The following is a 61062-nucleotide window of genomic DNA, read 5'->3' on the forward strand; positions in this document are numbered from 1 at the left end:
TAGGCTCTGGACATGGATTAGAATCCCACCACAGCAGCTGTGGAATTTAAATTCAGTTAATCAATCTTGAATTAAAAAGTTGGCCTTTGTAATAGCGTTGATCATGATTTGGAGGAAGCACTGAATTTACAGAATGTACCCTGGCTGGGGGTGGGGCGGCTTCAAATAAGGGTTGTTAACATCAGCAGAAACAAACACAAATAGTCAGAGTGAACGTGATTCAGTCCTGGATGTGATTAACAGCAGCAATAAGAGCAGAATCCAACCCCTGTAATCTCTTGTGAACTCGCTGATGAATAAATGAATCCCTTTCCACACATGCAGCAGGTGAACCCTCTCCCCAGTGTGAACTCACGGGTGTGCCAGCAGTTTGGACGATTGACTAAATCCCTTGCCACAAATGAACAGGTGAACAGCCTCTCCCAAATGTGAATTTGGTGGTGTCTCAATAGATTGCATGAATAAATGAATCCCTACTTTCTTGCAGAACAGGGTGAATGGCCTCTCCCTGGTGTGACTGCGTCGATGGATTTCCGGCACAAATAGGGATCTGAATCACTTCCCACAGTCCTCACATTTCCACGGTTTCTCCATGGTGCTGGTGTCCTTGTGTCTCTCCAGGTTGGACAATCAATTGAAGCTTTGACCACACACAGAAACGCGTGTACAGTTTCTCCTCACTGTGAATGATGTGATGTACTTTCAGGGTGTGTAACTGGTTAGAGCTCTTTCCACCGTCAGTTCACTGGAACATTGTCACTTGGGTGTGTGTGTCTCGGTGTTTTTCCAGTCACACTGATATTTGAAATCTTTTCCCATGGACAGATCAGACAAACATTCCTCCTTCCACATTCAAAGGCCGATGATATTCAGCTCCTGATTAATCGAGTGACTCTGTCAAATCGTGATGTGATCTTTGGTCTGAGTTTCCTGTCTCTAAATCAGATAAAGCAATAGAATGGCCCATCTCAGTGATGGGATGCATGAGTGCATCCTTTCCTGCATACGGAGCTGATGAACAGCCTTTCTCCAGTATGAACTCACTGAGGGAACAGTGAAGTGAGAAGTACATGTGATTCTTTTCCCTCATATACAGAGAGTGAACACTTCTGCTCATGATAGACAGCAGGGAAAATCCATACACACATGCTGTGTGTGTGGATGAGGAGCTGATCATTCAACATGGAAAAATACAAGGACACCCTCACCACGGACAAACTGTGGAAACATGGGGATTGTGGGAAGGAACCTTATTTATCCTAGATGGAATATCATCAATGCAATCACACTGGGAAGAGACCTTTCACCTGCTCCATGTCTGGGGAGGGATTCACTGTCTGATCCACCCTTCAGATACACAGGTGAGTTCACGTTGACCTGAGATTATTCACCAGCTCCATGTTTGGGATAGGACTGGTTATCTGATCCATCCTCTAGATACACCAATGTGTTCACAATGAAGAGAGTGTGAGGGTGGGATTCATTATTTCACTGAACCACACCACCTGCGATCTGAAACAATACATTTAATATAAGTGTATTTTAAATGGGTTAATGCGTGCTTCGAAAACCTAGACTCAGGGCTGACAAAGAAGTTAATGCGTCTTGGAATCATTACCACATTCATTTCTTTTTTAGAAATTTAAACCAGCCATTTCACTTTCAATTGGGAACAGATCACAGTTTGACACTAATCTCTGATTTGACAGCACTTTTCCAGCTTTCACCGTTGGTTCCTCCTGACCCTAAACCCAGTTGTAAAGGAGCCTTCTGTTCCGTGTTTAGGAGCTCTGAAACATTGAAGAGAGTAGCTGGGACACATTTCTTACACACCTCAGGATTAACCCACATGGGGACTGTGCCATCAGTGAAGAGGGATGAGAAAATCCAAAGTGTTGTTTGCTCCTCTCAGTGAGACCCTGACCTAAATAGATTGCAGCCTGTTTGTGAGAAGTGAGAAATAGAGCTGCTCCTACTACCTAAAGGACAATAATAGGTCATATTATTCTCATCTGTGCTCCGTAAGCAGCTTTTCAAATATTTAGTGTGTTGATTCTCATTTATGTTTAAATAAAACCAAATTGTCAATATTTATTCAGCTTCAAACTATTGAACAGACAGTCCAAAGGGACTTCCAATTATTTCTTACACACTTGAACGAGCATGGATGAATAATGGAGAGACATTATGGATTTGTTACAGACAAATCGTGTGTGAGTAACTTGATTGAGTTTTCTTTTATTACTGAGAGCTGTGCAGTTGATGTTGTGTACCTGTATATTGATTTAGCACCACTTATGAGCAGCACTTGTGAATTAAATTGAAGCCCATGGTATAAAGCAGGTACTAACAGCTGCGATCCCTGGCTAATGGATAGAAATCAGAGAGTTGAGATGAATAGATATTTGGCTGAGGCTGGGATGAGCTTTATAGTGGAGTTCTCCAGGATCACTGCTGTTTTTGATGTACATTAATGACTTGGGCTTGAGGCACAATGCACAATTTTGAAATTTGCTGATAACATGAAACTTGAAAGTGTAGTAAACAGTCAGGAAGATAGTAATAGGTTTTGTGTTTCCTACACTGTGACAGTGACTATACTTCAAAGTCATATCATTGGCTGTAAAGCACTTTGAGACACTGGTGGTTATGAAAGGCACAAAATCAATGCAAGTTTTTCTTCTTTTCACAAGGAAATAGACAGGCTAGTGGAATGGTGCAAGATGAGAAAATTATGAGGGGACATATTTCACTAGGAAGAAAGAGGAGAGACAGTACATGACAAAGAGAACAATTTATTTGAATTTGACATGTCTGGTCTCACAGGGAACTTGGATACAGATTCATTAATAGCCTGCAAAAGTGAAGCAGAAGTAAATTGCAGGGATCCAGAGAAAGAGCTGGCGCCTGGGACGAATTAGATTGTTCTTCAAATGAGCTGACACAGACTCAATGGGCTGAATGGCTTCCTTCACTGTTGTACCATTCCAAGATTATTATGATTCTAGCGTGCCGAACCTTCCACAATCTCCTCTTTTCATATGGTTCTCATTGGTTGGAGCAACGTTATGGACTTAATTTCATTTCAATCAATCAATCAATTATATGGGAGGCTGCTCTGTGTATCATTCTATTTCCTGAGATTGTGTTAAACTAGCTGCAGCCCCGCAACCAACTTCCTCTTTTCTGCTCAGACATATCCTGTTTATTCCAATGGTTTTTAACTCTCAGAGCAGCTTTGTAAACACTTTCTTCTATGCTTATCTATCATGTGGAGTCTGACTCATTTCCTGAGGTTTTTTTGGGACTCTAATCCTTTTTTTAATAATTGTCCAGCTATTTCTGCACAAACCCTTTTAATTTCCCCATTAAATTCACAATGACTGACTGGTTCCCCTCTCTCCTCCCCTGAAGCTGACTCTGGCTGGCTTCAGCTTTGCACTCACTGGTTTCCATCATCACTGCGCCCACCACCACCACCACCCCCCCTCCCCTCCACCACCACCACTTTCCAACCCGGCACCAAGTCTCCAGGCCAGTTGACCCCCAGGATTCTGACATTGGAACACGATTTTGACCAGATCTGATGTTACATGTAAGATAAGGAAAATATAACTCCTTTAACTATCACGGATTGACGCTATATCAGTCCCATTAAGAGTTGTTCTCATTCCCACATTTCTTTCAATATCTGAAACTAAGAATAAAATACCCAAAAATCTGACACATTTACTCACAAATGTTAAAACATGTTGCCACTCCAGCAGGTTGATTTTTTTCAAACAGTTTGAGTGTTGAAATATTTCTGAGTTGCATAAAAATCATTCAGAGTCAGGTAGCTCCTTCAGGCTTTGACACAGTGTCCCCCTGGGCTCTGATCAGCTGGACTCACTGGCGGAGGTCCCATCCCTCTCCACTGCCATTGGTTGAGTCATCACTACAAGCGGCCAATCCCAGGCTGCCATTCACAGTCACATAATTGGACATGACCTTATTCAAGATAATCATGGTGAGGTCATACCCACAATGCCCAATGCTCCAGGACATGCCCTGAGGCTGAGATGTTTCGCATGCAACAACCACAACCACCTTCAGTATTACTGATAAAAGAGACATGCTGTTGAAACTTTTCATCCTGTACTCATCAGGACAGATTCCTGTCTAGGAAACAACAATTTATACTGCATGAGAAGAGAGTGCTCATTGGTTGGCAGGTGGACTCTGATTGGTAGAGGCATTGCAATGGTTAATGCACCAGGGAACAGTTAACTGTCAAAATGTTGTTTAAATTCAAACCAGGAAGGTCGACTCTGATTGCCATGGGGAGTGAACTTTTGTTTACTAGATAAAGGTGCAATACGTGGATATGCTCTATTTGCAAAGAACAGGGCCCTGTGTGTGAATAGAGTGCAAGTAAGTGAGCCACACTGCGCGACCAACTGATAACCTTAACTTGGTTGTCAGTGCAATTTTTAGCACAATCAGAATTGTTTAGCAAGTGCTGTGGTGTTATGGAATTACATTTAATGTTGGACACCACGTTTTGAGTTTTGCAAGCATGGGCTGGTTGGGTATGATCATTACTTAGCCTGTTGCCAGCAGCCAAAGGAATGTTCTGTTTGATATGATCCATTAATTTTTGGGGCATATGGCCTACAAACCTGGCATTACACTGGCACTGAAATTCATACACCACATTACTCATTTGTGTGATAGACAGGACGTCTTTTTGCCTTGATGGTAAGACCCTATTAGTGGAAAATACCACTCACATTGCTACTGCATAGTAGCATCATGAAACAGATAGCTTCACCTGTTGATCAAATTTTTGAGACACCTTACCCTTCCAGGGTAATCTGGGGTAGACAGGCACTTTTCAGGACTGAAAGTGGTGGCCTTAGGCCCATTCATGAGTTTGTGCAATATCGAGTGAGGAACAATCTGATTAGGGTAGCCATTATCCTGCAAGATGTCTTTTTTATCCATTCAAGGGAAAGAAAGGTAAGAAAGCAGAATGTGATAATGGCAGACCATTAACACTCCCTTTGTCCTTTTGTCCATGACACCTTTGTCAATCTCTCCTTTGCCCCCTTGAAACATTAACTCCATTTCTCTCTCCACAGATGCTGTCAGACCTGCTGAGTGTTTCCAGCATTTTCCGTTTTTGTTTCAGATTTCCGGTGCCCGCAGTATTTTGCTTTTATCCAAAGATGAAGGGGTTTTCTTATGAGGAAAGGTTGAGCAAGTTGCACCCATATTTGTTGGGATTTAAAAGAATGAGAGGTGAACTTACTGAAACATAGAAGATTCTGGGGGGGCTGACAGTGTCGAAACTGAGGAGGTGTTTCCCATCAAGGGAATCTAGAACTAGGGGGCACAGTTTAAAGATAAGGGGTCTCCCATTTAAGATGGAGATAAGGAGGAATTTCTCCTCTCAGAGGGTTGTCAGTCTTTGTAATTCTCTTCCCCAGTGAGCAGTGGAGGCTGGGTCATTGAGTATATTCAAGGCTGAGTTAGACAGATTTTTGATCTACAAGAGTAATATTAACTTGGATTTATCTCATATTTTGGCCCTTAGTGACATCAATACTTCATCTCCAGTTTTAGTCAGGGAGTGGCGTTGTACACCCAATGTGAGAGTGTGTGGGGGTGGGTGGTGGGGGTGGATGGCTGTGTGTGTTAGTTTGTGTGCATGGGGATGTGTGTGCTTGAGTGTGCGTTTGAGAGCATATGGATCTTTTTTGTGTGGGTCTCTGAGTGTATGTGCTGCTTCTCATTAGCTGTAACAAAATACCTTCCTCTCTGAGCTGATGATGTTGGTTCTCTGAGAATCCCATCGAGTGATTTGAGTGGTACATTTCAGAGATTCTAGGGTGAAACCACAGGCTGACCATGTGCTGTGTAAAACCTGACATCTACACAACCAGGACCCACTTCACCGGGAACAACATGAAGTGTCTGCTCCTTTCCAGATCCCTTCCTGTCCCCTCACTGCTATTCTCAGATGAGGATAACCTCAGACAAATTCATTGTGTACAAAATCCTTAAGCACCCCTATGGTCTCCGCTTTAAATACTTCCATTGGTCATACTGAGTTAGCAATGGGATTGCTGCTATCACAGGAATCAGTTCTGAAATACTGTCACTCTGATTTTAAGGTTTCCTGGAGTAAAACACTGATCCAGATCTTCCCACCGAACACCAATCCATATGAGAGTTCTAGATTTGAATGTGATTGTCTAATATAGAAAACCCCTTTTAAACATATTCAGCATATCTCAACCATACACACAAGAGATTCTCTTTGAAATCAATTCTTCCTTTATATTATTTACTTCTCTGAATGATGACAGCATTAACCTTCTCCCTAACCTGCCCTTACTCTTCTGCTGCTTAATTTATTGAAACCAGGGTCTCTCCTTGCTCTAATGGTGAAATTCCCTGTCTGCCCAGTTATTCCTGAAAGTCAGCCCCTGAATTGTTTTTATATTGTTTCACCGTGTTCCCACATTTCAGTGACAAATGTTGAAATGTTTGCTCCACACCCACAGGGTTTCATTTGTTTAAAGCCACAAACAGAAAGGTCCAGTTTTCTCCTGGAGTTTGAGACAAATCAGCTTTTAAAATGATGCAGAGTTTCAGCCAATGAGGGAGATCCGGGCTCAGCCCCGCCCCTCATTCACTCTGATTGGCTTGAGGACCAACGGCTCCCCTCTCCATCCTCCAGACCCGCCCCCCACCCCGTTTACCTATTGGTCCGGAGTTGCTGCCAATCAGCCGGGCACAGTGAGCTGGAGCATGCGCAATGCCGATGATGACGGATGACAGAAGCGGCTGTGTCAAAATTCTCAGCCGGCGAGTCATCTCCGGTTGGGTCATGAATGGAAGAATGCGGCGGGTAGATCGGGAGGCTTCAAAAGCTCCGAATATGAAGCTCGGCTACGGCATCTGAACGGGCTAAAACTTCTCAGGTTTTTCCCCAAGACAGGCTCGAGTTAAGAGCCGCCATCTTCAATCGGGGACAATGTGCAGCTGGGCGCACGCGGAGTTATGGGCTCAGCCCCGCCCCTTATTCACTCCGATTGGTTGGAGGACCAGGCTGTCTCGCTCGGGCCTCCAGCCCCATCCCCTCTTCCTATTGGTCCGACCTTCCCGTCAATCACTCCCTGGGCATTGTGAGTTGGAATAACCGTTATGAATAATTATCAGCTCCTGGTTTGCAGCTGCGGGGCTTCTCCCTCCCGGGAACAGGCCCAGGTTAACGGCCGCCATCCTGGGTCAGCGAGTGGAGGATGGTTCACATCAGAGGATGGGGGATGGGGGATGGGGGAGGGGGGACAATAAATAAGAGGTTACACTTTGGGCTCAAATCTGATCTGTGGGAAGGAAGGAAACCCTGGGAGGTGGGCGGGGAGGATTCAGAAACACCCGCTAGAGGCCCCAAACCCCCAATAAGAACCTGCAAGAACAAAAACATAAAATACTGGAAAAACTCAGCAGGTCTGACAGCTTCTGTGGAGAGAAAGACAGAGTTAACGTTTCGAGTCCCTATGACTCTTCTTCAGAACCTGCAGGTCCCGTGTTTGCAGCTCCGGGGGTTTTTACTTTCTGTGTGATGCAACAGAGCGGGCGGGGCTTCAGGGTCCCAGTGACCAGGAGAGAAAATGATTGATTCATTGATGATATTCTCACTCTCCACACACAGACTTGAGAACAGAACCCAGCCAGAGTAGACAGCAGGATAAAACTGGGAGTGAAGAAAGAAATGGTGGAGATGGTATGAGGGGTTTGGCAGGATGACCTTTTCTCATGGAGAAAATTAAGTGATAGCCTGCCATGGGAGTCCATACGAGTTGGTGGCAGGGTGGGGGTTGTTGGGTGGGGTATGTCATAAATGATCAGCTGTCCTTTTTTACTAACAGGCAACTTGATGTTCATTCTTGATCATGCACAACTTAGAATTATCAGCAAGCATAGCATAATTTTCTTTAAAAAAATAAAATAATAAAGTTCAGGATTAAGATCGTCAGGTTTTAAGTTACAGCCCTAAAAGAACATGAGAACCAGATTTGTTGCTGACATACAGCAGGTTGTGGATGGGGAAGGTAAATGTAGTGTGATTATAGCTGGTGAGGCAGAGGGAATGGGGTGAATTGGCTGCACAGAAACAGTAGGGGAAAGGGTTCTGTGTGGGGTGTGACCAGAAAGGTCCAATTTACGGGACAACCAGTGTTCTGTCACCAGGAAGCCCAGGACAGCTGACTCAAATATGGGACATTTCTGAAAAATCCTGTATGGTTGGTCACTCTGGAGTTTGGATTTCAACATGAGGAGAAGGGAGAGTATGTGGGATGAGGATTTACTGTTTTGCAGGAACAAGGGAGGAAAACAGGTTCTATAGAAGGCAGAGTTTGTCTGTTCAGAATTTCTATTCTTTATATACAGTGATGAATTTTGTAAACTCCTCTTCCAGAGTTTTAGAACAGGTGGATTTATATACAGGAAGCTCAAAACAAACATTACAGCATGATCTGACAGAGCCACTCGATTCTCCAGGACCTGAATGTCATCAACCTTTCAATGTGGGAGGAGAAATGTTTCTCTCTTCCATCTGTGGGAAAAGGTTTCAAACATCAGTGTGACTGGAAAATCACTGAGACATACACATCTGAGTTCCAGTGAACTGACTGTGGAAAGAGCTTTAACCAGTTACACAGCCTGAAAAAAACCCCATTCACAGCGGGGAGAAACTGTACACGTGTGGACAAGGCTTCAACTGATTGTTGAACCTGAAGAGACACAAGGACACTGGCACCATGGAGAAACCATGGAAATGTGAGGCCTGTGGGAAAGGATTCAATTCTTCATGCCGGCTGGAAATCCATCGACAAATTCACACAGGGGAGAAGCCGTTCAGCTGTTCCGTGTGTGGGAAGGGATTCACTCGGTCATCCGGCCTTCAGTCCCACCAGCGAGTTCACACTGAGAAGAAGCCATTCAGCTGCACAACCTGTGGACACAATTTCAAATCTTCATCCATCCTCACTGAACACCAGGGAATTCACACGAGTGGGAGACCATTCACTTGCTTCGTGTGTGGGAAGGGATTCACTCAGGTATTCACCCTCCAGTCACACCACCAAATGCACACGAAGGAGAATCCATTCAGCTGTACTTCCTGTGGAAAGAGTTTGAAGCAGTCAACTGACCTCAGTGAACACTGAGGAGAAGCTATTCACCTGCTCCGTGTGTGGGAAGGGATTCCCTTGGTCATCCCAACTGCTGACACATCAGCGAGTTCACACCGGGGACAGACCATTCACCTGATGCTTGTGTGGGTCGGGATTCACTCAGTCACAACACCTGCTGAGACATGAGCGAGTTCACAAGTGATTACAGGGGTTGGGTTCTGCTGTTATTGCTGCTGTTAATCACACCAGGACTGCTCGTCTGACAATATTAGGTTTGTTTTTGCTAATATTTACAACTCTATAACTGGCTGGAGTTTAATATTTTGGAGATGTCACTGACATTCAGAGCTGCAGTGTCCCTTTTTGAAAGCACCATTTGTGATCTTTCCCCTTAATACAAAAACTCTCCTCAGGAACACGTTTACAATAAAATGTTGAATGTTTGCTTCAATCCTAAATTGATCGTTGATGCAAAATCTACAATTCAGTCTCAGAAAGGTTCCACTGATTTACATCTCCAATTATAAAGTGCTGATTAATCCTTGCTGACAATTCTGACTGACTTACACGTTCTTTAGTGTCACCTCAATCATGAAATTAAATTATCAAGGAACATGAAACAAAACAGTAAAATATTTTACAGGCACATCAATAAAACCTTCATCAATCAACATTGATATTGATGAAGCTTAGAAGTCGCTGATTCAATATTTCTGACACAGCAGCAGCAACATTTGGTAAAGGTGGAACCCACAACAAAAACTAGTTTGAGACTTACTCAGCAGAGATGACATCTGTCATTGAAGCAAAAGGCAAAGCCCACCTGATTAACAAAATAAACCCAACAGCTAGAACACAGCACAACTTGAAAGTAGGCAAGATGGCTGTGCAAAAGACAGGGAGATACTGTGTAAATAAACACTGGGTCAGCCTACACCAAGAAATCCAAACTGCCTGTGACAATGGAAATCTATGTGCCATGTATGATGGGATCAAGATGGCACTTGGTCCGACCATCACCAAAGTTGCCCCCCACCATCCCCCCTGAAATCGACAGATGGTGAAGTACTCACCAACAGAAATAAACAGATGTCCCACTGGGTTGAACACTACTGTGAGCTGTATCCCCATGAGACGGACAGCTCTCAGTATCCGTTTGACTCTCCAGCTTCGCATCATGTTTGAGTTGGATGAGAAACCCACATCATTTCAACTCGAACGGGCCAATTATTGCTTAGCAAGCAGAAAGGCACCCGGCAAGGATGGAATTCCAACCAAACTGTTCAGGCACAGAAAGTCCCAGATATTGTGACTATCTCTTTCTCTGGGAGGTAGCATCTGTTCCACAGGACATGATGCAAAAATCATCACAATATACAAAAACAAGGGTGACAGAGGAGATTGCAATAACGACAGGGGCCTCTCACTCTTTAGCGTTACAGGGAAGATCTTCACTATGGTAATGATTAAACACTATCTTTTTGCAGACACAGTGATGTTTCTGTTCTGGCAGGTCTACAGTGGAAATAATCTTCTCCATACACCACCTGCAAGAGAAGCGTACAATTGGGATTTAAAATGCTGCCAGCTTCTGTGCCGAGAAACGTGAAATGTTATAATTACTGAACCTTTTAACATGAATCACAATTTACTTGTAGAATTGTAAAAGGCACCGAAAAGTTCAACCCTAAAGATAAGCTTCAGCCTTGAAGATATGAGCCGGAGCTTACAAACTGTAGGAAGCTCCACCCTCTTTGGCTCTTTTTGGTTTAAGAAGGTTGAAGCTTCAATGCCAACTTATTTAGTTTTGATTTTCTTCAGTTATGTTACAGTGATTTGGATAGGCGTGTGATGAAACCTCAACTCACCATCTTTGGTTCGGAGGTCAGGAACTGCAGTTCAGAAATGTATGTCAGTTGACCTGAGATGGAGCGCCATTACCTGGTAGGTGTCCCAGGGAGCAGGACACGGGAGGGGGAGAGGGAGAAGTTCCAAAACCAGGAAGAAATCCCAAAAAGTAGTCCCAGGTAACGGATGAAGATTGGGGACAGGAATAGGTCCCCTTAAATGAGGTAAAGGAAAGGAGCAGAGAGATAGGCTCAGAGTTAAATAAGGAGCTGAGTGAACATATTTGTAGTGAAGTGAGCTTGAGATAAGCCCTGAAGATCTGAGAAGGCAGCTGAAGGTTGGTGACTCCATTCTGTGGGCTGTTTGGTATCTCTTTGAAGCAGTGGTGTTCTGCTTGACGCAGCCAAAAATCTGAAATTGTGCCTGGAATGTGATGCTTGAGTGTACTCGAGAATCCAGGGGAAAGGAATCTTGGAAGGAGAGATTGAAACCCTGCGAGGTGGGCCATTGTTGCAACTGCCCAAGTGGGAGTGACTTTTGGAAAAAATTCCAAGGTGAGATCTTCAGATGTGGAAACTAGAAACCCTCACGAGAAATATGAAGTTTCAGTGAGATTGGTTGGCTCACAATGTGACAAACGTCTAGGTGGGTTGTTGAGGAATCCATGGAATCTGCTTTGGTTGCATCTGTCCTTGAGAGTCCAGTGTGTTAGGGAGAGAGGACAGGAATTTTAAGTTCTCCGATAAGAAAAATTATGAGGCTATTGGGAGCAGTAGTTAACTGAATAATCAGTTATACGACTCAGTAAATTGATCAGTTTAGCAGAGATGCTACTGGAAGATGGAGTTTGTTCATTTTGCAGTTGAAGAAACAATGAATTTCAAGTGCATTTTTTGGGTGTCTCCGGGAGAGATACAAGTTGGGTGATAAGCATCGAGTGAATGCTCAGGAATTCACTGGAAGAAAACTGTTTGCAACTGTGCCAGTCCCAAGTGAGAAGCTTTTATGTCAAGCTAGTGGGAACTCTTCACTGGTTTATGTATCTGTAAAGATATTTCTGCGGTAAAGGAATAGTGTGAGTGTGAATTGTCTTCTTGTGCTGGTATTGCGATCTTTCCAACTTTTTTGCCTGGTGTAATATAGTTCATTTTTTTTCATGTTTAATAAATAGTTTATTCTTTGTGTCAACAGACTCTTGTTGATGAACTTTTTTCCATAGTTTTTTTTTCAAAAGAAATTAGGATCCGTCAAATAAGGAAACAAAAAAGGTGTTTGCTTCATTTTTGATCTGAAAAGAAAAGTTACGTAAAGTTGACACAATTGTGCACATTTGAGAACATTTGCTCCAACTTTCTGCAAACAAGCAAAGATGTTAACTCCTGTCCCACTGAGACAGTTTGAACTGAAGACTTTGCCTTTTAAAGATTTGGATTTATCCCACTTGCTATCTTTCAAGACAAAGTGCTTGACCGCAGGACATATGGCAGTTAGCTGACTGCAAGTATTTCTATCTCTGATGTAAAAACACCATATTCTGTGAATATTGAGTGAGACAGTAAAGTTCCTCCAGGGCTCATGAATGAGATAGAATGGTAATTAATGGGATGGCCCACTTAGAATAAAAGACAGAGAAAATCAAAGGACCAAATGGCAATTGGAATTAGTCATCCTCAGTATAGTTCAATAGAATAGATCAATCTGGTATCCATGTACATTTATGTGAAAGAAATGAAAGTGTAGATGAGACTAGCAAACTTTTAGCCTTTTGTTGAAGATGTTAGTATCCAGGCCTCTGAACTTCTCAAGGAAACTGCATTTAATAGTCTAGCCATGACCTGAGGCATTACAGTGGGGTCATAAGCAAAGATCGTCAGACACCCTCCTAATCATTTGGTAAGATTACCTAAAAGTCAAGAATGGCTTGTTAAATTGTTAAATTCACCCTCTACTATCAACATTGAGTGGCCCATTGTTATCCTGGGTGATCAGTTCCAGTGGCAGGTAGTGTGAAATACAGGACAACATTCCTGGATAATCACTGCCCCTAATTTCCTCCTGGTATTACCGGTAATGCTAATTCCCCTAATGTCCACGGTCTGGTTGATGAAGAGAATTTGAAGGCAGATTACAAGGAGAAAGAATATAATGGAAATGTTTGCACTGACCAAGAGAAAAGCTTTGAAGCTACAAAAGGCAGAATTTTCTTGAGTCTCACGGTGCGGAATGTAGATGGAGGGAGGCCAAGTGAGGAAGATCTGAATAATCCTAATAACCTTATTAAATGTTTCTCATTAGTAAAGACACTTACGCACATTAAATCTCTCAGAAAGAGATGAGATTTTCAGGCACAAACTATGAGAAAAGGAATGACATTATCTCACAGACTCACTAAAGAGGATTAAATCATTTACAAGATGATTTAATTGGATTGACTTTTTCCATTTTAATAAACAAAAACAGAATATGTTGATATTTATTATCAAGTTAGCAACACCTTACTAAAAGAAAAATGGTTCAATACACAAAAGGTCAGGACTCTTGACCTGGTCTAACTTTGACCAGAGTAACCAGATTAGAACAACTCTCAGCTCTTTCTGATGAGTCCTCCAGTAAGTATCCAGTAATCTCATGGTCTCAGTATGTAGTCACTTGTGTAATAGAAATAAACATTAAACAACAACACATCGTTTCCTACTTTCTGAGCTTGTTTGAAGGGGTCTGGAGACAGATAATTGTGTAAGAACGCAACGTACATTTAGCCTGTTAGGGGCCAATGTCCTGTTACAATTTGAAATGAATCCCAGGATCTCTGAAAAGTAGTGGATCCATTATCAGCAGATTTATTTCCAGACAGGAAGCAGGTAAATGACTGAGTGATTCTCTTCCCATACACACAGCAGGTGAATAACCTCTCACCTGTGTGCTTGCTGGTGTAACAGCAGGCTAGATGACTGAGTGAATCCCTTCCAGCAGACAGGGCAGGTGAATGGCCTACCCCCTCTGTGAGTTCGCTGATGACATTCAGCTGGGATAACTCAACCCTTCCCACACTCCTCACATTTTCATAGTTTCTCCATGCTGCCTTGTGTCCTTGTCCATGTGTCTATAGGTTAGATGACCAGTTGAAGCCTGGTCCATGCACACAAAACACGTGTACGGTTTCTCTCTGCTGTGAATGGTGTGATGTTTCTCATGCAGTGTAACTGGTTAAAGCTCTTTCCACAGCTAGTGCACTGCAACACTCTCACTTGGGTGTGTGTCTTGGTGCTTTCCTCCCCGTGATGAGAAGCAAACTCATCGTGCCATCTCCACCATTCCTTTCTTCCACCCCCAGTTTTCTCCTTCTACTCTGGCTAGTTTCAGTTTTCAGTTGTGTGCAGACTGGTACTGAAATCAATGACTCAATAACGTTCTTTCCTGGTCACTGGGACCCTGAAGCCTCATCCACTCCCTGTTCTCTTACCAAAATGGCCACGCATTTGCTGTACTGCTTACTGAAGCAGGATGGCAGCCATTAACCCATGCCTGTTCCTGGGAAAAAGCCCCAGAGGGGCAAACTTGGGCCCTGCAGATTCTTATTCAGGCCTAATGGCCTTCACCAGGTTTTTCCTGAAGCCTTGATCCTCTGCATATCATCAGCTCACCTGCCTGAAGAGCGCATCCAGCACTTGCATGGTTCTTATTAAAGCGACACTGAGCAAGCTTCAGATACTGTCCAGCACTGCACCTGCACACTGAGCTCCTGCAGAGTGAATAGGGCACATTTACTTCTGTGGGGAATGTTGGGAAAAAGCCCCGACACTGAAAATCACAAATAGCAAATAAAAATTGATTCCTGTGATGCCATTGAGATGAAAGAATTAATTAAATCAATAAAATTAATTTTAAAAGACTCACAGAAATTCAAGTTCACTGGCACCCTGACATGGCCCAGGCCTGAATGAGATGAATAACAGCAGAATCCAACCCCTACAGTCACAGATGAACTCACTGGTGTCTCATTTCTTTCCATGCATAGGATGTTTAAACAGTCTCTCCCCATTAGGAATGTTTTGTGAATTAACTTCTTTAGTCTTTTAAAGCATTTCTCATGGTGAGAGAATTTAATGTGCCTGTTCCAATGTGGATTTCACTCAGGGCACGTACAACATGTATTAGAAACAGAGTAAATGTCCCTCTACACTTTCCCATCAAATATTCCCAAGATAGGTACAACATGTGTCAGAATTAGATACTGAACAAAGCTCCCTCTAAATTATCCCAACAAACATGCCCAGGGCAATTACAGCCCAGGGTAGATACAGAGTAAAACGTCCACAACGTACCACATCAAACAGCGCCACAGAGCAGGTACAGCATGGTTTTGATACAGAGTAAAACTCTCCCTGTGCACTGTCCCATCAAACTCTCACAGCCAATATCGAGCAGGGTCCGGGGAGGTAAGATCCCAGGCACGGCACTGATGTCATAAAGCATCACCATTTTATCCATCTGGTCCTCTCCTTGTCCCTTTAAAGGCGGAGAACTGGGACATCCTGTCTCCAAACACATCCCACCCTGTTCATACTGAGAATCCCAGTGTGGAGAACTGGGACATCCTGTCTCCAAACACATCACACCCTGTCCATACTGAGAATCCCAGGATGGAGAACTGGGACATCCTGTCTGAAAACACATCATACCCTATCCATACTGTGAATCCAGGGTGGAGAACTGGGACATCCTGTCTCCAAACACATCCCGCCCTGTTCATACTGAGAATCCCATGATGGAGAGCTGGGACATCCTGTCTCAAAGCACATCCCACCCCGTTCATTCTGAGAATCCCAGGATGTAGAACTGAGACATCCCATCTCAAAACACATCGCACCCTGTCCACACTGAGAATCCTAGGGTGGATAATTCTCTCAGCTTCATCCCTGTGGGAAAAGCGATCTACCTGTGTGCTGAAACAGATATTAGGGGGTTCACTGGGTAGTTAAGTACACAGAGTACCTCGTACAGTTTGATCTAATAATTCCACACATTTCACATACCTGAGTAACATTATTAATAAAGAGATAAAAACAAAAAAACTGCGGATGCTGGAAATCCAAAACAAAACAGAATTACCTGGAAAAACTCAGCAGGTCTGGCAGCATCGGTGGAGAAGAAAAGGGTTGACGTTTCGAGTCCTCATGACCCTTCAACAGAACTAGGTGAATCCAAGGAAGGGGTGAAATATAAGCTGATTTAAGGTGTGTGTGTGTGTGGGGGGGGGTGGGGGGGTGGTTTGGGTGGGGGGGCAGAGAAGTGGAGGGGGGTGGTGTGGTTGTAGGGACAAACAAGCAGTGATAGAAGCAGATCATCAAAAGATGTCACAGACAACAGAACAAAAGAACACATAGGTGTCGAAGTTGGTGATATTATCTAAACGAGTGTGCTAATTAAGAATGGATGGTAGGGCACTCAAGGTATAGCTCTAGTGGGGGTGGGGGGAGCTTAAAAGATTTAAAAATAATGGAAATAGGTGGGAAAAGCAAAATCTATATAATTTATTGGAAAAAACAAAAGGAAGGGGGAAAAAACAGAAAGGGGGTGGGGTGGAGGAGGGAGGTCAAGACCTAAAGTTGAATTCAATATTCAGTCCGGAAGGCTGTAAGGTGCCTCGTCGGAAGATGAGGTGTTGTTCCTCCAGTTTGCATTGGGCTTCACTGGAACAATGCAGCAAGCCAAGGACAGACATGTGGGCAAGAGAGCAGGGTGGAGTGTTAAAATTGCAAGCGACAGGGAGGTTTGGGTCATTCTTGTGGACAGACCGCAGGTGTTCTGCAAAGCGGTTGCCCAGTTTATGTTTGGTCTCTCCAATGTAGAGGAGACCGCATTGGGAGCAACGAATGCAGTAGACTAAGTTGGGGGAGATGCAAGTGAAATGCTGCTTCACTTGAAAGGATTGTTTTTTCTCTCCGAGCCCCTGAACTCTGACAGCGTAATAGTGTTGGCTAGTGGTGATTGATTCGCAAGTGGAGTAGATCTCTAAAGGTCATTCATTTCCTTCTTTCCATGTCTTTTAAAGATATAGAGTTTGATATCTCCCTCATTTTGAATCTACTTCCAATATTTAGATGGACAATGTTTCACTTTTCTGCTCTTTCAGTAGTTAAGGGAACATTCTTCAACTTTAGCAGGGAGCAAAATTCTGATGCCCTCAGCCTTTAAAATTACTATTATTTTGCTGAAATCCCTCCACAGCTCAGGGCCCACGCAATCACCTTGTACACAAACTAGTTCTAGCTGGATTCTTGACCTATGCTCATTAAAAGGCCCATGGATGGAAAAACTGTTGGCTGAAGCAGAGAAGGTCGAAGGAGACAAAAACAAAAATAGCTGGAAAAACTCAGCAGGTCTGACAGCCTCTGCGGAGAGGAACACAGTTAACGTTTCGAGTCCATATGACTCTTCATCAGAACTAAAGAAATACAGAAATGTGGTGAAATATAAGCTGGCTAAGGGGGGTGGGACAGGTAGAGCTGGATAGAGGGCCAGTGATAGGTGGAGGCAAAGAAGAGATTTCCAAAGATGTCATAGACAAAAGGACAAAGGGATGTTGACGGTGGTGATATTATCTAAGGAATGTGCTAATGGTGACATTAAGGGTAGAAAGCAGGACAAACAAGTGACAGATAGCCCTAGTGGGGGTGGAGTGGGGGGAAGGGATCGAAATGGGCTAAAAGGTGGAGACAAAACGATAAATCGGTTCCCGATGGCGGGAACGTTACCCAGCATCCCCCGCGATTTTGAATGACCCCTTTCTCCACAACAGGAGTTGGGCGCATGCGCAGTACCGCTCATTGTTTGGAGCATGCGCAGTGATGACTCTAGCCAGCCTCTTGTCTGTCGTGTCCCCAAACCGGTAAGGATGCGGAAACGCGGAGGGAGCGATGGAGCCGGCGGGTCAACGGGGAGGTTTTCTAAACACCGGGTGAAGAACTCAAGCCGCGAATACGAACCTGCAGCTCCCGCGTTTGCAGCTTCGCGTAGGAAACCAAGAAACAGGCCCAAGTGAACGGCCGCCATCTTGGCTCAGCAGGGCGCAGAGCGCATGCGCTGGCGGTTCGGTGATGTAACTGAGTAGGCGGACCTTTAGGGTCTTTGTTCCCAACCGAGTTCTCGGGTCCGGTCGATGCATCTGAACCCTGGTGATGTTTGCAGCCCAGAGGAATCCATGGGCATATGAGAGGTTGCAACCCCTGTATAGGCTTGGTTATAATCTTTGCTTGCCCAATGTGGAGGGACTAGGTAAGTTAGAGGACCTTATCCTGGACCTGGTCTTGGTTAAAACAACAATTTGCAGATCCAAGATGTAAGGGGCATATGGTGGGGATGGGGGTGGGTTCACACAAGGTGCCGGCCTCTTTCGCAGCCTTGTCTATGCCTAGGTAACCGTGCACAGGGAGCAAGTGGTGTCCATCTTCCGTAATTGGTGGGGACATCAGGGTTCGGAGTGTTTCACAGACATGGAGAACAACATTCTGGTTGAGATAGAAAGGTTCTCTGAACTCTTATTGGGACTTTGTTGCTGATTTTCTCTTCTTTTACTTTGATTGAGCCACATCTTTGGGGAAACAAGAGAAGAAAGAATGTTCCATTGGAACTAGAATTGCCTATTCTGAATTTCTATCCTGGGCTGATAGTGGTACTGACTCTGTCAACTCCTTTTCCAGGGATTAGAAGGAGATAATTTGCAAAAATTTCTCCAGATCTGACAAAGTCACTCGATTCATCAAGACCTGAATATCATCGGCATTTGAATGGAAGGAGAATTTTTTGTATGTTCTCCCTGGGACTGGAAAAACACCAACACACACACACCCAAATGAGGGTGTTCCAGTGCCCTGACTGTCGAAAGAGCTTTAACCAGTTCCACGTCCTGAAACTACATTGCACCATTCACAGTGGGGAGAAACCACACGTGTTCTGTGTGAACGAGACTTCAACTAATCATCCAACCTGGAGAGACACAAGGAGATTGACACCACGGAGAAACCATGGAAGTGTGGAGACTGTGGGAAGGGATCCACATCGCCATCTGCGTTGGAAATTCATCGACGCAGTCACACCGGGGAAAGGCCGTTCATCTGTTCTGAGTGTGGGAAAGGATTCACTCGACTAACCCACCTCACTGCACACCAACTTGTTCACTCTGACACGAGACCTTTTAAATGTTCTAACTGTGAGAAGAGCTTTAAAAGAAAACAAAACCTGCTGACTCACCAGCGAGTTCACACTGGGGAGAGGCCATTCACCTGTGCTGAGTGTGGGAAGCGATTCACTCAGTTATCCAGCCTTCAGTTACATCAGCGAGTTCATACTGGGGAGAAACCATTCGCATGCCCTGAGTGTGGGATGGCATTCACTCAGTTATGCAAACTGTTGGATCATCAGCGAGTTCACACCGGGGAGAGGCCGTTCACCTGCTCTGTGTGTGGGAAGGGGTTCACTCAGTTATCCACCTTGCTGAGACACCAGCGCATTCACACTGGGGTGAGACCATTCACCTGCACTGAGTGTGGAAAGGGATTCACTCAGCTTCCCCACCTCACTTCACACCAACGAGTTCACTCTGAAATGAGACCTTTTAAATGTTCTGACTGCGAGAAGAGTTTTAAAGGCAAAATGGATCTGCTGACTCACCAGCGCACTCACACTGGAGAGAGGCCGTTCACCTGCTCCGTATGTGGGAAGGGATTCATTCAGCATTCCCTCAGGCTGAAACACCAGCGCGTTCACACCAGGGAGAGGTTGTTCACCTGCTCCATCTGTGGGAAGGGATTCTGTCGTTCATCCACCCTGCAGACACACCAGCGAGCTCACAAGTTGCAGGGCTTGGATTCTGCTGTTATTGCTGCTGTTAATCACATCCAGGACTGAATCGTGTTCAATCTGAAAGCTGGAATTTATTTTTGTTAGAACATACGATCTAGGAGCAGGAGTAGGCAATTCAGCCCCTTGAGCCTGCCCCGCCATTCAATACAATCAAGGCTGATCTCATTTCAGCCTCAACTCTAATTTCCTGCCCTCTCCCCATAACCTTTTAACCTGTTACTAATTAAAAATCTCTCTATCTCCTCCTTAAATTTATTCAGCATCCCGGCATCCACTGCATTCTGAGGTAGTGAATTCCACAGATTCACAACACTTTGAGAAAAGTAATTCCTCCTCATCTCTGATTTAAATCTACCACCCCTTACCCTAAAACTATGGCCTCTCATTCTAGAATGCCCCACAAGGGGAAACATCTGCTCCACATCTACTCTGTCTATCCCCTTTAGCGTCATATATACCTCAGTTAGATCTCCGCTCATCTTTCCAAACTCTAGCCTGTATAGGCCTAAACTGCTCAATCTCCCCTCATAAGACAAGCCCCGCATCTCTGGAATCAATCTAATGAACCTCCTCTGAACCGTCTCCAATGCAACTACATCCTTCCTCAAGTAAGGGGACCAAAACTGTGCACAGTATTCCAGGTGTGGTCTCACCAATGCCTTGTACAGTTGCAACAACACTTCCCTATTTTTATACTCTATTCCTTTAGCAATAAATGCCAAAATTCCATTTGCCTTCCTTATTACCTGCTGTACCCTCATACTACCTGCTGATGTTAATAATCCCTATAACGGCTGGAGTTTAATATTCTGGATAGCACTGTTGGTGTACCTACAGCACTGTGGGTGTACCTGCACCACATGGACTGCAGCGGTTCAAGAAGGCAGCTCATCACTACTTCTCAAAGGCAATTAAGGGTGGGCAATTAATACTGGCTCAGCCAGCGAAGCCCACATCCCATGAATGAATAAAAAAATATATAAGTTAAATAAATCAGCTTAGTGTCAAACACACATTGTCCGAGTCCTTGATTTCTCTAAGATAGGAGGAGACTGATTGATGTCCTGTTACTGACTGTTCCGTTTTTGGACCTTTTCTCCTTTGTTAATGGTATTTATATAGCGCCTTTCACAACTTCAGGATGGCCCAAAGTGCTTTACAGCCAATGAAGTTCTTTTGAAGTGTAATCATTGTTGTAATGTAGGAAATGCAGTCACCAAATTGTGCACAGCAAGATCCCACGAATAGAAATGTGACTGAGACACATAATCTGTTCAGTGATGTTTGGGGATAAATATGAAGCAGTATAGCAAGTAGAATTTCCCTGCTCTTTGGAATAACATTCTGGAAACTTTTACACCAACTGAGAGGGCAGATGAGGCCATAGTTGAAGGTCTCAACTGGAAGACGGGATCTCTGACAGTGCAGTGCTCCTTCAGTACTGCATCAGAATATCAACCTGGGTTTTATGCTCATGTTTCTGGATGTGGATTTGAACCCACAACCTCCTGACTCAGAGAAAAGAATACAACCACTGAGCCACAACTAACACCTCATCATTACTCTAGATTATTTCAGTTCTCATACCTTCAGTTACTCTCATGGACAAGTGTAAGGTTTTAGTCCAGGAGTCACAGATTATCCAAAAAGGGAGTCAAAGTTGTAGGTGATTTTAAAGCAGTTTATTAACAACAGTTTTGATATGATACATCTGTTAAGTAGGCAGAAAAGACATACAACCAATAACAGGTGAGAACGGTTTATGGTCCCAGATCAGGGAGATGCTGATCTCTGTAGCTGGAGGTGACAGTCTCCTCGGAATGGTTTACTGGTCCCGGATCAGGAGGATGCTGATCTTTGTAGCTGGAGGTGACAGTCTCCTCGGAATGGTTTACTGGTCCCGGATCAGGAGGATGCTGATCTCCATGGCTGGAGGTGGCAGTCTCCTTGGAATGGTTTACTGGTCCTGGATCAGGGGGATGCTGATCTCCGTGGCTGGAGGTGGCAGTCTCCTTGGAATGGTTTACTGGCCGCGGATCAGTGGGATCCTGTTCTCTGCGGCTGGAGGTCACAGTTTCTCAGCCTCCTTGAGCCAAAGTGTTTGGCCGAAGCCAACGTGCATCATTTTGAGAAGCTCTTTTCTGTCTGAAATGATTGTTCCTCTCAAAAGCCCGTTCATGTACCTTATTCCTGTGGGTCTTATGTCAATCACCTATTCACTTGTCCATTTTATTCAAGAAAATCCCTGCTATTTCTATTGGAAATCTGTTAAGTCATTTTGTGGCTCATTGCTTGTTACGACATCCTGTTTAATCTTTATTCAGGCAGTTGGTTTACTTATGGGTCATGAGATTTCCCCATCCTACCAAATTTGTCTTGTTTCAGTTTCTGTGCTAGAGACATGTCCTTATCAGAGATAACAGGCCTACCCTGTCCTGTGCTTGTCATTCCAGGAAGCTTTATTCATAAGTAAGAGAGAACCAGTCAATCCTATAATAATGAATTTCTTAAGATTTTATAAGAATATTGGACAATGATTTATCACAGATCTCCCCACCTCGAGAAGGGAATATTCTTATTGACTTCTCACAAACTGATTTCTGCTTAACCCAGCTATTTCTAAGCTGCATTTCTGTAATTTCTTTATTACATTCCATCAATAACATGCTAAAGCTACTAGAATTATCAGAATCAGCAACACAAACCCATGAGCTGCACCAAGAATAAATGTAAAAACTTTTCCAGTAAATGGTGATAACTATTGACTTTGATTCATCCTCCCCACCTGCAGTTCATCTCATAGAATTCTAAATTATTGGCATGTCGTAAATACATATGGTTCAAACAAAAGTTCATGCATGGACTTTAAAGATTTTCCAGTTTTCTGTTCACCTGCATCCAGCTTGGGGATATTTTCTAAATCCAGATTCTATAACCCTCTCCAATTTAATTTTGCGCCCTCTGAAAGTGGCTAGGTTATAAATGCAATTTTCTTCAAAAAAATACAAACATTTCCCAAGACATTTTACTAGTTTCATGGACACTTTCACTATGACAATTTTTTAAAAATTATTCTTTCATGGAATGTGGTCATTGCTAATTGCACTCAGACCATTTCAGAACATAGTTAAGAGTCAACCACATTGCTGTGGAGTCACATGTAGGCCAGACCAGGTGAGGACAGCAGATTCAGTAGTGAACCCAAGATTCAGTTAATTGACTTTAAATTCCACTAGCAGTCATGGTGGGATTTGAATCCATGTCTCCAAGCATTAGCCTGAACATCTGGATTACAGGTCCAGTGATATCGCAACTACACCACCATCTCCCCTTTTATTCTAAGTGGAGAATTCCAATAATTGCCATTCCATCTCACTCATGAGCCCTGGGGGAACTATATTGTTCAATTCAATCTTCTCAGAATGTGGTGTCTGTAGATCAGAGACAGAAGTGTTTGCCTGCATCATCACTGGGTGAACATCCTGCAACTGCTTACCTAACAGCATTGTGGGAGCACCTTCACCACATGGACTGCAGTGGTTCAAGAAGGTCAAACATCATCTCCATAGGCAACTGGGACTGACAATATATGCTGGAATCGATGAAGAGAGAAACAAAATGAATGATTCAGGATCTGTAGAATGAATTACAGGCAACAAAAATGGTGCAAAATTTGATGATCAATATAAGCTCAAAAGCAGAAAAGCTGGTAAGCCAGTGGCACATGGTCGGGCAATGGGTAGCGGTGGAAACCTCATTTAGATATGGTTGGCAGCGGGAACAGTAAAATGCGAAACATAACTAAAATACATTCATTATTAGAGACAGAGGAAGTTAGACAATGGCAGAGAGGTGATCAAGGAGGGCAGAGGTGAAACAGAGCAATGGATGAACATGGATTCAGATCCACAGTAAAGGAGTAACACCAGCCCCAGAGCCATGGAACCTCTCAAAGAAAACATAGCAGAGCATGAAAAGCTATTAATTGTAAACAAATGGTCAAAAAATACCTCTGAAACAATTTCAGTTTTCAATTTTAAACTCTCCTGCTGGAGCCGGCAGCTGGAAAGATATCAGGAGTTGAAGAGAAACGTGAGAGGAGCCGGGAATTGAAGAGGAGCCGGGAGTTGAAGAGAAGCGCGAGAGGAGCCGGGAGTTGAAGAGAAGCGCGAGAGGAGCCGACAGTTGAAGAGAAGCGCGAGAGGAGTCTGGAGTTGAAGAGAAGCGAGAGAGGATTCAGGAGCTGAAGAGAAGCGCGAGAGGAGTCGGGAGTTGAAGAGAAGCGCGAGAGGAGCCAGGAGTTGAGAAGCGCGAGAGGAGCCGGGAGTTGAAGAGAAGCGCGAGAGGAGTCGGGAATTGAAGAGAAGCGCGAGAGGAACTGGGTGTTGAAGAGAAGCGCGATAGGAGCCGGCAGTTGAAGAGAAATGCGAGAGGAGCCGGGAGTTGAAGAGAAGCGCGAGAGGAGCCGGGAGTTGAAAAGCGCGAGAGGAGCTGAGAGTTGAAGAGAAGCGCGAGAGGAGCCGGGTGATGAAGAGGAGCCGGGAGTTGAAGAGGAGCCGGCAGTTGAAGAGAAGTGCGAGAGGAGCCGGATTGAAGAGAAGCGCGAGAGGAGCCGGGAATTGAAGAGAAGCGCGAGAGGAGCCGGGAGTTGAAGAGAAGCGCGAGAGGAGCCGGGAGTTGAAGAGAAGCGCGAGAGGAGCTGGGAGTTGAAGAGAAGCACGAGAGGAGCCGTGAGTTGAAAAGAAGCGCGAGAGGAGTCGGGTGGTGAAGAGAAGTGCGAGAGGAGCCGGGTGGTGAAGAGAAGCGCGAGAAGTGCCGGGTGGTGAAGAGAAGCGCGAGAGGAGCCGGGAGTTGAAGAGAAGCGCGAGAGGAGTCGGGAGTTGAAGAGAAGCGCGAAAGGAGCCGGGAGTTGAAGAGAAGCGCGAGAGGAGCCGACAGTTGAAGAGAAGCGCGAGAGGAGTCTGGAGTTGAAGAGAAACGAGAGAGGATTCAGGAGCTGAAGAGAAGCGCGAGAGGAGTCAGGAGTTGAAGAGAAGCGCGAGAGGAGCCAGGAGTTGAGAAGCGCGAGAGGAGCCGGGTGTTGAAGAGGAGCCAGCAGTTGAAGAAAAGGGCGAGAGGAGTTGGGAGTTGAAGAGAAGCGCAAGAGGAACTGGGTGTTGAAGAGAAGCGCGAGAAGAGCCGGGAGTTGAAGAGAAGCGCGAGAGGAGCTGACAGTTGAAGAGAAGCGCGAGAGGAGCTGACAGTTGAAGAGAAGCGCGAGAGGAGTCTGGAGTTGAAGAGAAGCGAGAGAGGATTCAGGAGCTGAAGAGAAGCGCGAGAGGAGTCGGGAGTTGAAGAGAAGCGCGAGAGGAGCCAGGAGTTGAGAAGCGCGAGAGGAGCCGGGAGTTGAAGAGGAGCCAGCAGTTGAAGAAAAGCGCAAGAGGAGTCAGGAGTTGAAGAGAAGCGCAAGAGGAACTGGGTGTTGAAGAGAAGCGCGAGAGGAGCCGGCAGTTGGAGAGAAGCGCGAGAGGAGCCGACAGTTGAAGAGAAGCGCGAGAGGAGTCTGGAGTTGAAGAGAAGTGAGAGAGGATTCAGGAGCTGAAGAGAAGCGCGAGAGGAGTCGGGAGTTGAAGAGAAGCGCGAGAGGAGCCAGGAGTTGAGAAACGCGAGAGGAGCCGGGAGTTGAAGGGGAGCCAGCAGTTGAAGAGAAGTGTGAGAGGAGCCGTGAGTTGAAGAGAAGCGCGAGAGGAGTCGGGTGGTGAAAAGAAGCGCAAGAGGAGCCGGGCGGTGAAGAGAAGCGCGAGGGGTGCCGGGAGTTGAAGAGAAGCGTGAGAGGAGCCGGGTGGTGAAGAGAAGCGTGAGAGGAGCCGGGAGTTGAAGAGAAGCGCGAGAGGAGCCGGGAGTTGAAGAGAAGCGCGAGAGGAGCCGGGAGTTGAAGAGAAGCGCGAGAGGAGCCGGGAGTTGAAGAGAAGCGCGAGAGGAGCCGGGAGTTGAAGAGAAGCGCGAGAGGAGCCGGGAGTTGAAGAGAAGCGCGAGAGGAGCCGACAGTTGAAGAGAAGCGCGAGAGGAGTCTGGAGTTGAAGAGAAGCGAGAGAGGATTCAGGAGCTGAAGAGAAGCGCGAGAGGAGTCGGGAGTTGAAGAGAAGCGCGAGAGGAGCCAGGAGTTGAGAAGCGCGAGAAGAGCCGGGATTTGAAGAGGAGCCAGCAGTTGAAGAAAAGGGCAAGAGGAGTCGGGAGTTGAAGAGAAGCGCAAGAGGAACTGGGTGTTGAAGAGAAGCGCGAGAGGAGCCGGCAGTTGAAGAGAAGCGCGAGAGGAGCTGGGAGTTGAAAAGCGCGAGAGGAGCTGAGAATTGAAGAGAAACGCGAGAGGAGCCAGCAGTTGAAGAGAAGCGCGAGAGGAGCCGGATTTGAAGAGAAGCACGAGAGGAGCCGGGTGATGAAAAGAAGCGCGAGAGGGGCCGGGAGTTGAAGAGAAGCGCGAGTGGTGCCAGGAGTTGAAGGGAAGCGTGAGAGGAGCCGGGTGGTGAAGAGAAGCGCGAGAGGAGCCGGCTGGTGAAGAGAAGCGTGAGAGGAGCTGAGAGTTGAAGAGAAGCGTGAGAGGAGCCGGCAGTTGAAGAGAAGCGCGAGAGGAGTCGGGTGGTGAAGAGAAGCGCGAGAGGAGTCGGGTGGTGAAGAGCAGCGCGAGAGGTGCCAGGAGTTGAAGAGAAACGCGAGAGGTGCCGGGAGTTGAAGAGAAGCGCAAGAGGAGCCGGGTGGTGAAGAGAAGCGCGAGAGGAGCTGGGAGTTGAAGAGAAGCACGAGAGGAGCCGGGTGATGAGGAGGAGCCGGGAGTTGAAGAGGAGCCGGGAGTTGAAGAGAAGCGTGAGAGGAGCCGTGAGTTGAAAAGAAGCGCGAGAGGAGTCGGGTGGTGAAGAGAAGTGCGAGAGGTGCCGGGAGTTGAAGAGAAACGCGAGAGGTGCCAGGAGTTGAAGAGAAGCGCGAGAGGAGCCGGGTGGTGAAGAGAAGCGCGAGAGGAGCCGGGTGGTGAAGAGAAGCGTGAGAGGAGCCGGGAGTTGAAGAAAAGTGCGAGAGGAGCCGGGAGTTGAAGAGAAGCACGAGAGGAGCCGTGAGTTGAAGAGAAGCGCGAGAGGAGTCGGGTGGTGAAGAGAAGCGCGAGAGGTGCCGGGAGTTGAAGAGAAGCGCGAGAGGAGCCGGGTGGTGAAGAGAAGCGCGAGAGGAGCCAGGAGTTGAAGAGAAGCGCGAGAGGAGCTGGGAGTTGAAGAGAAGCGTGAGAGGAGCTGGGAGTTGAAGAGAAGCGCGAGAGGAGCCGGGAGTTGAAGAGAAGCACGAGAGGATCCGGGAGTTGAAGAGAAGTGCGAGAGGAGCCGGGAGTTGAAGAGAAGCGCGAGAGGAGCCGTGAGTTGAAGAGAAGCGCGAGAGGAGTCGGGTGGTGAAGAGAAGCGCGAGAGGTGCCGGGAGTTGAAGAGAAGCGCGAGAGGAGCCGGGTGGTGAAGAGAAGCGCGAGAGGAGCCGGGAGTTGAAGAGAAGCGCGAGAGGAGCCGGGAGTTGAAGAGAAGCGCGAGAGGAGTCGGGAGTTGAAGAGAAGCGCGAGAGGAGTCGGGAGTTGAAGAGAAGCGCGAGAGGAGCCGACAGTTGAAGAGAAGCGCGAGAGGAGTCTGGAGTTGAAGAGAAACGAGAGAGGATTCAGGAGCTGAAGAGAAGCGCGGGAGGAGTCGGGAGTTGAAGTGAAGCGCGAGAGGAGCCAGGAGTTGAGAAGCGCGAGAGGAGCCGGGTGTTGAAGAGGAGCCAGCAGTTGAAGAAAAGGGCGAGAGGAGTTGGGAGTTGAAGAGAAGCGCAAGAGGAACTGGGTGTTGAAGAGAAGCGCGAGAAGAGCCGGGAGTTGAAGAGAAGCGCGAGAGGAGCTGACAGTTGAAGAGAAGCGCGAGAGGAGCTGACAGTTGAAGAGAAGCGCGAGAGGAGTCTGGAGTTGAAGTGAAGCGCGAGAGGAGCCCGGAGTTGAGAAGCGCGAGAGGAGCCAGCAGTTGAAGAAAAGCGCGAGAGGAGTCGGGAGTTGAAGAAAAGCGCGAGAGGAGTCGGGAGTTGAAGAGAAGCGCAAGAGGAACTGGGTGTTGAAGAGAAGCGAGAGGAACCGGCAGTTGAAGAGAAGCGCAAGAGGAGCCGGGAGTTGAAAAGCGCGAGAGGAGCTGAGAGTTGAAGAGAAGCGCGAGAGGAGCTGGCAGTTGAAGAGAAGCGCGAGAGGAGCCGGAATTGAAGAGAAGCGCGAGAGGAGCCGGGAGTTGAAGAGAAGCGCGAGAGCAGCTGGGAGTTGAAGAGAAGCGCGAGAGGAGCCGGGCGATGAAGAGAAGCGCGAGAGGGGCCGGGAGTTGAAAAGAAGCGTGGGAGGAGCCGTGAGTTGAAGAGAAGCGCGAGAGGAGTTGGGTGGTGAAGAGAAGCGCGAGAGGAGTCGGGTGGTGAAGAGAAGCGCGAGAGGAGCCGGGTGGTGAAGAGAAGCGCGAGGGGAGCCGGGTGGTGAAGAGAAGCATGAGAGAAGCTGGGAGTTGAAGAGAAGCGCGAGAGGAGCCGGGAGTTGAAGAGAAGCGCAATAGGAGCCGGGAGTTAAAGAGAAGTGCGAGAGGAGCTGGGAGTTGAAGAGAAGCGCGAGAGGAGCTGGGTGGTGAAGAAAAGCGCGAGAAGAGCCGGGAGTTGAAGAGAAGCGTGAGAGGAGCCGGGTGATGAAGAGAAGCGCAATAGGAGCTGTGAGTTCAAGACAGGTGTGAGTGGAGCCGGGAGTTGAACAGGATTGCGAGAGGTGTCGGAGATGAAGAGAAGCTAGGAGAGCAGAGATGACTGAGGGAGTTCGGTGATGAGGGAATGAGGTGATCCTTTGAGTACTGTAAGTACAGTTGGGTAAATACTACTTTTATCGCTTATAGATTTTAAGGTCTTATTTTGTAGTTCATCGTTTGTAAGGGCTATAATCTCTAACAAGAAGGAGCAGAGAAGAACGGCCCTAGAGTAATTGATATTAAGTATCTTCCAAAAGGTTTAATTTAATTTAACGGGGTGAGCAGAAACAGGAAGGCAGATTATTATCTGAATGGCTATAAATTGAGAGGGGAATGTGTAACGAGACCTGGATGTCCTCATACACCAGTCACTGAAGGTAAGCATGCAGGTACAGCAGGTTGTAAAGAAGGCCTTCCTAGCCAGAGGATTCAAGTACAGGAACAGGGATGTCTTGCTGCAATTGTACAAGGTTTTGGTGAGACCACACCTGGAATATTGTATGCAGTTTTGGTCTCCTTATCTGAGGAAGGATGTTCTTGTTATTGAGGGAGTGCAGCAAAGGTTTACCAGACTGATTCTTGGGACGGCAGGACTTCATATGAGGAGAGATTGAGTCGGTTAGGATTATATTCGCTGGAGTTCAGAAGAATGAGGGAGGATCTCATAGAAACCTATAAAATTCTAACAGGACTAGACAGGGTAGTTGCAGGAAGGATATTCCCGATAGCGGTGGGGTCCAGAAGCAGGGATCACAGTCTGAGGATACAGACCATTTAGGACTGAGATGGGGAGAAATGTCTTCACCCAGAGAGTGGTGAATTTGTGGAATTCACTACCGAAAGCAGTTGAGGCCAGAACATTGTATGTTTTCAAGAAGGAGTTAGATATAGCTCTTGGGGCGAAAGGGATCAAAGGATATGGGGAGAAAGCGGCAGCAGGCTATTGAGTTGGATGATCAGCCATGTAAATGCACTTACACATTTTAAAATTGATGATCTGCAATCAAAATTGGTTCTAGCAAGTCATAGTTAGGATAAGATTAGAACCTGTGAACAGACACTGATAAGTTAATAAAAACAGAAAATGCTGCTAAAACTCAATAGGTCTGGCAGCATCTGTGGAGAAAGAAATCGAGTTAACGTTTGAGTCCGTATGATTCTTCAAAGCTTAAGAAGTCATACAGACTTGAAACGTTAACTGTGTTCGCATTTTCTGTTTTTATTTCAGATTTCCAGCAAACCACTCGTGTGAAAAAGTTTTTTCTAACTTTTTCTAGTTTGCTTCTTTTACAAATCACTTTAAATCTGGGCAACAACTCATTATTTCCTAATTTCCGAGGCTTGCTTAAAAGGATCTGGATGCAGAGAATTATATAAAAATAGAATGTGTATTTAGCCTTTAGGGACAACACCCTGGAACGATTCGAAGAGAATCCCAAGATCTCTGAAAAGCCTCCATCAATTGAGAAGAAGGGGTGGGATTGGAGGACCGCGAGGGAGCGAATCGGAGTGAATGAGGGGCGGGGCCGGGCTGTGACTGAAGCATACGCAATGCAGGTAATGACGATGCAGAGACATTTCTTCGTCAGATCCGCAATCGGTAAGAGGGAGGTGGCGGGACAAAGGGAGCAATGGATCCGGCGATTGGGCGGGGAGGCTTCGTAAACATGTTGGGCAAGCCGAAACCCAGAAAAAGATCTTATCGGTCCCCTATTTGCATGGAGCAAGGCCACAGCTTCCAGAGACCGGGTCGCCATCTTTATTGGGGGCAATGTGCAGCAGGCGCATGTGCGGCCGCCATCTTTGTGGGGGGAAATGTTTTTAATGACAGAAAAGTTTGTTCCCCATAGTTCAGAATGGTGACATCTTGACCATCAAGCGGCATTACCTTTTAAGTCCCAGCATCTTATTGATGAGGCAATGCAGTGCACAGAAGGCAAGAAAAGGAAGCAAATCCTGCTCCGCTGATGCCAATGCCTCATGGGAATTTCTGCCCTATGTGTCCAAAGACCCACATCTCTGTTCAGCGAGATGAAGACCCATTGCAGAAACTCATGACACTGAGTAGACGTCATCCTCAAATCGAGGGACTGCTAATGACGACAAAAGGCAATGTGCAGCAGGGCACTTATGCGATCACCCTGGGCCAGGAAGCATGAGAAGTGAATGTTATGAATTTCCATCATGGACTGACAGATTTTGGAAACTCCTTTTACAGGGGGTTAGAAGGGGAGGATTCGCACACACTGAACTCAAACCAAGAAAAATATTTATATTGTCTGAATTTCTGGGTTTCAGAACTTGAGTGGCGACTGGAGTCACTGTTGTGTATCTGCGAGGCAGAGGACTATATGGATAGCACATTTAGGGAAGTGGTCACACCGCAGGTCAGAAGCATACAGCTAAAGAGGGAATGGGTGACCACCAGGCAGTCTAAGAGAATTAGGCAGGTAGTGCGGGAGTCCCCTGAGTCTATCCTGCTTGCTAATTGGTTTTCCATTTTGGATGCTGATGAGGGCAATAGTTTCTCAGGGGATGCAGCCAGAGCCAAGCCTGTGGCACTACAGGCGATTCAGCTGTACGGGGGATGGGGAAGAAGAAGAATGGAAGGGCAATTGTGATAGGGGATTCCATAATCAGGGGATCAGACACATGTTTCTGTGGCAGTAAAAGTGACTCGAGGATGGTGTGTTGCCTCCCTGGTGCCAGGGTGAAGGATGTCACGGAGTGGCTGCAGGACATCCTTCGGGGGAGGGGGATCAGCCAGAAGTTGTGGTCCACATTGATACCAACAACATAGGTAGGAAGAGGGATGAGGTCCTGAAAGTAGATTTCAGGGAGTTAGGAAGCAAATTAAAAAGCAGGAGCTCCAGAGCAGTAATCTCAGGATTACTCCCAGTGCCACGTGCTAGTGAGCACAGGAATAGGAGAATTGATCGATTAAATACGTGGCTGAAGAATTGGTGTAGGAGGGAGGGCATCAGATTTCTGAGACATTGGACCAGTTCTGGGGCAGGTTGGACCTGTACCTGAAGCTGGACAGATTACATCTTAACAGGACTGGGACTGATGTACTCACAGGGAGATTTGCTAATGCTGTTGGGGTGGGTTTAAACAAGCTTATCAGGGGGTTTGTCCAAATTGGAAGAAAGTAAAGTTGGTAACAGGAAGTAGTATTGAGACCATAAGGCAAGAGAAACAAAGCAGAGCTTTGAGTATGCTTCAAATATGAAATGATGTCAAAAAGACAACGTTAAGGGCACTCCACCTGAATGCGCGCAGCATTCGCAGTAAGGTAGATGATCTGTTTGTGAATGAGTATGATATAATTGCCATTACAGAAACATGACTGCATGGTGACCAAGACTGGGAACTAAATATTCAAGAATATTCAACGTTTGGGAATGACAGACAAGAAGGGAAAGGAGGTGGAGTTACGCTGATAATAAGGGGTGGGATCAGTGCATTGTTAAGGGAGGATCTCAGATAGGGAGAACAATGCGTGGAATCTGTTTGAGTGGAGCTAAGAAACAGCAAAGGGCAGTAGACATTGATTGGAGTTATTTATCGGCCACCAAACAGTGGTGGTAATGTGGGGCATGGTATTAATCAGGAGATGAGAGAAGCTTGTAGCATGGGCAATGCAGTAATCATGGATGACTTCAATCTGCATATAGACCGGGTAAACCAATTGAGCACTAAAGCTGCAGAAGACGAGTTTCTGGAGTGTGTTGGGATGGTTTTTTCGAGCAGTATATTGAGGAACTGACAAGAGAGCAGGATATTTTAGATCTGGTATTATATAATGAAAAGAGGCTAATTAATAATCTTGTAAAAGATCCTTTAGGGATGAGTGACCACAATATGATAGAATTTCACATTATGTTTGAAAGTGAGGTAGTTCACTCTGAAGCAAGGGTGTTAAAGTTGAATAAAGGAAATTATGATGGAGTGAGGGACAAATTGGCTGAGATGGATTGGGAAAATACATTAAAAAGTATGACTGTACATTGGCAATGGATAGTCTTCAAAGAACCATTACATAGCTTACAGCACCTATGCATTCATTCGAGGTGCAAAAACCCAAAAAATCAGTCAACCGTGGCTGACAAAGGAAGTTAAAGATTGCATAAGACTAAAAGAAAAGGCTTATAAAGTTGCCAGAAGGAGTAGTAAACCTGAGGTTTTGAGAAAACAGCAAAGGAAGACCAAGAAACTGGTAAAGAAAGGGACAATAGAATATGAATGCAATCCAGCAAAAAATATTAAAGTGGACTGGAAAAGCTTCTATAGGAATGTAAAACGGAAGTGTTTGGCTAAGGCAAAGGTGGGTCCATTACAGGCAAAGTCAGGAGAATTCATAATGGGGAATAGAGAAATGGCAGAAAAGCTAAATGATTGGTTTGTATCTGTTTTCACAGGAAGGTAAAGGGAATCTCCCAGATTTCGAGATCCAAGGGACTAGGGAGAATGAGGAGTTGAAGGAAATTGGTATAAGTCAGAAGACTGTATTGAAGAATTTAATGGGACTGAAAGTTGATAAGTCACTGGGACCTGATATTCTGTACCCCAGAGGGTTGAAAGAGGTTGCTATAGAGATGGTGGATGCACTGGTGATCATTTTCCAAAATTCTATAAATTCTGGAATGGTTCCTGAAGATTGGAAGGTAGCAAATTTCACCCCACTATTTAAGAAGGGAGAGAGAAAGAAAACAGGGAACTACAGACCTGTTAAACTCACATCAGTAGTAAGGAAAATGCTAGAATCCATTATAAAGGATGTGATAAATGGATACTTCGATAATCATGATCTGATTGGGCATAGCATAGATTTGCGAATGAGAAATCATGTTTGACGAACTTGTTGGAGCTTTTTGAGGATGTTACTAACGAAATTGATAAAGGAGAGTCGATGGACATGGTGTACTTGGATTTTCAGAAGGCTTTTGATAAAGTGCTCCAGAGGAGGTTGATTAGCAAACTAAAAGCAAATGGGAGAAGATGCAACCTACTGGCATGGATTAAGGATTGTCTAACAGGCAGAAAACAGAGCAGGAATAAGCAGGTTATTCTCATGTTGGCAAGCTGTGACTTGTGGGGCACCTCAAACATCAGTACCTGGGCCCCAGCTGTTCACAATACATAATGATTTGGATGTAGGGACCAAATGTAATATTTCCAAATTCGGGATGATACAAAGCTAGGCGGGAATGTGTGTTGTGAGGAAGATGTGAAGTGGCTACAAGGGGATGCGATGGCATCGTGGTATTGTTGTTGGACTAGTAATCCAGAGACCCAGGGTATGCTCTGGGGACCTGGGTTTGAATCCGGCCATGGCAGATGGTAGAATTTGAATTCAGTTAAAATCTGGAATTAAAAGCCTAAATGATGAAACCATGAAACCATTGTTGAATATTATAATGACCCATCTGGTTCACTAATGCCCCTTTAGGGAAGGAAATCTGCCATCCTTATCTGGCCTACATGTGACTCCAGACCCTACAATGTGATTTAACTAAGAACAAAGAAAAGTACAGCACAGGAACAGGCCCTTCGGCCCTCCAAGCCTGCGCCAATCATATTGCCCTTCAACTAAAACATTTTGCGCTTCCGGGTCCATATCCTTCTATTCCAATCCTATTCATGTATTTTTCAAGCTGCCTCTTAAACACCACTATCGTACCTGCTTCCACCATCTCCTCTGGCAGCGAATTCCAGACACACATTACCCTCTGCGTAAAAAACTTGCCCCGCACATCACCTTTATAGTTTTCTCCTCTCACCTTAAATCTATGTCCCCTAGTAATTGACTCTTCCACCCTGGGAAAAAGCTTCTGACTATCTACTCTGTCCATGCCACTCATAATTTTGTAAACTTCTATCAAGTTGCCCCCTCAATTTCCGTCGCTCTAGTGAGAACAATCTGAGTTTCTCCAACCTCTCCTCATAGCTAATAACCTCCAGACCAGGCAGCATCCTGGTAAACCTCCTCTGCACCCTCTCCAATGCCTCCATGTCCTTCTGGTAATGTGGTGACCAGAATTGCACGCAATATTCCAAGTGTGGCCTAACCAAGGTTCTATACAGCTGCAGCATAACTTCCCAGCTTTTATACTCAATACCCCTGCCAATGAAGGCAAGCATGCCACATGCCTTCCTGACTACCTTATCCACCTGCGTTGCCACTTTCAGTAACCCGTGGACCTGTACACCCAGATCCCTCTGCCTGTCGATGCACTTAAGGGTTCTGCCATTTACTGTGTAATTCCTGCCTGTATTAGACCTTCCAAAAAGCATTACCTCGCATTTGTCCGGATTAAACTCCATCTGCCATTTCTCTGCCCAAGTCTCCAACCGATCTATATCCCGTTGTATCCTTTGACCATCCTCTTCACTATCTGCAACTCCTCCAACCTTGGTGTCATCTGCAAACTTATGAATTAGCCCAGTTACATTTTCCTCCAAATCATTTATGTATATCACAAACAGCAAAGGTCCTAGCACTGATCCCTGCGGAACTCCACTAGTCACAGCTCTCCATTCAGAAAAGCACCCTTCCACTGCTACCCACTTCTATGACCAAGCCAATCCTGTATCCGGTATCAACTCTGATCTCGTGCGACTTTACCTTCTGTACCAGTCTGCCATGAGGGACCTTGTCAAAGGCTTTACTGAAATCCATGTATATAACATCCACTGCCCTTCCATCGTCGATCATCTTTGTCACTTCCCCGAAAACTCAATCAAGTTAGTGAGACACGACCTCCCCTTCACAAAACCATGCTGCCTCTCACTAATACGCCCATTTGCTTCCAAATGGTAGTAAATCCTGTCACGAAGAATCTTCTCCAATAATTTCCCTACTTCTGACGTAAAGCTCACCTGCCTGTAATTTCCTGGATTATCCCTGCTACCCTTCTTAAACAATGGAACAACATTGGCCATTCTCCAGTCCTCTGAGACCCCAACCGTAGCCAGTGAGGATACAAAGATTTCTGTCAAGGCCCCAGCAATCTCCTCCCTTGCCTCCCTCAGTGCTCTGGGGTAGATCCCATCTGGCCCTGGGGACTTATCCACCTTAATATTCTTCAAGACACCTAACACCTCTTCTTTTTTGATCTCAACATGATCCAGCCTATCTACACACCCTTCCCTAGACAAATCGACCACTAAGTCCTTCTCTTTGGTGAATACTGATAAGAAGTATTCATTCAGTATCTCTCCCATTTCTTCTGGTTCCACACACAGATTCCCACCTCTGTCCCTGAGTGGGCCCAGCCTTTCCCTGGCTACCCTCTTGCTCTTTACATATGTATAAAAGGCCTTGGGATTTTCCTTAATCCTGGTTGCCAGTGACTTTTCATGACCTCTTTTAGCCCTCCTGACTCCTTGCTTAAGTTTCTTCCTACTTTCTTTGTATTCTCCACGGGCTTCATCTGTTCCCAGACTTATAGCCCTTACGAATGCTTCCCTTTTCTTTTTGACTAATTTCACAATATCCTTCGTTATCCAAGGTTCCTGAAACTTGCCATGCTTATCCTTCATCCTAGCAGGAACATGCCGGTCCTGAATTCTTATCAACTGATGTTTGAAAGCCCCCCACATGTCAGTTGTTGATTTGCCCTCATTCGCCTCCAATCTAGATTCCTCAGTTCCTGCCTAATATTGTTATAATTAGCCTTCCCCCAATTAAGCACCTTAACCCGAGGACTCCTGTTTTCCTTATCCACCAGTACCTTGAAACTTACTGAATTATGGTCACTTTTCCCGAAATGCTCTCCTACTGAAACTTTGACCACCTGGCCGGGTTCATTCCCTAATACCAGGTCCAGTATTGCCCCCTCCCTAGTTGGACTATCAACATATTGTCTCAGGAAGCCTTCCTGGATGCACCTTACAAATTCTGCACCATCCAAATCCCGAGCACTAAGTGATTCCCAGTCAATATAGGGAAAGTTAAAATCATCCACCACAACAACCCTATTGCTCTTACATCTTTCCAAGATCTACTGACATAACTGTTCCTCAATCTCCTGCCGGCAATTGGGAGGTCTATAGTAAAACCCCAACATTGTGACTGCACCCTTCCTCGTTGCATGAGCCCAACGAGGTGAACTCCTGTCATACAGCTGTGATATCCCCCTTAACCAACAGTGCAACTCCCCCACCTCTTCTACATCCCTCTCTATCCTGCCTGAAACATCTAAATCTTGGAACGTTTATCTGCCAATCCTGTCCATCCCTCAACCAAGCCTCTGTAATAGCAATAACATCATAGTCCCAAGTACTAATCCAAGCTCTAAGCTCATCTGCCTTGCCTGTTATACTTAATGCATTGAAACAAATGCATTTCAGACCCCCAGTCCCACAGTAATTTCTTCCTGCCTGCCCTTCCTCTTAATCCTACTGGCCATATTCACTGATTCCCTTTATTTCCCCTGATGTCCTATTGCGCTGGTTCCCACCCCTCTGCCATACTAGTTTAAACCCTCCCGAGTGACACTAGCAAGCCTCGCAGTCAGGATATTGGTGCCCCTCCAGTTTAGATGCAACCCGTCCTTCTTGTACAGGTCCCACCTGCCCTGGAAGAGATCCCAATGATCCAGATATCGGAAACCCTCCCTCCTACACCATCTGTTCAGCCACATGTTCAGCTGCACTATCTTCTTATTTCTAGCCTCACTGGCACATGGCACAGGGAGTAATCCTGAGATTACAACCCTCTGAACTAGGGCAATTAGGGACGGGCAATGAACGCTGGCCTGGCTAGTGATGCCCACATCCCATGAACGAATAAAAAAAAAGGAGGATTTGGACAGACTGAGTGGGCAAGAATATGGCAGATGGAATAAGATGATGTGGAAAAATGTGAGGTTATCCACTTTGGTAGAAGGAACAGATGTGTGGAGCACTTCCTAAATGGTAAGAGTTTAGAAAGACTAGATGCACAAAGGGACCTGGCTGTCCTTGTCCATAAGTCACTGAAAGCTAACATGCAGATGCAGCTAATGGAATGTTAGCCTTTATCGCAAGAGGATTTGAGTACAGGAGTAGTGAAGTCTTGCTTCACTTATATAGAAGCTTGGTTAGACTGCATCTGGAGTACTGTGTGCAGTTTTGGCCCCTTACCTCAGAAAGGATATTATTGCCATAGAGGGAGTGCAACGACAGTTCACCAGACTTGTTCTGGGGATGGCGGGACTATCTTATGAGGAGACCTTGGGGAAAATGGGCCTGTATTCTCTATAGTTTCAAAAAATTGGAGGTGATCTCATTGAAACCTACAAAATACTTAAAGGAATAGACAGGGTAGATGCAGGTAAGATGTTTCCCCTGGTTGGGGATTCTAGAACTAAGAGACACAATTTCAAAGTAAGGGGCAAGCCACTGAGGAATGTGATCGGGAGAAATTATGAGGGGCGTGGACAGGGTGGATAGGGAACAGCTGTTCCCCTTAGTTGAAGGGTCAGTCACAAGGGGACATAAGTTCAAGGTGAGGGGCAGGAGGTTTAGGGGGGATGTGAGGAAAAACTTTTACCCAGAGGGTGGTGACGATCTGGAATGTGCTGCCTGGGAGGGTGGTGGAGGCGGGTTGTTTCACATCCTTTAATAAGTACCTGGATGAGCACTTGGCACGTCATAACATTCAAGGCTATGGGCCAAGTGCTGGTAAATGGGATTAGGTAGGTATGTAGGTCAGGTGTTTCTCACGTGTCGGTGCAGACTCGAGCTGAAGGGCTTCTTCTGCACTGTGATTTTCTGTGACTCTGTGAAACTCAGAGGGTTGTGAATTTTTAGAATTCTCTACCCCAGAGCGCCATGGAAGCTTGGTCACTGAGTATGTTTAAGGTAGATATTGATAGATTTCTGATTAACAATAATGTAAAGGTTATGGGGATAGTGTGGGTAAAAGGCATTTAAGTGTTCAATCAGCCATGATAGTATTGAATGGCGGAGCAGGCTGGATGGGCTGAATGGTCTTTTCCTATCCCTATGTTTCTATCCTGACTACTAGTGATTGCTTCTGTAGACTGACAAGGTATCAGAAGCTGAAGTCAGTTTTCAAGAGTATCTGAAAAAGGAAAGGAAGATAGAAAGGTGGAGAGGGTTAGAGAGGAAATTCCACAGCTTAAGATCTTGGCAGTTGTAGATGTGGCCACCAAACATGGAGCAAATAAAATCAGGAATACTCGGGAAGTCAGAATTAGAGGAGGGCAGATATCTTGGAGGTAACAAAGGGCTGGATGATGGTTTCAGCAGCAGATGAGTGAGGCTGGAGTGGAGTCCGGCGATGTCACTGAGGTGGAATCTAGTCTTGACGATGATGCCAGTATGCGGTTGGGAGCTTGCCTCGGGGTCAAATATGACACCAATGTTTCAGACTCAGACTGTTGTCAAGGAGAGGGCTGGAGTCAGTGTCTAGGGTTGGTAGTGGGGACTGAAGGGAATACCTTCAGTCTTCCCAATGTTTAAATGGAGGAAATTTGTGTTCATCTGGTACTGGATGTCAGACAAGTCAGGACAGAGTGTAACTTGTGGGGGAGATTGGAGGTAATGCTGTTCACATACACCTGTTACCCTGTTCCACGTGGTGGGGGTTGAGTGTTTTGGAAAGTCTGTCAAAGTTCTGGTCAAGTTGCAGAAATAGAAAATCCCTCTCCTTCTCTGTGCCTGATCCCAATCCTCTCTCACTCTCCTCTCCACATGGAGGCTAGAGTCTTGTGTAGGCCCAGACCAGGTAGCAGGTTCCCTTCCCTGAAGGACATTAGTGAACCAGTTGGGTTTTTACAACAATCCAGCAGTTTTCATGATCACTTTTTCCTTGTGCTGGCTGCACAAATTACCAGATTCTTTCAGCTCAGTTTCACAACCTGCCTTAGTGTTTGTGTGGGGTCTCTGTCACTCCTTTTTTTCTGTTTTAAATTGATTTCACAGGGTGTCAGAAGGAGAAGATTTGCATGATGGAAACTGAGACCAAACATCTCATCAGGATCTGACGGAGTCGCCCAGTTTATCGTAACTTGAATACATTGGATTTTGAACATGGAAGGAAAAAGCACCAATCACAGTGGGGAGAAACTTTACATGTGTTCTGTGTGTGGACGAGGCTTCAGCCAATCATCTGGTTTGTCAAGACACAAGCGCATTCACACAGGGGAGAAACCATGGAAATGTGGGGACTGTGAGGAGGCATTTGGTTACCCGTCTGAACTGGAAACTCATCGACGCACTCACACTGGAGAGAGACCATTCATCTGCTCCATATGTGGGAAAGGATTTACTCGATCATCGAACTTGCTGACACACCAACGAGTTCATACTGGAGAGAGGCTGTTCACCTGCTCTGCATGTGGGAAAGGGTTCACTGATTCCTCCAACCTGCTGAAACATCAGCGAGTTCACACTGGGGAGAGACCATTCTCCTGCTCAGAGTGTGGGAGGGGATTCACCCATTTATCCACCCTGTTGAGACACCAGCGAGTTCACACTGACGAGAGACCTTTTAAATGTCTGGACTGCGGGAAGTGCTTTAAAAGTTCTGGGGAACTGATGTCCCATCAACGTGTTCACACTGATGAGAGACCTTTTAAATGCCCACAATGTGGGAAGTCCTATAAAAGTTCCTGGGAACTACTGTCCCATCAACGCGTTCACACTGACGAGAGACCGTTCAGGTGCTCTCACTGCAGGACTGGGTTCAAGCGATCATCTCAACTCATTGTACACCAGCGACTTCACACTGGGGAGAGGCCATTCACCTGCTCTAAATGTGGGAAGGGATTCACTCAATCATCCACCCTGCTGAAACACCAGCGAGTTCACACTGACGAGAGACCTTTTAAATGCCCACACTGCGGGAAGTGCTATAAAACTTCCTGGGAATTGATGTCGCATCAACATGTTCACACTGACGAGAGACCATTCCGGTGCTCTCACTGTGGGGCTAGGTTCAGGAAATCATCTCAACTCACTGTACACCAGCGAATTCACACCGGGGAGAGGCCGTTCACCTGCTCCGAGTGTGGGAAGGGATTCACTCAGACATCCCACCTACTGAAGCATCAGCGAGTTCACAAGTAACTACAATGATTAGATTTTGCTGTTAATCACATCCAGCACTGAACCATGTTCAGTGGTGTCTGTTCCTATGCATGTTAATAAACCCCAGACCAGTTATAGGGGAAAATATTGTTAACAAGAGAAAAATAAATCAGCTTTGTACTAAACATGCAGTGTGCTGAATCTTTTTTTGTTCATTCATGGGATGTGGGCCTCGATGGCTAGGCCAGCATTTATTGCCCACCACTAATTGCCCTTGAGAAGGTGGTGAGCTGCCTTCTTGAACTGCTGCAGTCTATGTGGTGTAGGTTCAGTATCTTTCCTTATAGACTTCATTACGGTTTAATACAACCAAGTGTCTTGCTGGGCCATTTAAAAATAAACCACAGTGCTTTGGGTCTGGTAGACCAGACCGGGTAAGGACGGCAGATTTCCTTCCCTAAAGGGCATTAGTGAACTAGATTGGGTTTTTACGACAATCAATTTATGGTCATCATTAAACTTTTTGTTCCAGGTTTTTATTGAATTTAAATTTCACCATATATCATCATGGGATTTGAACCTAGGTCTCCAGACCATTACCAGCTCGTCTCAGGATTATTCATCCAATGACGATACTACTACACCACTGCCTCCCCCTTTAATGTCACTAATATATAAGTTAATTCCTTTTGAAAGTCTCTCCCTCTCCTCTGTCTCCTCCATCCTTACTAACAACCACAAGTGTGAGGAGCTCATGGAGCTTTTTTGTCACTAAGATTGAGATAATCCTTTCACCTGCCTCTGCTACTCCCCTCCCTTCCACTATGCCACAGGTCCAAACTGTCTCTAAAGATCCCCCATGTCCAAGCCCTGAACTCACAGTTCCTTTCCTATCTCCCATCATGCCCGGTCTTCTTGTGCAGGAGACCCACCTCCTTGTCCCTCAATTCTATTCCTGCCAAACTGCTGACCATCCATCTTCCCTGTGTTGCTGATATTGTTAACAGTGCTCTCTCTCTTCTGGTTATGCCCCTCTCACCCTTACACTTCCTGAAAAAAACCCTTCACCCACCTTCCTTGTGAACTACCACACCATCTGCTACCACTCCCTTTCTTCTCCAACGTCCTTGAACTTGGTTTTCCCCAAGGATCTATTCTTGGACTCTCCTATTTCTCATCTACATGCAGCCACCAGGCGACATCATCCAAAAACATTGTGTTAGTTTTCCCATGTACACAGACAACACCCAGTACTACCTCCCCAACATCCCTCTCCATTCCTCCACTATTACTAAATTATCAAACTATTCATCCGACATCCAGCACTGGATGAGCAGAAATTTCTTCCAATTAAAAATTGGGAAGACCAAAGCCATTGTCTTCGGTCACCACTACAAATTCTGTTCCCTAACTACTGAGTCCATCCCTCTCCCTGGGAAATGTCTGAGGCTGAACCACATTCTTCACAACCTTGGTGTCATATTTGATCCCAAGATGACTTTCCAGCCACATATCCACACCATCATTGATACCAGATATTTCCACCTCCGTAACGTCACCTGTCTCCGCCCTACCCCAGCTCATCCGTTGCTGAAATTCTCCACATACCCATGACTTGACTATACTAATACATTCCTGGCCAGCCTCTCACATTCACCCTGCCCCGCCACCGCCCCCGCAACAACCTGGAAATGAGATCATCCAAAACTCTGCTGACCGTGTGTGTTCTCACCCTAAACATAGGGCAGATGGTGTCACAGTGATAACGTCACTGGACTAGTATTCCAGAGGCCGAGGCTTTGGATCTGGGAATGTGGGTTCAATTCCCACATTCCACCCAAACCTTCTGCAGACATTTTTAGCAACAAGTTTCCAAATAGTATTTATGCATAAACACAGTGACCTGAATCAGACGGGAAATGTTTGCCTACTTTGTGTGGAATGGCCACCTTGTCAGCTCTGTGCTTTGATCATGTGATGTTTATTATGAATCATTATCCTGTTATAGAATCACAGGATCTCATCAGAGTACAGCACAGAAGGAGGCCGCTTGGCTCATCGAATCTGCACTGGCTCTTTCAAAGAGCAATCCGGTTAATCCCATTCCCCCATTCTTTACCCATATCCCTGGACAAGGATTCAGACGATCATCTGGCCTGTTAAGGCACAAGCTCAGTCACAGTGGAAGGGATTAATTACTCATTTGAGTTGGAAAGTCATCAGTGCATGCACACTGGGGAGAGGCTGTTCACCTGCTCCACATGTGGAAAGGGATTCACTCGGTCATCCAGCCTCTAAACACACCAACGAGTTCATACTGGAGCAGGTTTAAATGCTTCGACTGTGACAAGAGCTTACAAAGCCAGTTCCCATTTTATAGTCTCAGTGTAAGTGAGGGCTTTCCAAACTGAGGGTCGTGACCACAATGGGGTGTGAGACAAGATTTTGAGCTCGCGAGCTCTGAGGCAGCAACGGCTGCTGTGGAGCTCCAACTGTTTCCTGACAGCTGCGAGGCCCCTTTAAATCCTCACAGTTTTTGCTTTGTTAGTGGGTGTGGCCTAATGGACGACTCTCTGAGGCCCAATTGTTGCTGCAAAAAACACTTGTGAAAAGGTCGGTGTTCATTTTTTTCTGGAAAGTCGATTTCTTCAATAATCAGGATCATAATGTTTTAATAACCGGGATCATAATTTGTTTAACAATCAGGTCGCTGTTAATAATTAGAATCCTACTGCATCAAAATAAGGATCCTATTGCTCAGGTTCCTATTAAATTAATGATCAGTGTCCAATTACTTTAAGATTCAGGATCTCAATACATTAATAATCAGGATATTACATTAATATTCTGGTGGCCATTGCATCAACAATCAGGATCTTATTGTATAAATAATCATCATCCTAATACATTAATAATCAGCATTAATTACATTAATTACTGTTCCAATCGCATTAATAATCAGCTGCCTACTGCTTCAATGACCAGAAAATTATTGCACTTATCAAGATGCTAATTAATAATCAGAATTATTTAAATTAATAATCAGAGTCATATGGCATCAATAATCAGGACACTGCACGTTGCCATGAAAGGAGTGGCTGAGACTGAGCAGCTTTGGTGGACAGTCAATTTTCTCCAAACTCTTGGCAAGTCCTGCCCTGCTGAGGGTGCCAAATGCTTTCCTGAGATCTACGCTGTAAGATAAAGAAATATATCCTGTTCTCTACACTTCTCTTATAGCTGGCATCTGGAGAAGATCACGTTCACAGTAGATCTGCCAGCTCTGTTCTTCTGGATACACTCAGTCTGCAAGTAGATGAAATCATTAAGCATAATCCCAGCAAAGACCTTCCGAGTGACACTAAGGAGTGAGATGTCCCTGTAGTTGTTGCAATCTCCTCTGTCACCTTTGTTTTTCCAAAATGTTTGTATCACACATGTCCTGTGGAACTGATCCTGATTGTCAGCAAAGATTAATTTGCACTTTCTAATTGGAGATGTTAATCAGTGGAACCTGTCAGACACTGAATTTGCAAAGACCAATTTAAGATTGAAGTAAAAGTTCATAATTTTATTGTAAATGAGTTCCTGTTGAGGGTTCTTGAATTAAGGGGAAAGATCACAGATGGTGTTTTTAAAAAGGGACACGAATGCCCCAAAAATCAGTGACATCTCCAGAGTATTAAGCTCCAGCCAGTTATATGCTGTTAACATCAGCAGAAACAAACCAGATATTGTCAATCCTGGATGTAAATAACAGCAGAATCCAAGCTTTGCAGTCACTTGTGAACTCATTGGTGTCTCAGCAGGCTGCCAGGCTGAGTGAATCACATGGATCAGGTGAATGGCTTCTCTTCGGTATGTGTGCATTCATGTAAATGCAGGCTGCCAGGCTGAGTGAATCCCTTCCCACAAACGGAGCAGGTGAATGGCTTCTCTCCAGTATGAGTGCGTTCATGTAAATGCAGGCTGCCAGACTGAGTGAATCCCTTCCCACACGTGGAGCAGGTGAATGGCTTCTCCCCAGTGTGAGTGCGTTCGTGTAATTATAGGCTCCCAGACTGAGTGAATCCCTTCCCACACACGGAACAGGTGAACGGTTTCTCCCCAGTGTGTGTGCGTTGGTGAGCAGTGAGGGTGGATGACAGCCTGAAACTCTTCCCACATGAAGTGCAGATGAATGGCTTCTCCCCAGTGTAAGCTCGCTGGTGTATCAGCAGGGTGGCTGACTGAGTGAATCCCTTCCCACACACAGAGCAGGTGAACGGCCTCTCCCCGGTGTGAACTCGCTTATGTGAATCGAGGTCGGCTGAACGCCTGAACCACATTCCACAGCAAGTGAAGTAAAACGGCCTCTCCCCAGTGTGAATGCGCTGGTGTGACAGCAGGGTGGATGACCGAGCAAATCCCCTCCCACACACAGAGCAGGTGAATGGCTTCTCCCTAGTGTGAACACGCTGGTGTTCAACAAGGGCAGATGAATGCCTGAACCTCTTTCTACAGGAAGTACAGTTGAATGGCTTCTCTTCAACGTGAATTTGCTGGTGTAACATGAGGCAGGATGTTCGAGTAAATCCCTTCCCACACACGGAACAGATGAACGGCTGTGACTGGATAATAGAATCCTTTACCACGTCCTCACATTTCCACAGTTTCTCCATGGCGCCGGCCCCAATGTGGCTGCATCGATGGATTTCCTGAAGGGATGGATAATTGAATCCTTTCCCACAGTCCTCACATTTCCATGGTTTCTCCATGGTCCCCGTGTCCATGTGTCTCTTCCGGTTGGATGATTAGTTGAAGCCTCATCCATACACACAACACATGTACTGTTCCTCCCACTGTGAACAATGCGATGCTTTCTCAGGCCAACTGGTTAAAGCTCTTTCCACAGTTGTGCACTGGAACACTCTCACTCGGGTGTGTGTGTCTCAAGTGCTTTTCCAGTCACACTGATGTTTGAAATCTTTTTCCACAGACAGAACAGACAAATATTTCTCCTTCACATTTAAAGGCCAATGATATTCAGGTCCTGATGTATCGAGTGGTTCTGTCAGATCTTGACATGATGTTTGGTTTGGGTTTCCTGTCTGTAAATCCTCCCTTTCTAATGCCCTGTGAAAGGAGTTTACAATTGTCATTGCTGTAAGTCCAGGATAGAAATTCAGAACTGACAGTTCTCGTTTCTGTGGAATATTTTTCATTTTTGCTCCACATCTCACACACTCTCTCTCTTGCCTGCACAGAATCCAGTTAAGTTTCTTTCTTCCTTTCCCATTTTTCTCTCTCTCTTTACTCTGTCTGGGTTCAGTTCACCATTCCCTATTTGCAGACTGAGAATAAAATCAATGAGTCAATAATTTTCTTTCCTGGTCACTGGGACCCTGAAATCCTGCCTACTCGATTGGCACTCACCAAGATGGCTGCACATGCACCCTGCTGGCTGAACAAGCCCTGCCTTCCTCACTCAAATGGGAACCAGGAGCTGGAGTAACCAGGGCTTATCACCAGGAAGGGAGGCCCACCTCCCTGATCTGCCCAAACTGCCTATTTCTTAAGCAGTTCCTCGGGTTTGAAAGTGACTTGCTTCCACTCTGATTTGTTGGGTTCTGAGATGGCTGATAAATTCAATGCTTGATCTTCCGTGCTGGTCATCAAGTCCCTATCTACTCTAATCCCATTTTCCAGCACTTGGCCCATAGCCTTGTATGCTATGGCATTTCAAGTGTTCATCTCAATACATCTTAAATGTTGTGAGGTTTCTTGCCTCTACCGCCCTTTCAGGCAGTGAGTTGCAGATGCCCCCTGCCTTCTGGGTGAAAATACTTTCCTCAAATCCCCTCTAAACCTTCAGCCCATCACCTTAAATCTATGCCCCCCTGGTTACTGACCCCTCCACTAAGGGGAAAAGTTTCTTCCTATCCATGTCCCTCATAAATTTGTACAGCTCAATCAGGTCCCCCCTCAGCCTTCTCTGCTCTAAGGAATACAATTCCCGCCTATCTAGTCTCTCTTCATAGCTGAAATGCTCCAGCCCAGGCAACGTCCCAGTGAATCTCCTCTGCACTCTCTCCAGTGCAATCACATCGTTCTCTAAAGCTTTTCCGCTGTCCTCCTGGGAGTCTCCTGCTGTGACTGAGTTCCAAGTAGAACAGTTGCTTTGGGAGTCTGGTGTCCAGAATACCAACAAATGTCCCACCCAGTAGAGCTGGTCTTGAGTGATCAGCCCCTCAATGCCAGGCGAGGTGGCTTGGGAAAGGACATTGCTGTTGGACTGCCTTTCTTGCCACTGGATTTGGAGGATCTTGTGAAAGCATCACTGGTGGTACTTCTCCTTTGCTCTGAGGTACGTGATGTAGGTTGTCCAAGTCTCTGGAGCCTGTAGGAGCACAGGGATCACTGCTGCCCAGTAACCCATGACCTGAGTCCCAGGTTTGACATCCTGGTCCTCAGATAGTCTGTTCTTCATTTTGCCGAAGGCTGAGCTGGAACACTGGAGGCGATGAGGAATGTTGTCGTCTATGTCTGCCTTCATCGAGTTGAAGCTCCCAAGATACAGAAAATTTTCCATGGTTTCATCATTATTCTTATGATGGAGTAGGGTGCGCTGGGGGCTGGGGGCTGGGGGGTGGGTGTGGGCCTGGGACTGGTAGGTGGTTAAAACCCAAAAGACAAATAACAGATGGTGGGTAGAAAGTGCACAGGAGATCCAACAACTCATGGACAGAAACAACATTTGTGGTTTCCTCAGCGCTGTCAAGACAATCTATAGCTCAAGCACTTAAGGGCCAACCTCACTGACAGCCAAGCACGGAGGGCACTCATCAAGGACAGAGAGTCAGCCAGTGTCACTGGAGAGAACATTTTGAAGAACTCCTCTACCAAGACTCTGTTTTTGACTTCGAGGTCCTCAACTCCATTCCTCAATACCCCGTTTGGCTCAGTCTTGGTGCTACCACAGTCCAGCATGAAAATGAAAAAGCCATTTGACAGCTGAAAAACAAGAAGACCTCTGGAGCAGATGGAATCCCTGCCGGAATTCTGAAACATGGTGGAGTTACACTCCTGGCCCAGCTGCACAACTTCATATCCCTCATCAGCAAAGAGTCCATGTTGGGGAATCTCTGGGACACAGATTGTGACGATTTTCAGGAAGGGAGACAAGTCTGACTGCGGTAATTACAGAGGAGTCTCCTGCTGCCTGCCACAGGGAAAATCATTACAAGGATTCTCCTCAATCACCTTCTCTTAGTGGCCAAAGAGCTCCTTCCAGATTCACAGTGCGGTTTTCCCCCATCGAAAGGCACAGAGACGTGATCTTCACTGCATGGCAAACCCAAGAAAATTGCAAGGAACAACACCAAATGCTGTCCTTAGCCTTTTTGTCCTCACAAAAGCCTTTTACATTGTCAAACGTCACATTTTATCCATATCCTCCTCAAATGTGGCTGTCTTCAGAAATTTGCCACCATCCTCTGCCTGCTCCATGATGATATGACAGCCGTGATCCTCATCAACGGAACAACCACAGACCCTATCTCAGTGAAGAATGGGATCAGACAAGGCTGCATCATTGCACCAGCCCCATTCTCCATTTTCCTTTCTGCATCTCACCTTGAGAAAATTACCCATGGGCGTGGATATAATCAACAGAACAGATGGGAAACCTACACCACCTTCAAAGCAAAACCAGAATCAGTCTAACCTCAGACATTGAGCTCCAGTGTGTAGGTGCCTGATTTCTACATTAAATCCACCCATGTGCCTTGATTCCGTAACCCTTAATACTCTTGCCTCACAAATGTCCAGCAATCTCAGTTTTTAAATCGCTAACTGACGAAATCTCAACAGATTTCCAGGTTTCCGCTATATTTTCTGTCAAGTGATTTCTGACATTGTTCCTGAACAGCCCAATCTCAGTTACACAAATAAATATCACTGATTTGTACATTTAAATGGTAACAATTATTTTACTCTTAACTAGTCATACAACAAATTTTTAGAAAAACATAATTTTAGTAAAATACGGTGAATGCTGGAAATCTGAAATAAAAACAGAAAGTTCTGGAAATCCTCAGCAGGTTTGGCAGCTTCTGTGAAGAGAGAGAAATAGATTTAACATTTCCAATCCAATATGATTCTTCTTCAGAACTGAGTATTTCCAGCATTCTGATTTCATTTTAAACACATAATTGATGTAAACTGTCTTGTCCTTACAGGAATCTGGATGTAAATCTGATTTCAGACCTTCCTCTGAACAGTTTTCAAACTGACTCCAGCTCATTGTCCTTCACTAAAGACCCGGATGGAAAATACTCAGCGCAAGATGGCGGCGGCCGGTTGCCCGGGTAACCCGGGCCTGTCACCGGGGAGGAAGCCCCGCCCTCACTCCCCTGCCTTCACCAAGATGGCCGTTCATGATCCTGGCTCCCTGAACAAGACCCACCTTCCTCTCCCAAGATGGCAGCCGTGAGCCCGGCTCCCTGTGCGCAGGTGCAGTGTGGGTGTGCGCTCTGAGCATGCGCAGTGTCAGTCATGGTGACAGAGTGAGGAGGAGCGGACGGTTCGGGAGGCGGGAGGAGATAGTGAGCACAGGTTGCCCACATGTCTGTCCTTGGCTTGCTGCATTGTTCCAATGAAGCCCAACGCAAACTGGAGGAACAACACCTCATCTTCCGACTAGGCACTTTACAGCCTTCCGGACTGAATATCGAATTCAACAACTTTAGGTCTTGACCTCCCTCCTCCATCCCCACCCCCCTTCTGTTTCTTCCCCCTTCCTTTTGTTTTTTTTCTAATAAATTATATAGATTTTTCTTTTTCGCTCCTATTTCCATTATTTTAAAATATTTTTAAATCTTTTATGCTCCCCCCACCCCCACTAGAGCTATATCTTGAGTGCCCTACCATCCATTCTTAATCAGCACATTTGTTTAGATAATGTCACCAACTTCGACACCTATGTGTTCTTTTGTTCTGCCGTCTGTGACATCTTTTGATGATCTGCTTCTATCACTGCTTTTGCCTACAACCACACCACCCCCCTCCACTTCTCTACCCTCCCCACCCGCCCCCACCCCACCACCACTACCTTCAACCAGCTTATATTTCAACCCACCCTGGGATTCACCTAGTTCTGTTGAAGGGTCATGAGGACTCGAAACGTTAACTCTTTTCTTCTCCGCCGATGCTACCAGACCAGCTAAGTTCTTCCAGGTAATTCTGTTTTTGTTTAGGAATGGAAACCACGGCTGGACTGGGAACTGGAGCAACTTCTGGGGTAGGCCCCAGGCCCCGTGTTTGCCCCGCGGTGACAGGCCCGGGGGGGAGGGAGCGATGGAGCCGGCGGCTGGACGGGGAGGGTTTGGAAACACTTTGTGGATCCGCAAACCCTGAGGAATAATTGTCAGCTCCTGGTTTGTAGCTGCGGGGCTTCTCCCTCCCAGGAACAGGCCCAGGTTAACGGCTGTCATCCTGGGTCAGCGAGTGGAGGATGGTTCACATCAGAGGATGGGGGAGGGGGGACAATAAATAAGAGGTTACACTTTGGGCTCAAATCAATGAGGAATCTGATCTGTGGGAAGGAAGGAAACCCTGGGAGGTGGGCGGGGAGGATTCAGAAACACCCGCTGGAGGCCCCAAACCCCCAATAAGAACCTCCAGGTCCCGTGTTTTGCGGCTCCGGGAATTTATGCTTTTTGTGCGGCCATCTTGGTGAAGCAACAGGGAGTGGGCGGGGCTTCAGGGTCCGAGTGCCCAGGAGAGAAAATGATCAATTCATTGATTTTGTTCTCACTTTGCACACAAAGGCTTGAGAATTGAACCCAGTCAGAGCAAAGGAGACGGAGGAAGTAAATGGGAGTGTAGGAAGGGAATGGTGGAGATGGTGTGATGGGTTTGGATTTCAGCACAGGGAGGAGCGAGAGCTTGTGTGACAGGGATTCACAGCTCTGGAGGAACAAAAGAGGTAAATTATGTTTGAGAGAAACTAGAATTGTCCGTTTTGAATTCCTATTCTGTTACAGTGATGGGGAAGATTTTGTGGCGCATTGAGTAGTGTCCCTGCCTCTGAGCTGAAGCTGCAGGTTCCACTTCAGGACTTGATGGCCATCGACGATGTGTTCATACAGTGTATTCCAAACAGGTTGGTTATGAACCTGTAAATCCTTCCAAAATGCCAATGACAGGCAGTAAGAGTGGGAGAGTCCCTGGTCAGCTGTGCTTGATGTGCAATTGCCTCTGGTGATAGGCTAGCAAATTGTTCCAGGACAAAATAGCTATGGAAACAGATGTAAGCACATGATTTGTCTACATCATATGCCACTAGGCACGGAAAGAGAAAAGAAAAATACCCATGGTGATGACTTTAGTGAACTCCTTTCACAGCCGCTTCGAAGTGAAGGATTGCAGAAGTGAAATTCAGATCAAACCTCATATCAAGTTTTGGTTGAGTCAGTCCATTCATCGGGATCTCAATATCATCCGCCTTTGAATGTGGAAAAAGAAATGTTTGTCTGTTCTGTCTGAGGGAAAAGATTTCAAACATCAGTGTGACTGGAACAGCACCAAGACACACACACTCGAGAGAGAGTGTTCCAGTGAACTGACTGTGGGAAGAGCTTTAACCAGTTACACAGCCTGAGGAAAACATCACAGTATTCACAGGAGGGAGAAGCTGTGCACATGTTCTGTGTGGATGAGGCTTCAAGCGATTGTCCAACCAATAGGAACACAAACGCACCCACACAATGGAGAAACTGTGGAAATGTGAGGATTGTGGGAAGGGATTCAGTTACCCATCCCTGCTGGAAAACCATCAACGCAGTCACACTGGGGAAAGGCCATTCACCTGCTCCGAGTGTGGAAAGGGATTCACCCAGTCATCCAACCTATCATTACACCAGCGAGTTCATAGCGGGGAGAGGCCGTTCACCTGCCCTGTGTGTGGGCAGGGATTCACTCAGTCATCTGGCCTTTGGTCACACCAGCGAATTCACTCTGAGGAGAAACCATTCAACTGCACTTCCTGTGAGAAGAAATTCAGGCATTCTTCTGCCCTCACTGCACACCAACACACTCACACTGGGGAGAGGCTGTTCACCTGCACTGAGTGTGGGAAGAGATTCACTCAGTCATCCAACCTAGCATTACATCAGCGAGTTCACACTGGGGAGAGACCATTCACCTGCTCCACGTGTGGGAAGGGATTCACGGTTTTGCCCACCCTGCTGAGACACCTGCAAACTCACACTGAGGAGAAGCCATTCAGCTGCACTGTCTGTAGAAAGAGATTCAGGCAGTCTTCCAACCTCATTCCAACCTCCCCCACACTGGGGAGAGACCGTTCATTTGTTCCATGTGTGGGAAAGGATTCAATCGGTCATTCAATCTCACTGCACACCAGCGAGTTCACACTGGGGAGAGACCATACACTTGCTCGCTGTGTGGGAAGGGATTTGCAAAGTCTTTCAACCTGCTGACCCAACAACGCACTCACAATGAGAAGAGACCATTCAACTCTGTGTGGAAAGGGATTCACTCAGTCACGATGCCTCCTGAGACATCAGCAAGTTCATGAGTGACTGAAGGGATCAGATTCTGCAGTTATTCCTGCTGTTAGTCGTGTTCAGTATTGATAGCCTGACAATATTTTATTTCTTTATGATAATGTTAAGCACAATAACTGGGTGGAGTTTAATATTCTGGAGACGTCACTGACTTTCGAGGCTGCAGTGTCCCTTTTTAAAAGTACCATCTGTGATCTTTCTCCTTAGTTCAAGAACTCTCAAGAGGAACCCACTTACAATAAAATTATGAACTTCTTTTTGAATCTTAAATTGATCTTTGGTGCAAAATCTACCATTCAGTATCTCAAAGATACAGCCACAGGTGTCAAAATATTTTTTTCCTCAAAGGCTCTTGAGATTTTCTTGAGGGCTATTCTTTGATTTTGAAGAACTACGAGTTGGGTTTCAGGGGCTCCTTTTTCATTCTCACTAACTCTTTTATTAGGTGCTCCAGTCACACAGTAACATTATCTTGTGTATTTACATTAATCTTTTTTGGGGGTCCCTTCTTTCAATAGGTAACAGCACAAATACCCCACGCTGTGTATTTATTAAATCTTTTAACTTGGAATCTATAAATAAGATGTTTTTGTTAATTTATTTTAAATTAATCTCCCATACTCCATTTCCATCATGAAAATTCCAACCATTTGATACAAGGTAACTTATTGGAAATGAACAGCCCCTGGACAGTGGGAAAGGAGGAGGTGAAAGTGCAGATGTTGAATTTCCTGCACTTACATGGGAAGGTGCCTTGGGAAGTTTATAAGTTCTGTATTTCTAAAAGCAAACATATTATAAAAAGGATCTGCCTCGTGTGCGTTCTCACTACATGACTGACTGACATTGTTTTCACTGTCGATGGATAAGCTGAAGTTGCTGCCGACTGTCTGCGCTCCTTTTCTCTTCGGAAAACTGTTTTGAAAAAGTAGCACTTGGCAGGGTTTATATCAAACCCCCTGACAGTTATATTCACCCATCATCAAATAAAGACACTTTCTAACATTCTATGTCAAGTGAACCTCTTTCTGGATAAAAACAGGACCTGCTGCATTGATAAAAGTAGATTGAACACATTCCATTTTGTTGAAGTTAAGTTAACCAGATACTTTTAATCCTTGGTTTCAGGTTTTACTCATTTTATTGGATACTGTTCAAATCATAAAGCGCTTATATTTGGTAAATAAACGCAGAATGTTTTTTGGATCAGATGGTGGAGCAGGAAAAAACTCGTCTTTCTGATCTTCATTGTGTGTGTAATTACATTCAAAATCCATCAGTAACATCACTATACCAGCTGTGATCAGCTCAGAACGGGGGTTCTGTATGTTGTCTGTGAGCGTTAACCAGCACATAACTGTTTAAGAATGTAAACCTTGACAAATATATCTCAACTTCTAATTTGCCATATGTGATTAGCCAGTGAGTTCACAATACCTGGGTACTCAAATACCTGTGCTGTACATTTGTGGGTATTTCAACCCACCTCCTGAGATATATAAAAATAATCAAGGCTCACTTGGCAGAATGGGGAGAATTGTGTGCTTCTCTGCAGGTTGATTCACTCTTTACGATATAAAAATAAAAACAAAAAACTGCGGATGCTGGAAATCCAAAACAAAAACATATACCTGGAAAAACTCAGCAGGTCTGGCAGCATCAGCGGAGAAGAGCAAAGTTGACGTTTCAAGTCCTCATGACCCTTCAACAGAACTAAGTAGAAATAGGAAAGGGGTGAAATATAAGCTGGTTTAAGGTTGGTGGGGCAGGGAAGAAGTGGGGGGGGTGTTGTTGGGACAAGCAAGTAGTGATAGGAGGAGATAACCAAAAGATGTCACAGACAAAAGACCAAAGAAGTGTTGAAGGTGGTGATATTATCTAAAAGAATGTGCTACTTAAGAGTGGAGAGCAGGACAAGCAAGATAGCTCTAGTGGGGTGGAACACCTTCGGTCTATCCGCAAGCATGACCCAGACCTCCCTGTCGCTTGCCATTTTAACACTCCACCCTGCTCTCTTGCCCACATGTCTGTCCTTGGCTTGCTGCATTGTTCCAGTGAAGCTCAACGCAAACTGGAGGAACAGCACCTCATCTTCCGACTAGGCATTTTACAGCCTTCCGGACTGAATATTGAGTTCAACAACTTTAGATCTTGAACTCTCTCCTTCATCCCCACCCCCTTTCCGTTTCTTCCCCCTCCCTTTTGTTTTTTCTAATAATTTATATAGATTTTTCTTTTCCCAACTATTTCCGTTATTTTTAAATGTATTCCACCCATTGCATTTTTCACTCCACCCCCACTAGAGCTACCTTGCTTGTCCTGCTCTCCAATCTTAATTAGCACATTCTTTTAGATAATATCACCACCTTCAACACCTCTTTGTTCTTTTGTCTGTGACATCTTTTTGTTATCTGCTCCTATCACTGCTTTCTTGTCCCAACAACACCCCCCACCCCCCCTCCTTAAACCAGTTTATATTTCATCTCTTTCCTATTTCTACTTAGTTCTGTTGAAGCGTCAAGAGGACTCGAAACGTCAACTTTGCTCTTCTCTGCTGATGCTGCCAGACCTGCTGAGTTTTTCCAGGTATTTCTGTTTTTGTTTCACTCTTTACGAGGCTCACACTGCTCTGAAACCTAGTACCGTCCCAGGGAGACACAGCTCCTGCACACATCACTGACTCAGGCAGCACGCTCGCAAGCTTCCTTCCTCAAAATGGATGGCAAAGCTGCTCCTCCAATCACAGATTCTGTCTGGAGAAGCAGCAAAATCATGAGAGGCAGAATCAGTGATTGGAGGAGCTGATCCTCACAGGTTCTGTCTCCCACATACGGGGGTAATTTTTCTTCCAGTGGCTGCTCCCATGATAGAATTTTTATAGGCATTTTGGGGATGAATTTGTCCCCTACTCCTGTGTATTTTGAGCCAAGGTTCTGAAATACGGTCACTCTGATATTAAGGCTTCCAGGAGTAATACACAGATCCAGATCTTGCCACCTAACACCAATCCATGTCCTCAACTGAATTCATATTTTCATGTGATTGTCCAATACAGACAACATTTATCATTTAATTCCTTTAAACGTGACCAAGCACATCCCCATCACACACAAACGACAAAAGATTGTCTTTGAAATCAGTTCCTTTATCATGTGTTTTTCTGAATGATGACAGTATTAACCTTTTCTTGAACCTGTCCTAACCCTTCTGTCGGTTCATTTATTGAAACCAAGGACTCTCCTTGTTCTAATAGTGACATTCCCTGTCCGCCCAGTTATTCACAGTATCTTTACAGTGCAAAAGGAGACCATTCAGCCCATTAAGTCTGTACTAGCTCTCTGAAAAGAGCATTCCACCTAATCCCACTCCCCTGCCTTATCCCTGTAACTTTCCACATTGTCTCTTTTCAGGTGGCAATCTAATTCCCTTTTGAATACCTCAAGCATTCTGCCTCCACCACCCTTTCAGGAAGTTTGTTCCTGACGCCAACCACTCTCTGGGTGAAAAAAAAATTCTCACATTACTGTTAATCCTTTTTCCAATTATTTTGAAAGTGTGCCCTCTAGTTCTTGATGTTCTCTTGAGTGGGAACAGTTTCATTATTTATCCTGTCCATACCCCTCAGGATTATGACTACCTCTATCAAGTCTCCACTCAGCCTTCTTTTCTCCTATGAAAACAGTCCCAAACTCTCCAATCTATCCTCATAGCTACAGTTCTTCATCCTGGCAAGCATTCTTGCGAATCTCCTCTGTACTCTCTCCAATGTCTTCACATCCGCCCTCAAGTATTGTGTCCAGAACTGGACGTATACTCCAAATGAGGCCGAAATAGTGTCTCATACAAATTCAACATGACCTGCTTACTATTCTACTCAATGCCCCCTTAATAAAGCCTAAGATACCAAATGCTTTATTAACTGCTCTCTCAGCATGCCCTCTCACCATCAATGACGTGTACACCGAGGTCCCTGTGTTTCTACACCACCATTAGAGGCTCTCCCTTTATTTTATACAGATATAGTCGGTCAATTGTTTGTGCATTGTTTCATCATGTTCCCACATTTCAGTGACAAATGTTGAAATGTTTACTCCACAGCCGCAGGGTTTCATCTGTTTAAAGCCACAAACAGAAAGATCCAGTTTTCTCCTGGAGTTTGAGGCAAATCAGCTTTCAAAATGATGCAAGTTTCAGCCAATGAGGGAGATGCGGGATCAGCCCCGCCCCGCCCCTCATCATTCCGATTGGTTGGAGGGCCAGCCGCACCCACTCAGTCCTCCAGCCTCTATTCCTATTGGTTAGAAGCCGCCGTCAATCATTCCTCGAACATTGTGATCTGGAGCATGCGCAGTGCGGGTAATGGCGATGGAGAGACCCTTGTTTGTCTCAGCTTCAGACGGTAAAAGAATTTGCGGACTAGAGGGAGTAACGGAGCCGGTGGGTGGACGGGGCGGGTTCGTAAGTACACGATGCGGCTCCAAACTCGGAATAAGAAGCAACTGGTGTCGAGTTTGTATCTGTGGGACGGAGGCTACGGGATCGCGTCTCCAGCGATAGGCCCGGGTTAATGTGCAGCGGTGCGCATGCGCGGTCGTCTCTGTCCCCTGTCAGCAGGAGAGAATATTGTGAATTTCTATCCTGGACTGACAGGGATGGATTTTGGAAATTCCTTTTACAGGGGGTTAGAAGGGGAGGATATACACACAGCAAACTAAAACCAAACATCACATTAAGATCTGACCAGAGTAACTCCATTCATCAGCCTTTGAGTTTAAGTATTGAGTTCCAGGTCATTAACACTCACTTTGTGAAATTTCGTCCTCACAGAATCTCACAGTGCAGAAGAGGCCCTTTGGCCCATTGAGTCTGCACTGACACGTGAGAACTACCTGACCTACCTACCTACCTGATCCCATTTACCAGCACTTGACCCATAGCCTTGAACGTTATGACGTGCCAAGTGCTCATCCAGGTACTTTTTAAAGGATGTGAGGTAACCCACCTCACCACCCTCCCAGGCAGCGCATTCCAGACTGTCACCACCCTCTGGGTAAAAACGTTTTTCCTCACATCCCCCCCCTAAACCTCCTGCCCCTCTCCTTGAACTTATGCCCCCTTGTGACTGACCCTTTGACCAAGGGGAACAGCTGCTCCCTATCCACCCTGTCCATGCCCCTCATAATCTTGTACACCTCGATCAGGCCGCCCCTCAGCCTTCTCTGCTCCAACAGAAACAACCCAAGTCTATCCAACCTCTCTTCATAACTTAAATGTTTCATCCCAGGCAACATCTTGGTAAATCTCCTCTGCACCCCCTCCAGTGCAATCACATCCTTCCTATAATGTGGCAACCAGAACTGCATACAGTACTCCAGCTGTGGCCTCATCAAGGTTCTATACAACTCCAACATGACCACCCTACTTTTGTAATCTATGCCTCAATTGATAAAGGCAAGTGTCCCATCTGCCTTTTTCACCACCCCACAACATGCCCCTCTGCCTTCAGAGATGTATGGACACACACGCCCTTTGTTCCTCAGAATTTCCTAGTGTTATGCTGTTCATTGAATACTTCCTTGTCAAATTACTGTTTCCAAAGTGTATCACTTCACACTTTTCAGGGTTAAATTCCATCTGCCACTTATCTACCCATTTGACCATCCCGTCTATATCTTCCTGTAGCCCAAGACACTCAACCTCACTGTTAACTACCCGGCCAATCTTTGTGTCAACCACAAACTTACTAATCCTACCGCCCCCCCCACCATAATCATCTATGTCGTTTTATATAAATGACAAATAATAGGGGACCGAGCACAGATCCCTGTGGCACGCCACTGGACACTGGAAGTCTCCCATGTGGGACCTTGTCAAAGGCTTTGCTGTATTCCATATAAACTACATCAACTGCACTACCCTCATCAACACACCTGGTCACCTCTTCAAAAAAGTCAATCAAATTTGTTAGGCATGACCTCCCTCTGACTAAGCCATGCTGACTATCCCTGATCAAACCTTGTCTCTCCACGTGGAGATAGATACTCTCCTTCAGAACTTTCTCCAATAGTTTCCTTACTACTGACATGAGACTTATTGCCTATAGTTCCCTGGCTTATCTCTACAACCCTTCTTAAATAGCGGAACCACATTAGCTGTTCTCCAGTCCTCTAGCATCACCCCTGTGGCCAGAGAGGAATTAAAAATTTGGATCAGTGCCCCTGCAATCTCCTCCCTTGCCTCCCTCAGCAGTCTGGCACACAAATCATCTGGACCTGGAGATTTGGCCACTTTTAAGCCTGCCAACACCTCCAATACCTTGTCACTCCCTATATCAATTTGCTTAATAGCCTCGCAGTCTCTCTCCCCGAGTTCAATACCTTCATCCTCATTCTCCTGGGTGAAGACGGATGTGAAACATTCATTCAACACTCTGATGATGTTCTCTGGCTCCACCCATAGATTTCCCCGTTGGTCCCTTTTGGGCCCTACTTTTTCCCTGGTTATCTTCTTCTCATTGATATACTAATAGAATATCTTGGGATTTTCCCTACTTTTACTAGCCAGAGCTTTCTCATATCCCTTCTTTGCTCTCCTAATTGGTTTCTTAAGCTCCACCCTGCATTTTCTGTACTCCACTAATGCCTCTGCTGATTTGCTTCCCTTGTACCTGCTAAAAGCTTCTCTTTTCCTTCTCATCGTAACCTGAATACCTCTGGTCATCCATGGTTCTCTGGGCTTCTTACTCCTTCCTATCACCCTAGAGGGAAAATGTTGAGCCTATATGCTCCCCATTTCCTTTTTGAACACCCACCACTGCTCCTCTGTAGATTTCCCCACAAGTAACTGTTCCCAGTATACCTTGGCCAGATCCTGCCTTATTTTACGAAAATCCACTCTCCCCCAATCCAAAACAATTTTTTGCAACTTGTCAATTTCTTTGTCCATAACAAACTTAAACTGTACCATGTTGTGGTCACTATCGCTAAAATGCTCGCCCACCACCACCTCAGCCACCTGTCCGGCTTCATTCCCCAGAATTAAGTCCAGCTCTGCGCTGTCCCTTGTTGGACCCTCTACATATTTTCTAAAAAGTTCTCCTGTACACATTTCAAGAAATCCACTCCATCCAAGTTCTTAACACTATGTCTGTCCCAATTAATGTTGGGAAAGTTGAAATCACCTAATATGTTTACCTTATTGTTTTTACACGCCTCCACAAACTGTGCATATTTGCTCCTCAATTTCCCGCTGACTATCTGGGGGTCTATAATAAACACCTAACAATGTGGCTGCCCTTTTTTTATTCCTAAGCTCTACGCACAAAGCTTCATTCGATGCCCCCTCCAAGATATCATCTCTCCTTACTGCAGTAACTGACTCCTTAACACATCCCCCCTGTTGATCTTACCGATAATCTTAAATCTGTGTCTATGATACTTTTACCTCTGCCCTCCCCAATCACCTATCTGTCATTGTTTAACTTCCTTTGTCTCTCATAATGGGTGAATATTAGCTTTGTTTAGTATTGCACTGTTATTTCTGTCGACTGTGTCTAAATGAAATTTCCACGGCCACCTATCCCTTGACCATGTGCTGCTGACTTACCGGCTTTATCTTCCCACAGTATCTTTCATAATCAGGAATTGTTTTTCCTGCGCTACAGTCCATTCCTCTTCTACTTCTGAGCTTATTTTGAACATCAAATTCTGCACCGTTTTTATTCCCCGTAATTAATTCTGCACACCCTGAAACGTTAACTCTTTTCCTCTCTCTACAGATAGAGACTGAGCTGCTGAGAATTTCCAGCATTACCTCTTTATCTTTCAGATTTCCAGCAGCGGCAGCCTGTTGCTATTATTTTATTGCAAGCATTGCTCACAAAACCGAATCTGGGAACCAGTCGGACCAGGTCAGAGACAATTTGTTGCAGGGTGGGCGTTGATGGCTGAAGTCCGTCCCTGGCCTCCAGTGTAGGTCCTGTTTCATTCAGTCATAGAATCATGGAATCGTTACAATACAGACAGAGGTTAGTTAAGCCTGTCCCGCCAGTGCTGGCTCTTTGCAAGAGCAAATCAGCTAGTCCCACTCTCCTGCCCTTTCACTAACAAGACCAGCAGAAGATATTACCAATCCCCAGTTACCTGTGGAGAGGATGATGTTTGACCTTCTTGAACCGCTGCAGTCCGTGTGGTGAAGATGCTCCCACAATGATGTTAGGTAAGGAGCCACAGGGTCTTCACCCAGTGATGATGAAGGAACAGCTGTTTATTTCCAAATCAACAACAATGTGTATTTATATAGCACCTTTCATGTAATAGAACATTCCAATGTGTGTTCACAGGAGTATTATACAGCAACATTTCACACTAAACCTACATAATGAGGTGCTAGGGCAGGTGACCAATAGTTTGGTCAAACATAGTTTTTAAGGAGTATCTTAAAAGAGGAAAGTGAGGTAGAGAGACAGAGAGGTTCATGGAGGAAATTCCACAGCTTTTGGCTTTGGCAGCTGAAGGCTTGACCACCAAAGGTGGAACAATTCACAGAATCACACGGCCCATCGAGTCTGCACCGACACGTGAGAAACACCTGACCTACCTACCTAATCCCATTTACCAGCACTTGGCCCATAGCCTTGAATGTTATGACTTGTCAAGTGCTCATCAAGGTACTTTTTAAAGGATGTGAGGCAACCCGCCTCCACCACCCTCCCAGGCAGCACATTCCAGACCGTCACCACCCTCTGAGTAAACAAGTTATCCCTCACATTCCCCCCCCCAAAACCTCCTGCCCATCACCTTGAAC

General features: G+C 45.6%; 3 protein-coding genes across 5 annotated transcripts; 2 read left to right on the top strand and 1 right to left on the bottom strand.

The window, feature by feature from the left end:
- The first annotated feature begins 17952 nt into the window (after positions 1 to 17952).
- LOC121270475 (zinc finger protein 239-like) lies at positions 17953 to 40859 on the top strand. 3 transcript variants are annotated; one of them, XM_041175797.1, is made up of 2 exons: positions 17953 to 18317; positions 39584 to 40859. In XM_041175797.1, the coding sequence occupies exon 2, from the start codon at positions 39692 to 39694 to the stop codon at positions 40727 to 40729; it is 1038 nt and encodes a 345-aa protein (XP_041031731.1). In that variant the 5' UTR covers positions 17953 to 18317; positions 39584 to 39691; the 3' UTR covers positions 40730 to 40859. The 3 variants fall into 3 exon arrangements, with proteins under 3 accessions (XP_041031731.1, XP_041031729.1, XP_041031730.1); XM_041175795.1 differs by lacking the exon at positions 17953 to 18317 and adding an exon at positions 28535 to 28755; XM_041175796.1 differs by lacking the exon at positions 17953 to 18317 and adding an exon at positions 30061 to 30205.
- LOC121270334 (oocyte zinc finger protein XlCOF19-like) lies at positions 18402 to 20114 on the top strand. Its single transcript, XM_041175627.1, has 2 exons — positions 18402 to 18457; positions 19037 to 20114. Exons 1-2 carry the CDS (start codon positions 18402 to 18404, stop codon positions 19947 to 19949), a joined length of 969 nt encoding a protein of 322 aa, XP_041031561.1. The 3' UTR covers positions 19950 to 20114.
- A 3486-nt stretch (positions 40860 to 44345) lies between the features above and the next one.
- LOC121270479 (zinc finger protein 664-like) lies at positions 44346 to 45736 on the bottom strand. Its single transcript, XM_041175804.1, has one exon. The coding sequence runs from the start codon at positions 45460 to 45462 to the stop codon at positions 44737 to 44739; it is 726 nt and encodes a 241-aa protein (XP_041031738.1). The 5' UTR covers positions 45463 to 45736; the 3' UTR covers positions 44346 to 44736.
- Positions 45737 to 61062: the final 15326 nt, after the last annotated feature.

Source organism: Carcharodon carcharias, chromosome 27 (assembly GCF_017639515.1).
Source record: "Carcharodon carcharias isolate sCarCar2 chromosome 27, sCarCar2.pri, whole genome shotgun sequence".
In the NCBI taxonomy this organism is placed as follows: Eukaryota; Metazoa; Chordata; class Chondrichthyes; order Lamniformes; family Lamnidae; genus Carcharodon; species Carcharodon carcharias.

Bases quoted from the DNA above. Each gene is read 5' to 3' on its own strand.
- LOC121270334 (XM_041175627.1), top strand. From the start codon at position 18,402: ATGGGGGTGGGTTCACACAAGGTGCCGGCCTCTTTCGCAGCCTTGTCT. The intron at 18,458-19,036 runs GTAACCGTGCAC...CAACCTGGAGAG, and splicing joins GCAGCCTTGTCTATGCCTAG to ACACAAGGAGATTGACACCA.
- LOC121270475 (XM_041175797.1), top strand. From the start codon at position 39,692: ATGGAAGGAAAAAGCACCAATCACAGTGGGGAGAAACTTTACATGTGT.
- LOC121270479 (XM_041175804.1), bottom strand. From the start codon at position 45,462: ATGGACACGGGGACCATGGAGAAACCATGGAAATGTGAGGACTGTGGG.